The sequence below is a fragment of the Momordica charantia genome (assembly GCF_013281855.1).
Source record: "Momordica charantia cultivar OHB3-1 chromosome 6 unlocalized genomic scaffold, Mcharantia_2.0 BLBB01000006.1, whole genome shotgun sequence".
Classification (NCBI taxonomy): Eukaryota; Viridiplantae; Streptophyta; class Magnoliopsida; order Cucurbitales; family Cucurbitaceae; genus Momordica; species Momordica charantia.
This window is the reverse complement of record NW_028275164.1, coordinates 26176498-26237445: the sequence shown is the minus strand read 5'-3', so window position 1 is coordinate 26237445 and position 60948 is coordinate 26176498. Positions and strand designations below refer to the sequence as shown.

The 60948-nt window shown below is 32.4% G+C and overlaps 6 protein-coding genes and 1 pseudogene across 21 annotated transcripts; 3 read left to right on the top strand and 4 right to left on the bottom strand.

The window, feature by feature from the left end:
- Window positions 1-1050: 1050 nt before the first annotated feature.
- LOC111015336 (Rubber elongation factor protein (REF)) lies at window positions 1051-3017 on the top strand. Its single transcript, XM_022290335.2, has 3 exons — window positions 1051-1280; window positions 1493-1720; window positions 2284-3017. The coding sequence occupies exons 1-3, from the start codon at window positions 1242-1244 to the stop codon at window positions 2743-2745; spliced, it is 729 nt and encodes a 242-aa protein (XP_022146027.1). The 5' UTR covers window positions 1051-1241; the 3' UTR covers window positions 2746-3017.
- A 147-nt stretch (window positions 3018-3164) lies between these two features.
- Window positions 3165-6767, bottom strand: LOC148211019 (cyclin-dependent protein kinase inhibitor SMR6 pseudogene; annotated as a pseudogene).
- A 2295-nt stretch (window positions 6768-9062) lies between these two features.
- On the top strand, window positions 9063-15223 carry LOC111015232 (T-box protein). Its single transcript, XM_022290188.2, has 7 exons — window positions 9063-9734; window positions 10574-10651; window positions 10742-10884; window positions 10994-11064; window positions 13196-13291; window positions 14198-14290; window positions 15032-15223. Exons 1-7 carry the CDS (start codon window positions 9072-9074, stop codon window positions 15112-15114), a joined length of 1227 nt encoding a protein of 408 aa, XP_022145880.1. The 5' UTR covers window positions 9063-9071; the 3' UTR covers window positions 15115-15223.
- Window positions 15224-17615: 2392 nt separating this feature from the next.
- LOC111015340 (Phospholipid/glycerol acyltransferase family protein) lies at window positions 17616-21370 on the top strand. The gene is made up of 7 exons (XM_022290339.2): window positions 17616-17953; window positions 18162-18280; window positions 18368-18433; window positions 18581-18778; window positions 19435-19553; window positions 19819-19924; window positions 20159-21370. The coding sequence occupies exons 1-7, from the start codon at window positions 17731-17733 to the stop codon at window positions 20717-20719; spliced, it is 1392 nt and encodes a 463-aa protein (XP_022146031.1). The 5' UTR covers window positions 17616-17730; the 3' UTR covers window positions 20720-21370.
- A 6099-nt stretch (window positions 21371-27469) lies between these two features.
- LOC111015241 (dormancy-associated protein homolog 3) lies at window positions 27470-29403 on the bottom strand. 2 transcript variants are annotated; one of them, XM_022290201.2, is made up of 3 exons: window positions 29170-29403; window positions 28621-28785; window positions 27470-27875 (listed from the first exon to the last, which is right to left on the bottom strand). In XM_022290201.2, the coding sequence occupies exons 1-3, from the start codon at window positions 29282-29284 to the stop codon at window positions 27772-27774; spliced, it is 384 nt and encodes a 127-aa protein (XP_022145893.1). In that variant the 5' UTR covers window positions 29285-29403; the 3' UTR covers window positions 27470-27771. The 2 variants fall into 2 exon arrangements, with proteins under 2 accessions (XP_022145893.1, XP_022145894.1); XM_022290202.2 differs by having other exon boundaries at window positions 27470-27879; window positions 29170-29402.
- A 6018-nt stretch (window positions 29404-35421) lies between these two features.
- LOC111015286 (Ribosomal L18p/L5e family protein) lies at window positions 35422-45941 on the bottom strand. 5 transcript variants are annotated; one of them, XM_088124880.1, is made up of 3 exons: window positions 45870-45941; window positions 43254-43322; window positions 35422-36159 (listed from the first exon to the last, which is right to left on the bottom strand). In XM_088124880.1, the coding sequence occupies exon 3, from the start codon at window positions 36120-36122 to the stop codon at window positions 35778-35780; it is 345 nt and encodes a 114-aa protein (XP_087981006.1). In that variant the 5' UTR covers window positions 36123-36159; window positions 43254-43322; window positions 45870-45941; the 3' UTR covers window positions 35422-35777. The 5 variants fall into 5 exon arrangements, with proteins under 5 accessions (XP_087981006.1, XP_087981005.1, XP_087981004.1 ...); XM_088124879.1 differs by lacking the exon at window positions 45870-45941 and adding an exon at window positions 44250-44319; XM_088124878.1 differs by lacking the exon at window positions 45870-45941 and adding an exon at window positions 44240-44309.
- Window positions 39845-51357, bottom strand: LOC111015285 (Tetratricopeptide repeat (TPR)-like superfamily protein). Of its 11 annotated transcripts, none has more exons than XM_088124875.1 (7): window positions 51140-51357; window positions 48595-48896; window positions 47555-48487; window positions 45870-47095; window positions 44240-44357; window positions 43254-43322; window positions 39845-40185 (listed from the first exon to the last, which is right to left on the bottom strand). In XM_088124875.1, the coding sequence occupies exons 3-4, from the start codon at window positions 47969-47971 to the stop codon at window positions 45974-45976; spliced, it is 1539 nt and encodes a 512-aa protein (XP_087981001.1). In that variant the 5' UTR covers window positions 47972-48487; window positions 48595-48896; window positions 51140-51357; the 3' UTR covers window positions 39845-40185; window positions 43254-43322; window positions 44240-44357; window positions 45870-45973. The 11 variants fall into 11 exon arrangements, with proteins under 11 accessions (XP_087981001.1, XP_022145943.1, XP_087981002.1 ...); XM_022290251.2 differs by having other exon boundaries at window positions 39845-40125; XM_088124876.1 differs by having other exon boundaries at window positions 44250-44357.
- Between the last annotated feature and the right edge of the window lie 9591 nt (window positions 51358-60948).

Here is a 60948-nt window from a genome sequence, read left to right as displayed (position 1 = left end):
TCAAAATAAGACTACCTCCCAATTTATTCTAAAAATTAGAATTAATAATTTTTTATTTTAGAATAGAAGATATATTTTAATTAATAATTTGTTTAAAAAGAAAAAAAATTGCAATATATTATTCATTGGCTAAAAAAATGGCATTATGCTAGGTGGCGGTTAAAAAAGGCCACGGTTAATATATGATACAATGTAAAATTTCTAGTCGTACTACGAAAGTTTTTCAAATTAAAAAAACTTTTATATAAATACGTCCATTTTTATATATTAAAAAAATAGTGAGATATTCAAACTCTAATTTTGTAAAAATAATTAAGATTCTTCTTAAAACTTTCAAATGATGCAACCAAATTATTTACAATTTACACGTATAGCTTCCTCGGTTTAATTGTTACCGATAATTTCAAAGTATTTTTTTTTCTATCAATTTATATTTTATCACTATATATTGATAATAATTTTTCATTGATATCTTTTTTTCCTCTCTAATCATTAAATTTTCGAGATTGGATTACTTTTACTTTATAAAATTTTTAATTTAAATGATTAATTGTTAACATGCAATTTTTTTCCCCTTTAACTTTACAAATCATAATGTAATTTTAAATATAATAGCGAGAAAGAAACCAAACCCCTCTAAAACAAAAATTTTGTGGGGCTTAGGGTTTATTGTACGTACCTCAACAAATTGTTATGCTTCAGCCAAATTCCTTGATGTTGGATACCCCCTCTTCACGCAGAGCTCCAAGCAATTAAGGTGGCCCTTTGTTTCGCTATTAGAATGAAATTAAAGCGGGTGTTGCCCCTCTCAGATTGTGCAAATAGAAATAAAGTTGCAATTTGGTAAACAAAATTAAATAAACTAAAATTTAGTTATTCAACTTTAGTTTATAATGATTTGGTCCTTTTAGTCTAAATGAAAAATCTTATTAAAATTAAGTATTAAATTTTATTATATAACAACGGATGGATGGAGTGGAGGAACTCTCACGCGGATTCTAGAACCATCCATAGAGGATTCTTAATCCCTAAGGAACAGTCAGCAGGTTTTTGTACCATGGCCGTTCGTTTCAATTCAACCGACTCTCTAGCCGCGTTCTTCTCTCCTATAAATCCCAAATCTTCCATCAATCGATTATAACGCCCACCAATTCCATTCCATTTCCCACACAAAGCACATCAGAATTTCCTTCCATTTCCAAATCCTAAACTCCCATCCTAAGTTTCTCTCGATTTTGGCTATGGCTGAACCCGATCCTTCCGTGCAGCAACTCGAAATGGTATAGTATCATCCTTCCTCTTCGCATTTCTCTTTTTCGAATTTATTTCTCTTGTTTTATGATCGGAATTTGAAATTTCTCCATCCCTAAATCGTAACCTGATCGGATTTCTCGATTCTTGTGCGAAATCTGCTTTTTCTGAAGCTATGAAGGTTGATTCGTTGATATTTTTGGTTGAATTTTTGTTTCTGAATGTTGGAATTGGTGTTTAGGCGGCTAGGGCAGAGGAGGAGAGGCTGAAGTACCTAGCGTTCGTTCAAACGGCGGCGTTTTTCGCGACGGCGTGCTTCTTTAACGTTTATGGCTACGCCAAGGACCGGTCCGGTCCGCTGAAGCCCGGCGTCGAGACGGTCGAGGGCACCGTGAAGTCCGTTGTCGGACCGCTGTACAATAAGTTCCACGGCGTTCCGATTGAGGTTCTTAAGTTCGTCGATCGCAAGGTTGGTTTCTTACTTCGCTTTCGTTCTTACATAGCTGCTACTGTTCTTGATTTTTCATATGGCTATATGTACGACAATGATTTGAATTTGTTATCTGTATGATCTTCGTACAAATTTCTCTTGCATTTCTTCTTGGATAGATATACCAAATGGTTCTATGATAAAACATGATCAATTATTTACGTTTCAATTCCATTTTCTCCCTCCTTAACTTTCAAGATATTTGTCCTTAATAAAAAAAGTCTCTTACTTTTACAATGACTTTAATAGTCTTTTATTCCATTTTGAGGCAGTATTATGGGACAAGAAATGGGTATTTTAGTAGTTAAAGGACTATTTTAAAAGTTTAGACCAATGGTTTGTTGATTGGTTGGTTTTTTTATTTTTTTAAAGTTCAGGATCATTTTTAAGTTTGTGAACAAAATGGTTGAAGATTAGGGCCAAAATGGTTGTTTTCTAAAGATCCCAAGAACCAAAAAACGCTGAGCATTAAGAGTTGAATTCTCTTATAACACCAAGAAATTTAACGGGAAAATCATTTTGTTTCGATTGTAAATGTGCAGGTAGATGAGTCAGTGACCAAGATTGATCGCCATGTTCCTCCAACCGTCAAGCAAGCCTCCTCGCAGGCTGTGTCCGCAGCACAGCAAGCGCCTGAGGTTGCCCGATCTGTAGCCTCCGAGGTCCGACGCTCCGGCCTCAAAGACTCCCTCTCTGGGATTGTGAAATCTGTGTATGCCAAGTACGAGCCCACTGCGAAGCAACTCTACTTCGAATACGAGCCTAAGGCTGAGCAATGCGCGGCTTTGGCATGGCACAAGCTCAACCAGCTCCCCGTCTTCCCCCACGTTGCGCAGGCCATCTTGCCAACAGCAGCGTACTGCACCGAGAAATACAACGAGACTGTGCGCACCACAGCCGAGAAGGGCTACAAGGTCTCTTCATACCTTCCATTGGTGCCAACCGAGAGGATTGCCAAAGTGTTCAGCAAGGACAGAGTTGAGGTGGAGCCATTGGTGAGTTGAGAGGCCTTGGATTTCTTCTTGGCTTCTTATATCTTATGTAATAGGAAACGTAATAGATCTTTGTTCTACTGAATGATTTAACTGTTATGTTTGAGAAATTATTCAGTGTGGCAGTCAGAATTTATACTTGTTTGTATGTTGGTATGTTGTAGTTTTTCTGAGGCTTTGTTCCTTTGGCATCAGAAATAGCTATGGCATTTACTTTTGAGGGGTTTTGATGAATATGAACTATATAGTTACGATATTATACGAGAAAAACAAGGTTTAAATTTTGTTGTCTTCTTTTGGCATTTACTTTTGGCCTTTGGGTTTGTTCTTGGTTTTCTTATTAGTTTCTTTTCGAGAAAGAACTCTGTTATGAATCTTGGTTGGATGTGAATGATAAGTATTTTCAATTTTCATTTACTTGTAGTGGTTTATTCTTTTATGACAAATAGAAGAAAGTATTTCGATCCTTGATTTGAATTGAGAAGAAGGGAATTTGCAGTTGTCTGCCTAACCGTGCAGGTGTGCTGCTAGAATGATACAGAATATTGTATCGGCCCTAATGATTGATAAGTTTACAAATTCAGGACAAATGGGAAGTGTGCTAACTTAAAACTATTGACTGAAAAATGATATAAAATGTTGTACCGACTCTCTCTCTTTTATTATTGGTAACTTTATAAATTCAAGACGAATGGGAAGTGTGTTAGCTTGAAGTTGAACTATTGACTTTGGATTTCTAATGGTATGAGAAAAAAGATCACCATTTTTAGTACCGGACAATGGGACGTAGATCGAACTTACAATCTCTTGGCCGAACGAATGTTCAGTTTTATCTTTTGTGATTTAATATTTTTTAATAAAGATAGCTAATAATAAGTTTATATGTCATGATTTTATATGAGTGGGCAAGAAAGTGGTAACTTTTTTTTTCCTTAACAATAGAAACAATTTAAAGTCGACTTTAACTTGCTAGCTTGTCAATTTTAGTAAATGACGTGGCAATGATTTGGAAAATTAGAGTTTTGGTAAATTTAAAATAACAGTAGTTAAATTAAAAAAATTAAAAAAAAAAGGAAAAAAGAATGAAGGTTAACGAAACTTCTCCTCCGCCACTTTTTCGATGGAACCCCACCTCTGCCTCCACCGTATACTTCGCCTTAAACAAGCACACACGAAAAAACACACACACATTGGAAGCCCTAATTTCTTAGCTCTTACAAACTAAATTCGAGTTTTAAACTTGGAGCTTGAAGACAGATTCTAAATCGGGAGGATTTAAGAACTCTGACATAATTAGTTTGATAATAGAAATCTGCGCTTCCTCGCGCCGGCGGAGAACTTAGTTTCTCTGGTATTTTCGCTTCCTTCACCGGCGGCGTTGTCGAACACGATTTATCGTCGCCGTCGTCGTGTTTCGCCCTCGATTTCGTCTTTATTGGGAACGACGCTCTCGCCAGCAACCTGGCCATTACCCATTTTTTCCCTTCCGATTCCAAGTCGCCGTCCATTTGGGACTTTTTCGATAGCCCCATTTGAAATCCAAACATAGGAGAAAAGAAAAATCCCACAAAAGGGGGGAAGGGAAGAGAAAATCGTGGCAAATAAAAAGTGGAGTGAAAATTAAAAAAAAAAAATCTAATTGAAGCGCTGGGAATAAAGAAATAGAGTTTTTTTTTTTAGAATTAGAAGAATAAACCAACAGAGAGAAAGGGGACTTTGTGGGAAGATGAAGAGAGCGAGAGAGACACGATGGAAGGAGATAGCCTGGCTTGGTGGGAAGAGCTGCAACCGAAAAAATAAAGAAGAAGAGCTCCGATTTTTTCCTTTTTTTTAATTCAACTCCTGTCATTTTAAATTTATCAAAACCCTAATTTTCCAAATCATTTGCCACGTAATTTACTAAGATTGACACGCTAGCAAGTCATGTCAGCATTTAACAGCTTAGTTAAGGTCAACTAACGGTTATTAATTTTGGGACCATTTAGAACAATTTTTCAAATTCTAGAGATGAAAAATGTTTCTTTTAAAATTTTAGGAATCAAATAGATACTTAACTCAAACTTCAGAGATCAAAAATGTCTATTTTAAAATTTGAGAGACCAAATAGACACCTAATTCAAACATCAAGGACCAAAAGTGTATTTTTCCCTTAATTATACTATGTAAGCTTGTCATTCGTCAATTTTAATACTTTCAAGGAGTAACTAAAAATTATTTTTAAACTTAGTTCAGCGATAACGGACGCCTACTATTTGACCAAGAGATCATGAGTTCAAATCTTCCAATTTCGTATAGTTGACCAAGAGAGGTTTTAATCTATGCCATATCAAGACAATTTTCTATGTTCATGAACCAAAAAGTTAAACTTCTAGCAAATTTATTTTCCACTTAATGTTGCATCTAGAAACATTTTGTGGCATATCTCAGTTTTTCATCATTATAATTTTGGTAAATTTTTACTGATTCTCTCACAAATTCTTTGGGAAATTGACTTAAATGACCTTCAAAAGTTTATGGAATGCTCAAATGACCCACCTTCTCAAAATGTGCCCAAATGACCCAATTGAATATTTAATTAAATTTAAAAGGAAGCGTAATTACAGTACTACCCCTTAGTTCAAAAATCAAACTATTTGTTCTCCTTTCGCTTCCCCTTTTTCTTGGCAATTCCTGTTGAAACAAAGTGAAAGAAATTGATTTAATCATTAAGGTAAGTTTCGTTTCTTTTAATTTTTCCATTGCTCCGTCGATTTGAATGGTTAGGGCTTCGTTTTTTGTGTGTTGAGGAGTTGAATGGTCTTTTTCCGTCGATTCTGTTTTCATATGTGTAGATGAACGAATACATGAATGTTAATGCATCTATTAGGTATTTTTCCGTCGATTTCGTTGTCTGATTTTACTTTTTTTTTTCGTTTCATGTTATTTGTTGATTTTTCCTTTGTTATTGTTCTGTTGAAGTTGAGGTCTATGAGATGTTACGTTGATAGTAGTTCAGTTGTGTGGCGGGAGGTTGAAGAAGAAGAAGGAACGTCACTCTTGTTAATCCTCTGTTATTTTTCTCGGGTCGACCTTGGACGAGGTTCAGCCCGAGGTATTTGAAGAGGCTAAACCTCGAGGTTAAGCCCGAGGTATTCCGAAGGTTCAAACTCTTCCGAATACCTTGGGCTCAACCTCGCCCGAGGTCGAACCCAAGAAAAATAACAGAGAGCACAAACTATCGAGCAACTTTAAATTTCAATCCTTGCTCGAGGTTTCTAAGCATTTGGAAAAGTCCTCGATCTCAACCTCGGGCGAGACTGCACCCGGGAAATTTTTCAGAGGCCTACTAGAACCTCGAGCAAGGTTTGAAATTTCTTCTAAACATCGCTCGAGGTTGAGTGTCTTTCAATTACCTCGGGCTCAACCTCGCTCGAGGTCATTCCCGAGAATTTTGACAGAAACTTAACAAACCTTGAGCGAAAGAACAAATTTCTTCAACCTCGCTCGAGGTCCATCTCACTTCGCGCGAGTTTGCCCTTCTTCTTCAACCTCCCACCACAAATATTTTAAATAAACCCCACATCCTCACCCACAGAGACTAGAGACCTCAAAATTGACATAATAATATACTTAAGAATCAAGAACAAGGAACACACAAACAGTAATCAGTTTTCCTATTTTTCAAAACATGAAATACACAAGAAACAAACTTAAATCGATGCAATGTAATTCTTGTATTCGTTCATCCAAATACCGGAAAACAGAATCGATGGAAAAATAAAACATTAAACTCCTCAACAGCGATGGAAATCGAAGCCCTAGCATTCAAATCAATGGAAAAGAGCAAAAATTAACAGAGAAGGAGATGGAACGAAAGCGATTTCAAACGGAGAAGATGATGGAACAAAAGCGATTTTGAACAGAGAAGGAAAAGAGAAAGAGACGTCCGATAAATGGTTTGATTTTTTGAATAGAGGGGTAATAGTGTAATTTCATTTCTTTTTAAATTCAATTAAATATTAAACTGGGTCATCCAAGCACATTTTGAAAGAGGAGGTCATTTGAGCATTTCAAAAACTTATGAAGGTCATTTGAGCCAATTTCCCAAATTCTTTCATGGATCTATTTTGTACTCGAAGAATCTTTCTATCAAATATATCTTTTTTTGAAGTGATTTTGACAAGAACAATTGTTCCAACCTTTCTCATATGCGACATATCATCGATTTGATAAAGTACATTGTCTCCTACATATCAAATCATCGCGATAGAGGCAATTTCATCCATTTCTCAAACTTCTTCCATTATCATGGTTTCAAGAAGCCTTTCACGACCTTTTCATAACATTAGTCACTTTTGTACGGTAGAAAGGCCCTTAATATTATCTTCCTTCGTCAAAGGGCAAAATCCTATATTGTCGTGACTAATTTGAAATGGAGAGTAGAACCGTCTTAGTTTCTTTTTGAAATCTTGATTCGACAATACTATACTTCCATGAACACGCTTTTTTACGTATGAATTAAAGAAATATACTACAGAACTCAGTACAATGTAACACCAAATTTTTAACCATATCATAGCAAATATCTTAGATTGAAAAGTTAAATGTTCAAATCCCCACTCCCGTATGTTGAGTAAAAAATAAAAAAAAAAGAGGTCCGAATCTTTTTTGTCGTCTGTGGTTTTCTTATCTAATTTGAATTTTTTTTTCCTTCTAAGTCTTTTGATCGTGTAATGAGGAACAATATTTTAACTTAACTCTCAAAATTATTCCCTAAATGACATTCTTTTAGATGTGACAAAGAACTTTCGAAGTTTTTTACTAACTCACTCTTACATCAAATTTTCATGAGGAAAAATTATGTTTTTTCGAGTACAGGGTGGAGGTTTGAAATTTTGACCAAAACAGCAAAATGTCTTAGTCCCCGAACTATACTCTTAGCTTTAACAATGAAGATAACATTAAAGTTGTTTTAACAATTTAAAATTAAGAGTTAACTTGAGATTTTGAACACGAGTATAATTGAAATTCATCCCAACCTCCCTAAATAAATTGAACCGTATGTATTGTGCATCTCTATTTTACGATTCATTGTCACGTCATATTTTTTTAATGTAACCATGTCATATTTTATTTAAAACAACCTTAATGATTGACGGTAGAGAACAGGGATTTTTTTAAAAAAATATTAATATTTTAAAAACTAATTTTTAAATTATGCTTATTTTCAAATTTAGTCGTAAAATATTGCTTATTTGAAACATATTAAATGTTTAATACATTTGTTGAAATTTATTCTAAAAATAATGTTTTTGACACTTGATCTCTTAGAGACGAACATACTATTCAGTTGTCTCCTCTAAAAGACGATTATAAGACGTAGCGTTCTGTTAACACCATGGTTCATAATACAAGAAAATCGATAAAATGTGAAAAAAAATCAACAAAATGTCACTAATTAATATATATATATATGTATAATATTAATATTAATTATTTTTAACTAATTTAGCAATGGAAAAATGTTTATTTGTTAATTTAAATATTTTTTATGATTTTTTAATAGTTTTAATTTTTATAGAAATAACCATCGACATCGACATTGATATTTTATCGATATTTCAATGAAATTGATATGTCGACATTTTCATCGACATCGACATTTAAAACGTAACACCACGTCTGGTTTTTTTAAAATTGAAAATAGGTACAAAAACTTTTTTAAGAGATGACAAACCGTGCCTTTGGACTTGTTGCGGGTCCCTAAACAGACACAAAGAAAGGAGAGAATCCATACCAACTGCACCTGACCGTCCAAGATTTTTATTTTTTAACAAACTTTAACCTAAATTAAAAATCTAACAATATGTTATAAGAAAAAGTCAAACAAAATCTTAAAACAAATTTAATTGAACTAATTAAACATATTTAAACTAAATCTAACTTTAACAAATTGATGAAAATTAAATATATTCTTAAATTTAATTCATCTCTTAGTTAGATTTAAATTCAAATTCTAACTCAAATTAGATTTTTTAGCTTCCCAATATAGATTTAGTTTAAAATTTTAAATATTTAATTAGTTAAATCGATATTTTAAAAATTGGTTTGTATTAAAATTTCGTTAGATTTTTTTTTAACGAATTTGTTTTCTATATTCAGTTAATTTTTCGGAAAAAAGGAAAAAAATATTAGAAGACTGCCAAGTGTAATATATATATATATATATATATATTTTTCTTTTTGAAAGTTAGAATATTTAAAAAATGAGTTCTGAAAATATTAGTCTTTAGATAATAAAAAATTAAAAAAATCCTATAAACGAAACTTTTGAAGCATAGTTTGAACAAATTTTATTAATGCTCTACTCTTTGGAAGATTATGATAATATTCAAAAGGTTCTGTGGATACGAGTGGAGGGGAAGAAAATTAGTTGCAGAGCTACCACCGAGTCCAGAATCATCCATCATCTTTGCCGATCTGATCCAAAATCCTTGTCGTCCTCCATTGTCATCTTTCTTCTGAGTTCTTCAATTCCATTGCAATGCATTTTCATCTCCACAGCCACCACCAGCTCTACGGACAGAGCTCCAATGGGTAACCCTTCAATCTCTCTCAGATTCACCATTTTCCTCTCCCTCTCTCTCTCCGTCACCCCCTTCGCTCTCTCTCCCAATTACCACAAACGATCCTCTCCTCCGCCATCGCAATCGCCGATTCCCAGAGCTACGCCCTCGGATTTGCTCAATCTTCTCGGTTCTAAACCCCAAGCTTCCGCCGTCAACCCTAGCGTAGCGCAGGAACTAAAATCTTGCCTCAAATTCCTCGTTCCCTTCCATCCAAGCTCCAGGAGACGGAGCTTGAGGTCGAACAGATTCAGTGGCCGGATTAGGAGTCGGAGAGACGAGGATGAGCTCGTGTGGTGGCCGCCGGAGTCGGTTCTCGAACTCGCTCGGCTTGCTGTTGACTCTGGTGGAGACCCTGGGGCTATCCATCGCGCCCTTGATCCGGCTGTGATCCCTGTGAGTGTAATTTCTTTCCTTATTAGGACGTTCTGTTGAAAAAATCTAATAAAATTGCAAAATGTTGACATTGAAGTGAATTTTATTGATGCACGGGTTGAGTTTCATGAGTCAAACAGCATAGTAGTGACATCTAAAATGATGCATCGACTTTTTGTTAACAAAATTTGACCATCTTTTATAGGATGACCTTGAGAATTTTTAAATCGTTAATGTAACATTGAGAACTTGATTAGAGGCAAAATTTAGAATTACCTAATATATTAGGGCCACTTTAATTATTTAGCTTGTTCATTACTATGTAGATGTTAGAGAGTTTTAGTGTAGTCTAGTAGCTTAAGTTTGTTGGTTTAATGGTCATCTCAATATTGGACAAGTTTTCAGTTTAAATCATTGTAATTAGTGTTCCTGCTGAGTGTTGTGAATCAAATTAATATGCAAGTCTGTGTTGGCTGCTTATCTTTGGAGTATATGGGTTAATTTTAATTAGAACCACATAAGCTTTTCGGTTAAATCGAACATGATAATATGATACTCAAATAGTAAGTCTTGAGTTTAAATCATAATTAGTTTATGTATTGGATCTCATGAACTGAATTAAAGTTTACCTGTCAAAAAGAATGTTGAGAATAAATTACTCTATCTCAATAGTTTAAGCTCTTCAGTCAAATTACGAACAAATAATGAATTTCTATCTTTGCTCTTTATTTTGTGATAATTGAAAGTCTTGTGTTATGTGGTGATGATAAGGTTAACACATTAAAAAAAAAAATTTAAATAGTTCAATTAAGATTGGTAACCAAGTTCATTAACCCCTACCCGCTTTAGTAATGTAACAGATACCCAGCATTGACGGATCAAAAAGACACAAATGCGAGCTCACAAGAACACCATATGGGAGACGCTTCATAAGTGAGGTGTATCTTTATACTCCAAGAAGTTTATATTTATGATCCTTATGACGTTTAATAGGGACTTACAAATGAAGCTTGGTATTGAAATTGCAGGAACTAAATTCATACCTTCAGTTTCTGTTTGAGATCATTGTTGCTCGATCTGCTGCAATGGGATTAAACATTACATTGGATCGCTTCGATTTTTTTCACGGTCATCTTTTTATTGCCTTCGACAACAACAGGCTCGGTATTCTGTGAGTTTTTTCTTTCATTTTTTCCTCCCCGAAACCTGCTATTTGATCTTTGGAGATTTCATGTTTTCTCTTAGGTGATATGTAATGTAACAAGTTTTGCATTTGGCAGGTTTCATGCCAAAGAATTCCCAGCTTATGATGAAAAGGTTTTTCCATACAACATGGGTTACTGTCAAATAGGTATGACAAAGACAAACTGTATGATGCATAATATGCTATTTTTTTTTACTTCTCATCTCCATAGAATTGAATGCTTTTTCACATGAACGGAAGCATAGAGTATTAGATCATTAGCCTTGACATAAAACCACATTCTGTTTGATAACCATTTGGTTTTTAGTTTACTTTCACACGTGTTTCTTTACAGGGGTGTTCATTGGTCCATCGGTGTCGACCATCAACCCTTTGGTTTTCGGTCCATTAGTGTTTTCTTCTTCTTTATTTCTCTTTGTATAAATCGACCGACCATTTGCAGAAAGGTCGGTTGGTTTCGAATGGAGGAAGATGGGTTTCGAATGGAGGAGGGAAATGGGTTTCAAATGGAGGAGGGAGATGGTGTTGAACGCTGGAAGGATTTGTCTCTCCTATGTACATCTGGTATATCCATTGCTGAGAAGACAATGAAAAAGGGAGAAAGATAATAGGAAGAGATGAGGAGGAAAAAGAGGAAGAGAGATATGGAGAAGAGATAGAGTAAGAAAGTTGAAAGAAGAAAAATTAAAGAAAAAATTAGAAGGGTGAGAGAGGTCGAATGGAGTAGGAAAGGAAATATGAGGAAAAAGAGAAATAAAGGAGAGAGGGAAGGAGAAAACATAGGAGTATATGAGAGAGAAAAGGAATGGTTGAGGGAGAAGACAAGATTAAATATATAAGATAAAATAAAAAATAAAAAAAATAGCAATTTAGGTGAATCACATGAACAGCCTGGGAAGATTTCAGGAAAAGAAAAGGAGAGAAATCACTAATAAGTGAATTACGTGAATAGAGGGAGGAAGGTATTCACGTGATTCAAGTGAAAGTGATACGAAAAAGGAAGTAGTTTTTTTTTTTACTATATATTGGACTTATCGGTCGACGGTTGGTTCTTGTAGGTTCAATGGAACGGACCGACCAAGTCTTACCTCTGATTTGCCCACCTCTCAAACCGACCAATCGACTTCGATTCAGTTAGTTTCGGTCGGTCAGTTCGGTTTTTTGGTAGCCCTTGAACACCACATTTCTTTGTTTTGTTATCTACCTTTTAGAAATGTTCTCAAAACCCAAATCCAAATTTGTAAACTTAAAAAGTAATAATTAAAAACTTTTTTTTTATTATTTTTATTTTTTTTAAAATTCAAAGGTGAAAGTAACATACCATAGAAATTACTAGGAAACCAGCCTAATTTTCAAAAATAGAAAACTAAAAATAAATGATTATCAAATGTGACCTAGCTCGTTATAAAATCTCTTAAGAAGCATGCTTTGTGTTTAAGCTAGGTCACCTCAAACTCCTCCAGACTCCTCTCCTTGTCATATGTGCTTCTTACTTAAAAGCAACTCTTTTAATTAACTATGGTTAAGTTAAGAAAGAGAAACTTAGACAAAAAGTTGTTGCTTTGCTTTTGTTTGATCTTTTCACCTAAAGTTACCCCTTCTCCCCTCTATAAGATATGGAGGGACATGGAAAAAAAACTAAAGAGAAAAATATGGATGAGACTGAACTTGAGAGAAAAATATGGATGGGCTAGAAGTCTAATGGTAGAAAAAATGCAGGCAGATGGCCGAAGTCTAATGGTAGAAAAAATGCAGACAGATGGCTGATAGGGATAGCAGAGAAAGAAACTAAGTATAAAAATCTCTCATAGGTTCAGTTGGTGGGAATATTCGTTCATCAAAACCAGAAGTAAAAAATTTTGGTAGATAGAGATTCTATAAGAACTTTCAAGGAATGGGCCAGATTGGGTCATAAGGGTCTTGATACTACCACTTGGATATGGAAGCATTTCGTGCTAATGTTCATGATTTTGATTGCCATACTAGTGTCTTGGGAGATATATCTCGAAAAGTATTTAGTGCCCATCTCGACGAACTCTCTGTCATTTTTCTTTGGCCAGGAGGATTCATTTGGTTACAGGTTTAAAATTTTAGAACTTTGTGATGTAATTTTCTAATTTACTTTTTAGATTTTGTTGACTATTTGTACTTTATCTACTTTTTTCTTCAACAGTTAAACCTCATAGAAGTCCTTTCCCTCTCTCTCTTATTTAAGAAAGGAAGATAGTGATGTTTCTAATGCTTAGTTGTTTGCTAATTCTAGAATTTGTTAATGTAGGATCTAATGTAGCCTATGATGATTCAATAAACTTGAGAAATATTCTCTGGTTGGCACCAATGCCCAGCAATTCTACCAAGGACTGGGAGGCACCAGGTAATCTTTCCTAGGCTTTGAAGTTATCGTCTACATCATAGTAGCCACTGGCCATCTATCTCGGATGCAACCTTCCATTGCTCGTGATTCGTCAGCTCTTTTCATAACGTTCCTATTTATTGTTTTTCGTTTTTCCTTTTTCGTTTCTTATTTCTTCCTTTTTAAAATGGAAAACATAACTGTATTTAGTAATTGTTTCTTGTTTTTTATTTTTTATTGAAAAAAGAGACATAAATATGTTTTGTAACCATTTCTTGTTGTTCTCTACAATTTTAATTTGAAAAAAAAAAGTAAAATTTTTAAATGAAAGTTAATTACTTTTTTGGTAAGGAATAAAAATTAATTAATTAAATATTCAAAATTTTTATGTTTTACTTATTTCTAAAATATTTATTATACATTTTGTAAGTCAAGAATGACAAAGTAATGTTTTTATTTATGTTTTGAAAAAAATTGAAAAATGGAAAATTTTGTCTTTTCCAAAATTTTTACAATTTAAAAAAATAAGAAACAAAAACAGTTACCAAACTCTTAATGTTTCTAAAAAAATTGTTAACAGTAAACAAGAAACTTTTAAGAGTTTTCTAAGAAACAAGAATCTTTTAAGAGTTTTCTAAGAAACTAGAATGTTATCAAATAGACCCTAAATATGAACTTTTTATTTTCTTTTCTTAGTATAACACGTGGGATGGGGATTGAACTTCATAGTCTCTTGATTGGAGATATATGTCAATTACTATTTACCTATGCTTGCTTTGGCGTCTTATGAAATTTGTTGAGATGCACATAAAAATTTGTTGTTCATATTTCTTTTAGAAGAGAGAGATTTGTTACCTGTCGAAACTATGCTACATTTTTTATTATCTTATTTATTTTTCAACTAAAAATGTCCATGATAATTGATAGGGGTTCTTGTGGTGCTGGATGCTCATCCAGATGGAATTATATACAGAGATATCATACCTGAATATGTACATGTAGCAAGAACTATCTATGAAGGTTTGTTTCTCTAACTTTCTCCTTGGCTCTTGATTTTGAGATTTTTTTGGTTAAATTATAAATTTGATTCTCAAACTTTGAGCATGGTGTGTATCCAACTATTGAGCTTTTAAAAAGTTTTGAACTACATTTTTTAATTTTGCAAAATGCATCTATTTATTTTTTGTCGTTAACATTATTAATATAATGTTGACATAACATGTATATTTAATAGTTCTTCATTGATTGACGTGATGTAACAAGCTATACAAAGTTAAATTATAAGTTTAGCATCTGAACTTTTGTGGTTACATTTGATGGGTCTATGAACAATCAATTTTGTGTTTAATAGATCATTTATTTATTAAATACTTTTAAAGTTTAAGGGCTTATTAGATAAATAAATTAAATTTCTATACTTTTTAAAGTTCAAGGATCTTACACAACCCTAAACTTATAATTTAACCTAATTTAATCAATTTAGTTTTGTTAATTTATGTATGTCATCCATCTATCTCGTCATGGTGCATCAACTAGAATATTAGCTATTCATTTACTATACTAGTAATAGATAATAAAACGAATACTAGTAATAGATTCTAAAACGAATACTAGTAATAGATACTAAAACGAATACTAGTAATAGATACTAAATCGAAACATAACTCGAAGTTCAAAGATGTGATTGAGGGACTAAATAGACACTAATAATTTATGATTTAATGATTTGATTGATTTACACAAGTGATCCTTGTTTTCCAGATGATCTCGGGGAGACTGTGGTTGATGTCAACTACTTGGACACTGGCAATCCTTTGCCAAATTTCCAAATCTTCATATGCTAATTATGATGATACCATGATTCTAATTTGTCAAGATAGAAGAATCAATTTGAAACCATCATGTTTTAATTATGTACTTTTTTTTCTATCTATTCCTTTTCATTTTCTTGAACTATAGAGTCCTTTTTACGTCTCCGTTTCGTATGGTGACATGGGGGCAAAAATAGAGAAAAGAGAAGGATGAGATTTCTTTCGCTTTTGGTAGATCAGGTGTGCCCTTGATGATTGCATTGTTGTGCTAGGGGCACAAGGAATTAAGGGTGCATGGCTAAAATAATTTTTGTTATCGTCAAAATCACTTCTTTTTCCATTGGTCATATTTGACAAGGAAAAAATTGATTTTAGAAAAGTTTAAAATTACTTTAAATTAATTTTTAAGATATCATGTTGAATGATGATTTTAGAAAGTCAATTGTACTTAAATCTTTTTTTCTAAAATTACTAATTCTAGTAAACATACCTATAGTTAAATTGAAATTGGAGTTAGAGACCATCTTGACTACATGATCAAATAAATTAAATCAGCGATCAAATTGGCCTACTTGAACATAATTTAATGGATAAAATATCTATTACTACCGTAAATATTTAAAAATAATTGAAATTAATTATTAACCTGTTAATTTTTTCTGCAAAGGCTCTTGTCTGTATACAAGGATTCCTCGACTTGACTTTGATTTTCAAAATCCAAGAACGGGATGGAATATAGAAAAGATATAAGCGAGAGATGTAACTGAAAATAAAAGACAAAAACATATCGTTCCAAACAATTTATAAAATGTGAAAACAATGGAAAATAGTTTTATACGGTTGATTACCTTATCAGATTAGCCTCGTGTCATTTGGACTTAATTCCAATTTAATTTATTCTCTATATTTCGAGTATAATTTTAATTTTGTTCTTATAATTTAATTAAATTTTTACGGTCACAAATTCTTCTTCGATTGACTTGAAAAACTCACTATAAAACCATATAAAACACCACCTATTACCATATAAATAGAAAGCATATCACATATTTAAAATATGGTAGCATATTGTATTAATAAAGAATATTTTCATAATCGACCAAATCACAAGGACACAATTGAAATTTTCAAAACAAGCATGTAATTACCCAGTCCAAATGAGAAGGATAATTAATAATTTAACTTAAATATTTAATCTATAAATCAAAAATTTTAAAAAACATACCCAAATTAAACCTTATGCAGGTGGAAGCTTAAGTATGAATTAGTGACTAAAATATATGTTACAAAGTTGTAGGTTCGAATCTTCTTATTATGTATTTATGATATAATATTTTAAGAAAAAAATGAAAATTTTCGTTCAGTATCTTGTGTTTTAAAATTGTACAACTTTTTATCTTGGTTAAATATAGACTTTTCAAGATATGTTTCATATTAAATTTGACTTTAATTTTGATTTGAATTATGATATTTTTGTAAGATTTTAAACTTTCTGCCACATTTAAAAATAAAATACAAATATATATAGAAAATATAAATTTTAACGTGTATAATTTTTTACTTTAAATTTCAACTTCATCAAATTACATTTTAAACTTTGATATAGCGTTAAAATCTTAACCTTAAACTTTAAAAACTATGTCAATTTTACGCTCAAATAGATTTTAATTTGAAAATGGTTGAAAAAACTATTCTCACATGTTTCAATGGAATTATAAAACTTATATTTGGTAGGTAATTTACATGATTTAAACAAAAAAGATTATAGAGTTTTTTTTGGAGTTATTTAATATGTGCAATTGATAAAACTTAATTTGTTTTTACCAAGCTTGATTTTTATTAAATTAGTGAGTTTAGAAATTTTACATTATTTTTTTTGTTAAATTTAGTGGGTGAATTAATAAAAATTAAAAAAAGATTAAAATTTTCAACACTCATCTAAGCTTAGGGTTTAGTTAATGAAATTGAAAGATTACTATGAAAATTGATACAACTCATTTAAGGATAATAAATCATTTTTTTAACCCTTCATTTATGCTCTATATATAAAAGTCTTAAGAAACCATGATTTTTTTTTTAAATATTGTAATATAAAATTAATTATTCAAACATAATTATACCAAAATATATTTTAAAATATTTTAGTTTTTAACTTGCTGAAATGGTCTTACTTTGTGTAAGTGACATAATTTATAGCTAGTTTGGCGCATGGTGAAGTCACCGTCTATCTCTTTACAACGTCCAAATTAAAGCTACACTATTTAAAAAAAAATAGTTTTGAAATAATAATATTTAAATAAATAATTTATTTTAAATGAAAAAAAAAGCCCTTTACACTTTTGTTAATTTTCAAAAAAATCAATCTGGGAGGCGATATTTTAATTTAATTTTTGGTGATTTGGAAATATTTGTTGTAAATCCAAGAATGGTTATAAAGTGAAAGTGGGGCCATCTGATTTGATGACTCGGATAGGAAAACCGGTGTATCGTAGACCGACATACACGGAATAAAAACCCCTCTCCTTCCTTCATCTCTCAAAATTTCCACTTCGCTTCCTTCTCCGAGATCTCTCCGATCAAACCCTCCGCCGCTGTAATCCACAACTCCGGCGCTCTGCTTTCAATTCTCTCTCTCAAGTCTCAAATGCTATGGCTCTGAATCTCATTGACCGCAATGATCTCTGGAAGAACAAGGCCCGGTACCTGCAGCTCCGCCTCCGGGACCGCTTCCGTGTCGCCGTCGACAAACACCGCCGCAAACGACCTATTTTCTCCGATTCTTACTTCTCCTTCACGCTCCGTCTTTGGCTTCAGAGGTTTCGTGATTTTCGTCAGGATTTGCCGTCCTCCACTACTTTTTATCGGAAGCGAGGTCGGGATTTCTTTTACTGAGCAACTAATAACTTGTTATAGCAGGTTTTTGATCGAATGAAGTTTATTAGTTATTCTCTCAGAGAACCTAATATTTGCGTTTTAATTAATCGATTATATGCTCGTACAAAATTGTTTATGAAGTGATGGTTCTGAGTAGTGGATTTTGTGAGAGCTGCAATATCTGAAGTTAGTTTTTATGGAGACAGTTGGGGAGGATTTCAATGATGGAGAAGAATCGGTCATTCTTCGGATGCTTCAAGCCGTAGCTGTTCCTGTTCTTGGGAACGTTTGTCATGTGTTTATGCATGGTTTGAATCGTGTCCAGGTGCTGAAAACTGGTGGAGTGTGATATTTTCTTATTTATTTATTCATTATTTGCCTTTTTTTCTTTATCATTTGGCTTCTCTTTTAGGTATACGGTTTGGAGAAACTACACAAAGCAGTGCTGCACAGACCCAAGGACCAACCTCTTGTTACAGTGAGGATCTTTATTAATTTATTCATCATTCCATTTTTATATGTTTCCACCTGGTTTAGCTGGATGCATCGCCAAACTTCAAAGAATCAAAATTAGAGTAATTTGTGGTACCGATGGAGTGCTGTATTATTTTCCCTATTTTTTCAGGTTAGCAATCACGTGGCCTCTGTAGACGACCCTTTTGTAATTGCGGCACTGCTGCCTCCACGCGTACTTTTTGATGCACAGAACTTGAGATGGACTTTATGTGCAACTGATCGATGTTTTAGCAATCCTGTCACTTCTGCATTTTTTAGAACCGTGAAAGTACTGCCAGTTGCCCGTGGTGATGGCGTTTATCAGAAGGTAATGCAACCTTTTCAACTTGTCTTAAACTAGCTCTGCAAGATTATGCGTAGTTGTTATAATACGTGGTGTTTATCATTTGAAATGTGGCTGACATGTTTGGTAACCTTGAATGGTTTATTTCCAATTACCTCCTTGTATTCATGATCAATACTTTATTTATTGTCTTTAATCAGAGTAAAATTTAGCAATGAGTGATCAATACTTGGTGTTGAGAATCCGTTCTTTCTCCTTATCTTTATGTTTCTGTATAAGAAAGGATCTTGGAGATTGTAATATATTTTTTGAGCTGATTGGATATCACTACTTTATATACAGTCATAACATTTATTTTTTCCGTTCCTCTTTGAATTCCAATCTGATCGCCTGGGAAACATAATCCTGGAATGTGAATAATAGAATATAGTTTTATAAATGTTTGGAACCCTCTCTTCCTCCATATGTCATTTTCTTAGTATTTTCTTTTACTGTTAGAGAAAGATGTTTGGATAGATTAAACTCCATTTTAAAAATAAACTGTAGAGTGATAATCATATGATCTAATTGATATGTGCATGGAACGGATTGAGTGTGTTGAAGTTTTGGTGTCATTTACTTGGATTTTAGTTTCATCTGCATGTTAGTTTTCTCACCTTATCATTGTCTGATGGCTCTAGGGTATGGACATGGCTATTTCAAAACTAAATCATGGAGGGTGGGTTCACATCTTTCCTGAGGGGAGTCGTTCTCGAGATGGTGGGAAAACAATGGGTTCTTCAAAAAGAGGCATCGGGAGGTGAGCATCTGTGAAACTGTTCTTTTGGTTTATAATTATGGCTTGAAAGTATTTTTCAAAAGCCAGATTTGTGGGAACTTTGGGGAAGTGTTATTGACACAAATTTGGAAGTGTGTTTTTTAGTCACGAGCTACTTTAGGAATGTGCATTTTGCCATAGATGAATTTGTCATCGAATCTTTGCTGTCTCTCATAGCATAGCTTCCTACCTTTTATTCTCTTTGTTACACAGCCTGTTTACTATTCTCTATCAATATTTCTGGCAGGCTGATTTTAGATGCAGACACTGTTCCTACAGTTATCCCATTCGTGCACACGGGGATGCAGGAGATCATGCCGATTGGTGCTAAAATTCCTAAGATTGGGAAGACGGTAGGTTGTCTAAAAGTAGGGTGCTTTACCCATATAGGCTCCTAAGAAATTCAGATATTAACAGTATGATGCATCATTCTTGTCAATTATTTTGTTACATTTGAGTCTTTCATCCTCTCTCTCTCTTTCTCACATCTAAATATTGTTCATCTTTTAAATTGATTTTCATATATCTCATATATCTTCAATATTTTTAGCATTCTCAAATGTTCTTGTGGTTCATGGAATTTTTAGGTGACAATTATTATTGGGGATCCCATTGAATTTGAAGATTTACTCAACTCTGAAAGTGCACACAAGGTCTCCAGGGGAAAATTATATGATGCAGTTTCTTCAAGAGTTGGAAATCGGTTGCTTGAAATGAAAGTTCAAGTAGAAAAACTAGCCCATGATCATGCATTGAATATGCAAAATTATTCAATGAGTGACATGGAACGAGCAGCTATGATCTTGCAGCAAATTGATTGGGATTCATTTGGCATTGGGAGCTTTACTTCCATTGATTACAATTCTCCCATGAAGCAAGAAACTCAAACCCAGCCCAATTTGGATGTTTCCTCAGCGGAACAACCTGTTTCTGATTGGTATTTCAGAATGCGTTTGTCTCGAGAGGGTGGATTCATATCAAGGATGCGTGGTTACATGGATCCTACGGAGTTCATGAGTTTTGCAGCCAGAGGCTTGTTCAGGAATTACAGAACAGGAAGCAGCTCTGAATTTGGGGAGGCAAATAGGCCCTTGAAGGCATGGAAGCAGTTTGTCGAAGCTAATGTGCAACGACAGTGGTGCTATTAGCATTACAACAATTTGGCTTTGCTAATGAGATCAATAGACGATCAACCATTCAGCTGGCCTCTCTTGTAGAAAACCGATAGATATTGAGTGTCAAGCTCTTACATTCACATGAACTCCGTAATGTGTTGGTTCCAAGTTCTTCTGGGTAACAACTTAAATCCGGGACTGGTTTCAATTGGAGCAGATAACGTTCTAATACAGATTGCTGCTGGTTGTGTGAGATTTTGGTCCTATTATTTTTGTGCCTGGTTTTCTAGTCTTACATCAGGTTGAAATTCAGAACAGTTTAGCTGGAAGCTGAGAAATAAACACGAAAGAATGATTTTCATCCCATCAATGTGGCAAAGCTAGAGAAGTTATATGCCACTTATCAAATGGAATCAACACATCAAGGTATGCTCAAGTTCTCCAGTTCATTCTATATTTTAGGTGTCTAGTAGGCCATTAGATTATAAGTTTTAGATTAATCTTTTTCCCACTTTTTCATGCCATGTTGTGACTGTGGCTTTCAGACTTTTTTACCCTTTAATACTTGAGGGGCCACCACTTATTAGACCGAAGATTTGATTGTAAAGTGTTGTTCCAGAGTCTTCTGTCTAGTGAAGTTATGATGAGCCCAATAATTTATATGCTCCCTATTCTCGTGTCTAATCCCATTTTCATGCATGCATGAGATGAGCCAAAAATGAAATTTTGATACATGTTTATAAACCAAAGGTTGAACATACTTCTTAGGTTTGAGGGTGTTGTAAAAAAGTTGAAAGTGTCAACAAAATGTGATGGGGCGCAACTCGACGTTGGAGGAGATTCTCCATCACCCTCCGTTTAGGGATAGAGGTCAGTACTTGTGGTAGACAGATTGTTTGCCGTTTTATGGGGGTTGTGGAACGAGGAAAACTAGAAGATTTTTAGAGAGGTGGAGAGATCTTGGAAGGAGGTGGGGGCCTTGTTCGGTTTCACGTTTCCCTTTGACTTTAGTATTCAAAGTTTTTTGTAATTACTCCTTAGGTTTGATATTGCTAGATTGGTGCCCATTCTTTTAGTTTGGCTCTTTATATTGGGCTATTTTTTGCATGTCCTTTTGTATTCTTTCATTTTCTCAATGAAAGTTCAGTTTTTCATAAAAAAGAACATAGTGACAGGACTTTCTTTCTTCGAATATCCCATAGGAAAAGATAAATGGAGCTTCAAAGCTTTTAATTTAGGGTTGTTGGAGAGGTCGAAGTTGCATTGAATATTTGAATAAATATGCCTATTATGAACAACCAGGGTGAAAAGATAGAATGAGATAGAAAATAACGTTGGTTTGAACCAATCCATATGCTCCTATTTTTTTTAAGATTCGAGCTTGAAGCACACGGGTATAGTGTGCATCTTTGTGGTATCTAGTAGGAAGGTGTATTGATATTATATCTGCTCTTGGGTTGATGTGATGTAATCCAACCGTTGCTGAAAACTTGATTATTGATATATTAATGGGTTATAGTATACCATATATATAGAGAGAGAGGGATTGGGGTGGGAAATGAAAACTATTAGTCCCACACGAGGTTCGTGAATAAGTGATTGTCTGATAATGAGCAAGGGATGTCTGTCTTGTCTTTCTGCTAAACAGGATGTATTGAACTTTGATGGCAACCACTATCTCTTAGAATCAATCGAGTCAATGCTCAAAATATATTGATAATTAGTATCTTAAAGGATATGATGAATCGATCAAGTCAATGCTCAATAATAATTAGTATCTTAAAGATTATAATTTTTGTTTATATTGTTGGTAGTAGAAAACGATTATTTCAAAATCATATAACTTACAAAAGTTTCTCTAACCCATTCTCGACTCGAGCCAAATGGGGCCTGCATGAACGTTAAGGAGTTAGATGCTTCTTAGATACTATTCTTTTAAGATGATAAAGAAGTTCAAAGGTGTTTGCATGTGTATACTTTAACAATGATTTTGACTTCAAAAGCCGAGAGTTAAATTTTTGTGCTCTCTCTATATTTCATACATATTTGTTTTCCTGTTTTGAGTTTTGTTTTTTATATTTCAAAAGTGGATTAAATTGTAATTTTAGTCGATGTATTTTCAACTTGAGTTTATTTAAGTTTTACTTTAAAAAGTGTCATACACACATCTATACTTTGATTTGAATTTGATATGTTCAGATTTAGTTGGAATGTTAACAATAATGATTAAATAGAAGCATAATCTTGAGTATAAGAATGTAATTGAAACTTTTAAAACATTAAAGACTAGATAGCATGATGTGGGGTTAAATCTTGGTCTTGCCAAAGTATTCATGGTTCTAGTCTTTCAGTTTTAAAAGATAAAAGCATAATCAAATGAAAAAAGATCAAGTATATTTTGTTTGAAAAATATAATTAATATCTATGTTTCGAAGTGAAGCAACTCTTTTTTCTTAACAAAAAGGAAAATGATCTACTTCTCATTATCGTAAAGACATTTTCAATTAGTTTAAACATCTTAAAAGTGATTTAAACATTAACTATAAAAATAATTAACAACATTTTTGTAGTTGTCACAAGAAATTGGTACAAAGTAGTTTTAAGAAGGGGAAAAAACTAACTAGCTAATTTATTTATTTATTATTATTATTCTTTTTTTTTTTTTTTGCGCTCTGAAATTTTAGGTATATTTTAAGGAAAAATATGGATCTTATGGCTAGAGATTATTAATGCAATTACAATCAAACAAAGAAACTTGTTAAGGTGCCTACAACAAGAGAAGAAAGTCAACGATTTTTTTTAGTACAACCGTTTGGGAATTTGGAAAGGAATACATACCAAATTTATCTCAAATACCTTTATTTTTCCAAAAGACACTTTAAAAAAGATTTCAAATTTATTCTCCCTTCCTTTCACTTAAATATATTCTCTCCATATAAAACATGAAATTTTATTTTTCTATCACGAAAGGAGCATGAAGCATCTTTCCTTTTTTGAACCAAAACATAAAATGGTGATTGAGATGGGTTAGAAGATCAGCGAGAACCATTTCATCTACCATACGTTATAATTACTTTTTAATATTAAGAAAAATTAACGTAAGTACTTGGAACAACATCTAGGTACGTTTAAGTACTTGGTATTCCGACAGAAATTAGACTAGAAGAGTACACTGATTTGACTTAATTAAGTGAGACTGAACCAGTTAGTCTATAGGTCATGGCTCAAAGAGAAATTGCAAATTTCAAAAAAATTTACCAATGGAATGGATCGATGGACAAGGTATAGGTAAGAGTGGATATAAATTTGGTATGAGACTCGAAATTCAGTCTCAAATCTACAAGTGATAGCTAAAAGGAAGGAGGGTGGACGAAAATTAAAAACAAGTCGCAAAAACTAAAAAATGCATTTTTTTGTGGAAAAGAAATGAAATTATGGGTTTTGACTTTTCATAACATTTTTCAACCATCACAAAAAGTTGGAAAATAAATACATTTTTCCGTAATGTTTAAAAACATCACGAAAGTGTGAAGCGTGTTTTTGGTGAGAAAATATGGAGTTTTCCTTTTGCTTTTCGTAACGTTTGTTTTATCGCCACAAAGAGTTGGAAGAAAACACGTTTTTAAATATCAAGAGGTGGAGAGACGCGTTTTTTACGGGAAAATACGAAGTTCTCAAGATTTCTAACAAATGTCACGAAAAGTTGGAAAACTACCATTTTTGTGATGTTTTAAAAACGTCGTGATAAAGTGAGGAATGTTTTTTTATGTGAAAAGATGGAGTTTTTAAAGTTTTTAATTTTTCGTGACGTAAAGTTGGCGAGGTTACTACCCAATCAAATATACTTTTGTTTCTAAAATATACAATTAAACTAACACACAAACAGAAGAAACTAAAGCAATGATAACTGCTACTACCCAATGTTCCTTCTCTAGCTAAAAATACATTTTTTACCTTTTGTTACCTTTTTTTTTTCAACATATTCAACCGTTCATTAGCATCATGAAAACTACAAATTATAGTATTGTTACCCAATACTCTAGCATCAAAGTCGATATTATTACTAGCCAAACAGACATAATATTCTTTCAAAGTATCCAAATTTTCTAATCCACAACTTCTGTCGCTCCACACGAAACATTCATTCCAGTTTTTAGGCAGTACTAGGCAGGTCTTATTCATCAAGTATCTACTCTAAGTGAAAATATATAATTCTAGCATCATATAAAACTAATAAGGTGCGAGTAAGCTCTTCCAAACATTAGTGGTACAAGCAGTTTAAGTACGTTGATCACTGTTCATGAACATCAAAGATAAATGCAAATTTTATTCAAACAACATCAACTTCAATTGCAAGAGAAATGGAGTTCACAAGTAAAAGTTCTTAACCTCCCTTCAATGGGTTTAGCTGAAATACGACGTCACAAAAAGACACAAAAAGGTAAAAATAATACAACTCGTGCTAAAGCAGCTAAGAAAAACAGTCCTCGACTTTTAACTACTAGACTTGTATCCCCTGCTTGTTTTCATCCTCCTTGCGTTCAACTCCCTCTTCCGAGTAATATTCTCCCTTCCTTTTCGTGGCCTTTTCTAAAAAGAAAATACTTGGTTTCTCACTAGTAAGGAGGGGTTTTGTTTTTACCATCGTTAAATATTTGACAACTCATCATTTTTAAAAAACACTTTTTGTTTATGCATTTCTGTCTCGTAGTTATCAGATATTTAATGATGGTAAGGACAAGATTCTTTCGTACTAAGTATTTTCAGTATCAACCTGTTGCTAGATCAAAGTAACAAAAATGAGAACAACTTACATGTTTTTTTATTCTTTGCACAAAAGCTATTACAATTTCTTAATTTCATTTTGTAGCTCATAAACACATGCATTCCATGGCTGGGTATCCAACACTAATCAATTTCACACTAAACGGGTCTAAACGACTCTTTTATTAGGAGTTATTATGCAGTTAAAATATGTTCAAACTAGCAAAACATCTCATTAATATTTCCTTCCCAAAGTCTTAATAGAAAAAATAATATTTCACTCAAAAATATTTTTTAATATATTTTCTTTTCTTGTATTTTTTTTTTTTTTGCAAAATAATAATAATAAAAATTTTGGTGAAGCAAATGATTAAAAGCAACACCCATTGCTATAACTTAGTCTAAAAAAGTGGAGCCATACAATGTCTTAAGCTGCAGCTAACTACTACATAATATTTTATTCTCATTACCTAATTTAATATTTGTCAACTTCATCAGCTCAGCCGCCTCTCTATCATATTATATATTATGTATAAAAATGGAGATGAGTGCAATTTAAATTATAATTATACTTATTAACTATATTATGGAGTTTGATAGTAACTACTTATACACAGATGCACCTTCTGGTAGTTCAATTTTGATCAGAGATATATATGTCAATTACTGTTAGTTATACTTGTTTTGACGTGACTCAATTTTACGTTAAAATAATGCAATCTCGATTGAAATTGCATGAATTTTGACTCGCTATAATATAATTTTCCCAATTTTGACCCAATCATGTAATTTTCCCAAATTCCATGAATTTCGGTCCGAGATTCATGGAACTTAGTTGAATATTTGTTCTTCTGATGACGGATATATGGACCATTAATTTTCTTATAAGTTCCATATATATATATAGAAGATACCATTAATTCTCTTATAATTTTTTTTTTTTAAGTTTCCAAGCTTAATGGAACAAAAATGGAAAACGAAAAAGAAAAAAAGAAAAAAAAAAGAGAAGGATATAGGTGAGGGTACCTTGGTGAGAATTTATTATTCTCATTTATTATCACACAAAGGCAAAGATGTATTTTTAAATTCGCAAAAAAAAAAGGTATGAAAATAGAAATTTAAATTTAAAGCACTGATATTGATGGAAATTAATATTGAGGTCTCACGTAATGAAAATATAAGTTAAATTATCGATAAAATGTCCATGCAATATATATTTCTAAAATGATATAGAAATAAAAATTTATAACAATTATTAAAAGAAAGAAATTCGAGTATTAAAAGAAAGAAATTCGAGTACATGTAAGTAGGAATTTGAACTTACAATCTTTTGATCATACACTAAGTTCAAACAGGCAACAAGTATTTAAATAAACAAATAAACATTTCATTAATTCATGCCTTTTAAATAAGATTAAAAAATATAGTTAAAAAACATTTTGATCCCTATACTTCGGCTAAAGTAACAATTTAGTCCATGAACTTTAGTTTATAACGATTTAGTCCCTCTACTTTCAGATTGGTAACAATTTAGTCTTTGAAATTTAATATGTATCAATTTAGTCATTGTAATTTAAAGTTCCTAACGATTTAATCCTTATTGATAATTTTTTTTAATTAAATCTCTTATATATATATATATATATAGGTTGATAAACTAAAGAGGGCAAATATGTTTATAATTACAAAGATTAAATTGTTATATGATAAAATTTGACACTTAATTTTAATAAAAAAATTACAATAAAGACTAAATTGTTACAAATTTTAAATGACAGTGACTAAACTGTTACTTTAGTAAAATTACAGGGACAAAATGTATTTTTTAACAAAAAAAGATATATTTATATTATGAACATATTAATAATATTTTGTTGGTATCGGATCGATTTTTTAAGATACTATAGAAATTTTCAATTTTGTAACAATTTAGTCAATATTAAATCTAGTCACATGAACATGTGGATAGAAATTTGATATTGAAGATAAATAAGGAAAATGAAAGCATAAATTAGGAAATGGAAAAAAGGTTGTCTCTTTCTTTATATATACACAAACTAAAGACACCATCATGACCATTACAAAGGAGGATAACTACAAACTACAACCATATGTATGCTCACACCTTCCTAACACACACCCATTAAAACTACATATTACACACAAATTCAACACCCACTGAAAGTTTCAAACATTTCTTAAACACCAAAAACAAGAGAAAGGTAGGTGGGAGGAGGATACTAAAACAAATCTAAGAGAGATCTAGAGGGATTCATATATCATATATCATATATCAATCATCCTCATCAAAAGACATTATCTCATATCTCACATGTCATAAGGAGAAGTAGGAGTCCGAGGTCCGACTTCGCTTGTCTTCTCATAAGCATCCGATGTCGATCTTCTTCGGAACCGAAATGATTCTCTACCTCCATAACAACACATAACCCAATCCACCCCATGTTAAAATAGGATTGATTTGTCACATTATTATGCACAAAAGAAATGAAATAATTAAAATTGATCGGTAAATGATCTATTTGCCTTCTCTTCCAGAAAGAAAAAATCCTATTACATGAAAACATTATTAAAATTTATTTATTAAATATATGTAATCGAAAATATGAGAAAGTTTTAGAGTGAATCTCTATCCTGGTGAAATTGAACAAATATTTGAGATTGAACCATATCAAATTGTCATACGAACAATACTTCGATCTTTATCCATCAACATCCACCTTCCTTCTTCCTCGTTGACTACCATTATAACAACTCTACACTTTTTTATTTAAAAAATATATATATCCTATTTATTATTAATTAATGATAGCCTGCTAGAGCTGAGCTGAACAGTTAACACTTAAATATTAGAATTAATTATTTTAATTGCGACGGCGACGGAAGGCTATTTCCATGCATTATTACACGTCCAATGAGGGTGATATGGTCATTTCAAATACAATAATTACTAATTACCGGATTGTCCATTCGTAAGGAGACAACTCCACAAAACGACAAAACAAAAAGCCCTTACTCCCCACTTTAAGGAGAACTCCGTCTCCCTCCGCCGTTTCACCGGAAACCAAACCATAATAATAATAATAATCATCATCACAGTGGCATTCTGGTAATTTCAGTCAGAGTAAGAACTGAACAGTGGAGCAAATTACCGGAAAACGGAGACTGCGGCGGCGTAGCGGAGCCGGCCGCCGACACCGGAGGCGAACCGTACTGATATCCCGGCGGCTTCACGATCATGATTCTTCTCGAAACTCTAATCGTCTCCTCCGATGAAGCACCTTCCTCGTAACTCTTCGCACTCTCTGCATTCGATTCTGCTTCCAAACGAACAAGAAAACCAATTATCAAAATTAGTCTGTTCGCAATCCGCTCAAAATTTCAGATCAGATCTAGTTCGTTCACGCATTACAAGCACAGAACCAACAGAGCCAGAGGATTTCGTCCACATAAACACTCCAGTACTCGGTCATTTTCCAAAGATTTTTCACCTCAATCGCCGATTTCTACTAAGCTACATAGATCGTCTTCAGTCAATTATAAAATTATTCAAGAGTTTGAACCTATTACTTAGGGCTCCATGTATCGATCGAATTCGAAAGCGTTTTGAAGCGCGATTAATTCGATGAACAGAGAAACGAAATTAATGTTTAGAAATTAAGCTCCGGCGTCTAAATTGATTAGATTGGTGACGTGCGTACCCTTGCCGGAGGTGGATCGAGAAGAGAACGTCGGTTGCTTGCGGAGCTTGCCGAGGCCAGAGTCCGGCCTCGGTCCGGCAAGCGTATCGTCCCAAAGCTGGTCCAGTAGGCCCATGACGGACGACGGCGCTCGGCGTAAGTTAGCGGATTCCGGTGGAGGTTTAGACAAAGAGAGAGAGAGAGAATTCCGATCAAAAAACCCTCACAGAGGGAGAGAGGCGATGGCGGAGCGGTGCAGAGATTTAAAGGAGGAAGAAGACGTTAAATGTCGAACAAGTTTATTGAGCGATCCAGACCGTTGGGTGTGATCAGGAGAAATAGTGACGTGGCAAGTTGATAGGACGGCACGTATTGTGGATAAGATCGATGAGGAGTGGGGATAGCACGTGACTGCAAAAGTCATGGAGGTGGGACCCGGTGGGTGACGTCAGCTCACGTGATTCGAAAATTGAGTAGTGGCTTGCTTGGCTGCTAATTAAATATGAGAATAAATAATAATATCCGACTCTGGAGTTTCGGCTTTCAACTGATTAATTTCGATTTTCAAGTAACAACTCCATTTTTTTAATTTTCTGTTTTTAAAAATTATATTTACTGTTGATGTTAGAATTTTGGTTGAGGTAACACTAGTGTATTGGATATGTAGATATTACTCAAATATTTTATGCATTAATTGTTATCTTTTTTTTTTTTAAGTAAAGTAATCTAAGCTGGAGCATACCCATTTGTATATATACGTTTGAATTATTATCAATAAAGTTTTAGTGAAGTTTAATTTAGTTTAGATTGCAAAATCATTATGGTACTACATATAGTGATAGATTTTTTTCGTCCTAATGGAGCCTAACAACTCCAAGAATTCTTCAACAGTTTCTTCAGTTCTCACGATTAATTCTCCGATTGTTCTTCTCACGAATATTTGTAATCTGATCATTATTCATCTGGATTCTACAAATTATGTTACATAGAAATTTTAGATCTCACCAATTTTGAAGTCATGCAAAACTTTTTGGCTATATCGATAGTTCTCCAATTTTGAAGTCATGCAAAACTTTTTGGCTATATCGATAGTTTAACTCCTGCCTCGGCTTCACCTGTAGCTTCTATCAATTCTTCGTAGTCCAATTCAACCTTTACTGATCACTGGTTTGAAAAGGATCAAGTGCTTATTACTCTTCTCAATGTGACTCTGTCTCCTAGTACTCTAACCTATGTTGTTGGATGCAGTACCATCTCACGACATTTTTCATCCTCTAAGTGCACTCATATTATTGATCTTATAGATTGAATTGCATACTGTTTGGAAGAGGTCTATAGAAAGAGGAATCTCATGTAAATACCATGGAATAAGGTTTGATCCTATTCATGGGGATTCCGTAAATATTTCATTCCAAAAAGAGAAAGTTCGAAACAATTGGAATTTTTTTTGGAGATTGGATGCAGTTACTAATTCATGATCTGGCATGTACAGAATGAAAACTTCATTCTCGATTCTACGAGAATTTTTATGAAAGCCTTTCATTTGCTTCTCTTCGATGGAAGTTTTATTTTCCCAGAATGTATCCTAATTTTTGGCCTAATTCTTCTTCTGATGATCGATTCAACCTCTGATCAAAAAGATATACCTTGGCTATATTTCATCTCTTCAACAAGTTTAGTAATGAGCATAACGGCCCTATTGTTCGGATGGAGAGAAGAGATGTCTATATTCAATGCATCAAGGATTTGGTTAACAAACTTGTTGCGGAAAAGTTTCCCTTGTTGTTGACCCTAAAGATTTGGCCATTTATGTATTGAACCATCAAATAACAATGTATTTAAGACGTCCATTCGTACTAATTTGAAACTTGGTAAACTTTAATTAAACCATTGTGCGATCAAATTGAAATAATTAAATCACACAACTAATTAAATTTTTTTTTTGGACAGAAAACCCAATTTAAAATTAAACCTAAACCACAATAGTTACATTCAATATCATATTATTTTAACATAGTACATTTTCTATAAAACAAGTCATTACGAATTAAATAAATTATTTCAAGCTAAGTTATATAAAATAAGTTTTTTACTATATTTTGTAAGTGGGTATGCCTTTTTCATTAAATTAGGATATAAAAGTATTTTAAATTTAATTGACAAAAATGTATTTTAATGTCATTATTTTAACTAAAAAATTTTAATATTTTAAGGGCAGTAAATACCTAATTAAAAGGCCAAAATATAATGAAGAAAATTGAAATTTTTAGAACACCAACTTATATATATTTCATATACTTAATAGAAATAAATATGAAAATAAGAATATGGTAATGAAATCAAATAATTTTCTAGATCATATTTGTTCTTCTGATTAAAAATTTTGTTACCGTACTTACTCCTTTGTTTAGAGTACCGAAATTTAAATGATGATTTAAAGGTCACAACTCAAACCTAAATTTTAAGAAAATTATTAATATCCTAACCGTACTTTAGTAAGCAATAAATGTACATTCAAAATTGCTGAAGATATACAAGTGGGGCAACACATCATGAAAAAGACTAATGATGTTAGCTCACATAAGTCGAAAATTCAATGTGATGACTAATTATTGATATAAAATATTTTTCATGTCAGGAATATCTTAATTCACATTTATTTGATTAAATATATAAAATAGTTTCTGATTTTCTAGAGAATTCTTAATTTCCCATTTATATATCTTTAAAAATTGTCAAACTTACCTTTAATATATTGATTTTTCACTATCTTTAAAAATTGTCAAACTTACCTTTAATATATTGATTTTTCACTTTTTTGGGAGGGGTGGTTCATGGATGATGATTAAGTGTATAGATTACGCGACAAAATATATGTAAACTAAATATGTTTAGTTGTCAAGCATCAAAAAGTACTTTATTCATGAGCATCGACTAAATGGTTAACAGTTTAGCTAGGCCTCTTTTTTTATGCCACCAATCTGCGATCAATCAACAAAGGGATGCCCTAAGATTGATTCTGTTGGTATTTGTTTAGGGTGAGGCAGTCTCGAGCATCCATTTCGTTAAATATCATTAGAGCACATGAGTGACTACAGTGATATAATAATGCATATATTTAAATGTTATTTTTGTCCTTATATTTTTAGTTTATTTTGGTCCATGTACATTTAAATTATTCATTTTGGTTCCTCTATTTTCAACTTTGGTTTAATTTACTTCGTTTACTTTCAAAACGTCTAATTAGTCACAGTGCTTTAAAAAAATTACCATTTTAATCTTAATTTAAAAAATTATAAATACAAAGCTATGATTATATTTCAAAAAATTTGTTGAATACAGTATCATTTTGATATTAATGATGCAAAAAAAGAGATAAAAGATTATTAAAAAAATTAAAATCACCATTTTTTAAAAGTATAAAATTAAAATAACCCAAAATCGAAATTATATATACTAAAATAAAAAAGGTAAAAAACTAGAATAGTGTTTAAATCTAATAAATAAATTAAATAAATTCGAAAAGAAAACAAAAGAGTACCTTTTTTTTCTTTTGCAAATGGGTAAGGTATGGGTGAAATCCAGTAGATAACGGCCCCGGGACCCACACGGAGTACAGGTGGCATTAAAGGAGTGGGGCCCACCGATGGCATCTCACGTGAGTGTGTTTCTTTTTGCTTTCCGACGTGGCATTAAAAGGGCTCATATTTTAGAGAAATTACGACTAATGCCACTACGACCACTGTTCAATAATTGAAAGCCGCCATACGGCAGTCTTATCACTCAATTTATCGCGATAACCAGTCGTTTTCTCCTTTACTTTCCATAGTAGTGCAATTTATTAATTAAAAATAAAAATAAAAATAAAAATAAAATTTACAATTTGAAAATAGCAAAATATGTCCATAAGTTCGATATGGACATAAATAGTGAATGATATTAACGGTTATATATTTAACTATTTTTCAAAAATACATGACAGAAGATGGAATGAAGAAGGTAGGATAAGATTGTCCGTTCGTTTTAGATTAAAAATATTATATAATAAGGTTAAAGTTTAAAAAATCTCTCGTTTATTTACCTCCTCTAAAATTTTCAAAACAAATTGTTTTAGAACTCTCAATTTTACCGTATCAACAATTTTTAATTAAGTCATTCCGTAACATAATTCATTAAAATTTGTGAATAGAATGTTGATTTGTTGTTAAATTATTATTTTCTTTAATAAATTTAGATATGAGTGATATATATATATATATATATTTTGATAAAAATATGAGTGATACTTGAAAGAAATTGATTATGTTAATTTCAAATTTGGTATAAAGTGGATAGAATTTCACGTGTCAATTAAAATCCGATTGGCATATGTAGTCAAATATCTTAATATAACAATAATTTAATGATATATCAAATTTGTTATTAATAAATTTTAACAATATTCAAGGTTTCCTTAAAAAAAAAGTAAAAAAAAAAACAATAATATCTTGAAGATTTTTCACACCATCACTGTCATGGTTTAGTGTTCTCAGACTCACAAGTTTCAAAATTTTAGATTACCTAAAATATCATGCTTATCCATTCTGTCTCTACTTCGCTTTCATATCAACATATTCACATAATCCAAGGAATGTTTAAACACAATTTTTGTCATGTACTCATTCATTTGATTCATGTTAATTTTTATCATTGAAAATATTTAGTTTGGTGTATATTTTTTCTAACTTTTATTCATTTTAGTCTTCAAAATTTTAAAAGTGAACTAGTTTAGTCTTTATTTATAAAATTTTATACACTAGCAAAAATTGGAAACACTTTAGTATAAATTTATGACTACGTCTCAAGAAATTTAAGTGAGGTTATGCTAGACTTATGATAGGAAAAAAAATACAAATAAAAATAAAAATAGTCACTTTTTAAAAGTACAAAAATCAAAATATACATTTTCTAAAAGTACAATAACTCAAATGAATAAAACTTAAAAGTATAGGGATCAAGATAAACTGCATATACGGAAATAATATTTAACCATTTAATGAAATGCGATTTTGTTTTTTTTTTAGTACATGTGATTTTGATTTTTTTAGTACAACATATAAGATGGAAGATCGAACTCACAATTTCTTTGTTTGACATATATACCAATTACCACTAAGATATACTTGTTTTTCAAGGGGAAGAGTTTTGACTGAAGCTGAAAGGTATCCTAAAGGAATGGTAGCATCACAATCACCTAGACGTGGCCATCATAAATGGTTCCGACGACGACAATGTATGCAGGTTTGAGATAATCCCTTCAATCTTCTTTGTTTCTCTTTTTCTTAATTTTCCTCTCTCCATTTTCGCTATGGAACTCCCTCTTGAAAGATTTCCATTCAAAAGGCATGGTTTACAGTATGTCTCCGGTTAAAGCCCCCATGCCAAACAATGCCTAAAGACTCTCATACTTTTTTTTGTTTGGACCAACCTAACCGACGATTTCCGTCTTCCTGAATTGGGAGAGCAAGAACAAGTCTCTCTCTTTTTGGGGGAGCAGAGCAGTCATGTGATTTTGGTTAATTAAGGGCATTTTTCAAATTTTTGTCATAGTATTTAGCAACATAGTAAGTAGAATGTACATAAAATATTTACATTTGTTACGGGTGGAGAGGAGAGCTTTCCCAACAAGCCACATCAGCTATAAATAATAAAATAAGCAACATTTTCCAAATTTGATTAATTCAACCTTAGAAGTTTAAAACAATTAGAAAATTATAAAAATGAGTATACATTTTGAACAACAAAGAGTTCGAAACAATTAGAAAAATATAAAAATGAAACTATTCATTACGAAAAACAACGAATTTTCCAACAAGCCTTACTAGGAGCCTTGAAAACTCGAAATAGTTGTTTGGACAACGGATAACATTGACAAGCTATCAAAGTACTATATTGAAGTATTTCATTTCTTAATCTTTAAAAATGAAAGTGTCAGATTTTGAAACCTAAAAGCTAAATATAATCCTTGGCCAAACTTACATAACATTCCTTTAGAAAAATCATCCAAAACATACTAAGACCAAGTTCCATGTATGGTTTATTTGATTCGATTTATATACGTAATACAATAAGAGCCAATGTAAATAGTACACAACTTAGTTGTAATAAGTTCAAACAATGGTGACCACCTACCTAAAATCTAATATCCTATAAGTTTCCTCGACAACCAGATGCAGTAGAGTCATATTATTGTCCCTATTAGTCGAAGTGCAGAAAGTTAGTCCAAACACACAATTGTCAAAAAACAAAAAGAATTTATATACATAATACATGAACCCTCACAATTTAATTCCTTTGCTATACTTTGGTTATTGATCTGGTCAAAAGCCAAACACAACGCCCCTAGTAGAAAGATGATTTAAAGAATTCCAACACTTGAAATTACGTTTAGATGAACTACCTCTTCATTTGTGTTTATTTTCTAAAAGTGCTCGTAAAAGAAATGTTTCACCTAAAAGCACTACTCCGGCCGATCAATGATTTGAAACTCGAGACAAGGACAAAAAGTCCAATAATGCATCAAAACAGATAATATTGAGCAGTGATTTTAATCAGAAGGAGGGCGAAGCCAAATGCAGCAGAGATTGAATTCAAAGGAGCTTAATACCTGCTTCCCTAACAGAATCAACAACAGCTTTGACCTTACCATGATATTTCTGTTCTCTTTTCAAGTGGACACAAACAGCTGGGATTCCCTTAAGCAAAAGCCTCTCCCCCAACAACTTCCCAATCTTTGCAGCAGCAGCCACATCCCTAGTCGACTCCATACTCGCCCTCAGCGCCTTCTCCTGCGAGCTCGCAGCAGAAGCAACCGTGGCCGTTTCCGAGTGGACCACCTGAGCACTCACGTACTTGTTTGTGAAGTGCATCTTCAACACATATGGCTTCAGATATTGGGTTACTCTTGCTGGCCTAACTGGAGGAGGAATCACCATCGTCCACTTTCTTGACTACAATTCAATTCTAGTCACCCTGAGCAACAAATAAACAAATAAGTATGATATGAATTGCCTTACTTCAGATTATGGTACACTTTTATCTAAGAGTTTTTTATGAAATTTTATTGCTTTCCAATTTTACCCCTCTTTGAACTTTTTTTTCTCTGATATCCGTGAGTATCTGGACCAACTTGCGCGCACCTCAACTAATCTCACGAGGCAACTGCCTGATCCTACAACATTTGATGTTGGAAAACACATAAAAATTACTAATTCCTAAAATAGATGGCCATCATGGGGTTTGAACTCATTCCCTCTTAATTAAACCCTAGCCCCTTTGGAGCAATGAGCGGTGATGGTTCTCTTTGAACATATTAGTAGTGTTTTTTTTGTCTAGCTGCTATGATTGATAATGTGGCATCTAGAGTTTAGTTGGGAGGCTACTTAAAGTCTTGTTGTTAGGTAGGTTGTTTGACAAATAAGAGTTTTGATGAATAGATTTTAGTTTTTGAGCTTTTCCTTTCATGTTAATCAAGAGCTTCTTGAACTTTTGCAATTTCATGTCTTGAGTTGCACATTCAAGTAAGATTGATCATCCTAGCTTGAAGAATGTTCGACTATTAGGCCAAAGAACTTGTTCGTTGCCTCAAGGGCTTCGATTTAAGGCAATCATATTCTAACCTAAACCTTAGGGTTGTAATAAAATGATTTGAGAGTTTTAGTGTTTGTGTATTAAGGCTTCACATACTCAAAGAGTTCCTAATTCCAATTCACTGCGGTTTTCACATCAGCATCTTCGATTTTCTCAAGCTAAGCTACCACTTGGTGGTTCAGTAACACATTTAACTACTATTATTTCACTATTTTTTAGAACTATTTCTTTTTAGAAATTCCTTATGTAACTTTCATAACAATGGCTAGTAGTTTTAATATACTATTGTTACCAACAGGACATAAATGATATTTGGTTCTTCGGTAAACAAGGTTTTTGGCTAAATCAATAACCAAAACAATACCATTGGTTTGTGAAATGGACAACCAAACCAACGAACTTGATTCGGAAAAATGAGTTCTGAATTTCATCGGTTCAGTTTCCTCTGTTTTGGGGTTACATCGGGCCTAATTTCCCATCTTAAACCTTTCAAATTTACAAGATTTGAACCAAACTGAGACTTTCCAAAAAGGGGAAATTTGAAACTACTAATCCCAAAAAATTATCAGCTGATGCATGTTCAAAAATACATTTTTCAATTTCTCTCTCATAATTACTCCAAAATCACAGCCACCGTGCTCCTCTACAATTCTACACTTCCGAGCGGCGAACAAAAAAAATGGAAGCTCGTCACACCGAGAGATGGATAGATAAAGATATGGTAGCTATAAATGAGCCAAGAGAGAAAAGGGAAGGGGAGCGCAGCAGTTGAACTGGAACTCTGGAAATGGAATGAGGAATACAAAAATTTTCCGTAATTTCTGACTTCAATCCGTTCACATAACCATTTTCCATCCGAAATATGTCGGATTTTGCAGGCTTTTAAATTAAAATTGACCTAATTTTCAAATTTCCCCTGTTTTGGAGTTCGTTGAACCGAAGAAACCAAAAAGAAAAAAAAGGGTGGATGGGGAAGGGAAATAGAGAGGGTTTAGGGTTCTTGATAGATCAGATTCTTATCCATATTCCATAGCAATAGGATCAGATTCGGAAGAACCAACTTCAAATACACTGCATTATTATCATAATCGATCATGGCATTCATATCAGATCCAGAAAATCGAAAACTGACCGTGGCAGCAAACACTGCAGATCGACTGAGAGAGAGAAAGAGAGGTGAAGATCGGGCGGCGGAAACTGGTAGCAGACCACGGCGAGGAGCGGCGGCGAAAGATAGCGGTGGACGGTGGCGCGTCGGCGGCCGGTACCGGCAGATAGCAGAGAAGAAAGATAAAAGGTGGGGAAAACGGAAAGGAGTGAGTGTGAGGATAGGATTTAGGGTTTTTTCTTTTTAATTTCTGAATAAATAATAAATATAAAGTCAAAAGAAAAATACCTTTTTTGTCCACTGAAGTTTTAGGTCTCAATTTAGTACCAAAAATTTTAAAAGGAACATTTTTGGTTCACGAAACAACAACACTGAGCGATGGCAAGAAGATGTGGAGAACCAAAAGCGTATTTTTCCCAAAGTTAAATTGCTAGCCTTTTGAAACTTTACAAAATGTGTCTAGTAATGCCGGGTGTCGATCAAGATTCCAATTTATGAAAACATTAATAAAAATATCGATATAAAATGTCAATATCGATGGATATTTTTTTAAAGAAATTATGAAAATAAAAAATTCATATAAAGATTTCATTCTTTTTAAACAAATTAAAATTTACTAATACTAAAAAACTTTAGCAAGAATAAAATCGCTACACAGCATAGAAACGAAATCACAAACTTCCATCTCCCACATCTCTGGTAAATTTCTCTAATAGAAACTCCTTAAACCTCTCTTCACTCATATCATTGGTCTAATTGTGGTTCAATCTTCCGTATTAGTGATATTTTTTTTATATTTTTTTTATTTTATAACTTTTTTGTGATATTATAAAAATCTTGATTCATTAGTTGTCAAATTTATAAATATATAGAAATGTTTATATATCAATGAAAATTTAATACCCTGATATTGTAAATGGGTAAAGATCTCAAAATTTTACTGAGCTTACAAAAATATTAAAAAAAAAAAAACTCTTCACCAATATTATTATTTACTATTATTATTATTTTTGAGCTTCACCGATAATATAATAGTGATTAATCTAAGAAAACGCTACCCACAAAATCTAAATTTGTAAATAAGATAAAACCTGCTCTAATAAATGTCCAATTATACGGGAAAAAATTGAAATACAAATGTCCAAATATTTAATTTCTAAAAAATACATAATCAATTAATGGAATAAAAATAAACCATGGTTGTGATATTTAAATGTTGACATTGATAGAAATGTTAGTTCTCAATCTTATGAAAATATTATATTAAGAAGAAAAAATATATATATAAAATATCTATAAAATATCAATATGATGGATATTTCTAAAAGATTATAAAAATAAAAAAATTCATAACAAGTATTTTAATTAATAAATAAATATTTCATGTACTAAAACAATAATAAATATTAATATTATATCTATATTAGTAATTTTTTCTATATTTTATTAGTTTTTTTGTAATACTATAGAAATATGGATTCACTCCATATATCAATGTCTACAAAACTTTAATAGTCAATGACATTTCTTCTCTGTTTGCTCTCAAGCCAATCAAACATAATGCAATTAGTTAAAGCATTAAGAGGTAGTAAGTTCAAATATACACTCCTATATATATATTGTACTAAAAAAACATTTATTTATTATTTTATTTTTTTGAAATTAAGATAAAGAGCTTTTCTTGGCTAACAAGAAAGCATTGCCATGGCTCTTTATGCCAATGCATATTAGAAGAAAAGTTCAAAATTTTCTAATGGTATCTATTCAATTTTTTAGATCGAAAGAGTAATAAATTTCCTTAAATTTTAAAGTTGTAAATCTAATTCATGTACATTAAAATTTTTACAAGTTCTTTAGTACCAAAAACAACTCTATTATATCTCTAAATTTAAAATTTTGTATTTAATAGATTGGCTGGCTCTATCTACCAAGTTAACACCCCCTGCTCGCAAAAACAAATGGATTAGGAGGCTGGGATTGAGCAGAAGGTGGAAGCCATAAAAGAAGATTTCCTAACAAAATATTAGTTTTTTCTCTATTTGAATCTCATAATAGAAAGAGAGCATCTCCATGCATTGCGTGATAAGAAATCCTAAAAAGATTGATTGAGACTACTTCCGATAACAGCAACATTCACAATTATCAAAGTGCCCTAGATTCTCCCGTCAAGAGTCACTTTGAAAGTATCATGGATCTCCAAAACTCGATGTCGTAGGTTCAAATCCTACCTAGTGTAATTCCTAAACAAAGACACATCACTTAGACCGTTAAAAGCTGAGGCAAGCAAAGTTTCTAAGCACCTACAAGTCGAAGCATTTTCAACAGTGGTTAGACAAGAAAAATCGATTCTTACAATTTACTTCTGCAACTTATCACAACATGTATATTGCATTATTTAAAATTTCTGTGGCAAGTTATTTTCAAATAAGATAAAAATACTGATGACGTACGAAGTTAACGTTAGAAATTTATTATAAACAAAATTAAAGATGTATGTACTTGTTAGAAACTTGTAAAATATAAATATAAATTAGACAACTTTAGGAGTTAAAATAGACTCGTTCATTCAAACCTCCCAATACAAGTTCTCGAGGAACCCAAACCTCTCTAAAAATTTATCAACAGAGACTTCTTTATTCATTTTACTGTGTACAACATTGTATGTATGAGACAACTACTAAAATTCTCTAAAACTAGGAAATCACTAACCCTAAATTCCTAGAAACTCACTCAACTAATAATTAACTAAATCTCAATTTTGATATAAATAAAATAAGAATATGAATAGTAACCTAATAAAATAGAATATAACATGACACAAATCAACATGTCAAATGTTCTGAATCATACTAAGGCATCATTTCATTGACCTACAAAAAAAAAAAAAAAAAAAAAACCATATGCACATGTTTTATAATCATCCAATATATATTACACCAAAAAAACTCCAAAAGCATTCAACTCAAAAGTTTTCAAATATGCACTAAACATAATAAGCGGAAAGAAACATATCATCAGTTCCAGAGAGTTTATTACTAAATGAAGCCACCACAATGTAGGAGTAGTTGTCTCCTAGTAACCATTGGATTCATATTCGAAATTTGTGAAACCCTTAATGACTTTAAAATATAGATTACGAATATGTTTGGTCATTTCTCTCCCACAGGTGTAATGCTACCAACTACATTGTGACGGCTTCTTCATTGTTGTGTGAAAGGCAATGTTATATTTGCTATAGTTCACTATCCCTACGTTGCTTCAATCTTGGAGTCATCAAAAACTACCCTCATAAAAATGACACTTCTAATTATCTATTAGTTTATTTTGGATGTGATTCTACAAGCAGGGACCAAAGAAGAATACACCATCAAAGGTAACAAGATAAATCAACACAGATAAGGCTTAAACAAATCATTCATGAGACCAAACGGCAACACCATGACCTCGTAGTGCGGTCACGAGTCTTAAGAACGTCTTGAGAGGTTTGACTCTCGTTTGGGTGATATCCAAACTTTAGATCAACTTTGGAGAAGACTTTTGCACCATGTAGTTCATCAAGTGGCTCCCTTACAACTCAAATTGGTAAATTTGTTAAAAATGGTTTCTTGATCAAGTGCTCTAAAGTCATGACAATCTACAATTATCATCCTTTTTTTTCTTTTCCTGGATGGAGATTCGAATCTTCAACAAACCTCCATCCTTTTGGTCGAGACTATATGCCTCAACCAATTGAGCTATGTCCAGATTGGCGATAACATAACAATAAGCATATCTTTAGTCAATAATTAATCTCTCCCCTTTAAATCGGAAGATAGTGAAAAGATCTAACATCTACAGGAGATTTTCTTGGTCTCAACAGCATGCTCCCTTCTTTGAACCATAGGCAGTCCTTCAAGGGGTTGGACCACACGGACAACTTCTGCAATGCCTTATATACTTCCTTTAGATCATCGTTCTCCAATACTTACACTTGTGCAGCTCCTCTTTACAGTGATGCCCTGGTGAGTACTTCTTGTCTCATTTGAAGCACAATTACTTCTCCCATTTGGCCTGCGACTCTACTCTACCACAATAGGCTTCTGACAGTTCTAACGTAATTTGGTTCATGTTGTTTAATCTACTACATTTGATCCCAAAACGAAGGCACTGGGTTCAATTTCTGCTTACCGTTTGTCCAATTCAAAGGCCTAATTCTTGTTCTCTCTATCCTCGACTAAGCCCTATTTGGGACCCAAATCCTCAACTCTACTTGCATTTTCATCTTCAACCCGTCAAGAAATTGGGATATCTGGAGGCGTTTCTTTAATTTTTTTGAGGTGCTTCGGGTTCGTAATAGGGATTGTGGTGCTTATGTTGGAGGAAGTGCTTTTGTTCCTTCCTTCTCGTGAGAAGGGGAGGTTCTCGTGGCAGGCTTGTTCTTTGCTATCTAGTGGGGGATTTGGGTTGAGAGAAACAACATAATCTTTAAGGGGTGGAAGGGGTGGAGAGAAGTAAGGAGTATTAAACCTAATAAGATCCCAAACAAAATCATTACTCTTCCTTTACTCTCCTTATTAGCTAACACACCTCGAGGAATGCACTGTTGTAATACCAATCTAATTGCACCCCTAGATTTCTACCGAAATCAATAAGATCCCAAACAAAATCATTGCTCTTCCTTTACTCTCCTTATTAGCTAACACACCACGAGGAATGCACTGCTCTAGTACCAATCTAATAGGATCCAAAGAGTGAGGTTGCTAAGGGTTGAGTACGACTAGCTGGGGAAGAGTTCAAGAGAACCCCTTCTCTCCTTAAAAGGAACCAAAAGTTCAAAGACCCCTCTCTACACGTAACTCACCCTTTTAAACGCTTCCTCACACGTGTAATTAGTCAAGGTAAATCAAAATGTTTATATCCAGTATTAAAATGATATTTAATCAAAACTCAAATTAAGTTTTGTCCAAATATAAGAAATCGTAACCTGTTGAATAAAGTAGGTTTTGTTCATTCTGTAGATACATAGAGATTCTATTAAACTTCAAATAGGCTATTCTTATTCCATACTAACAAATAAAACGGCTACCACTATCGAGTAAGTTAAGAGATTTTGAAAACTGGACATGTTAAATATATCTAATTTTGTCACAGTAAAGAAAGTTTGTCTTGTTTCTGCTGCAAGAATATTTAACTGATATGACTGATATCTGCTCTACCCCCAATAACGTACTAAGTATACAAGCCAACGGGAACAACACTTTAACTAGATCCAATTAAACTAAATTTCAATGGAAGGTAAAATAAAAAAATAAATAAAGATTTTCTATAGATGAAGGTTACCTAACACACAAACAATTAAAAGACCCAAAACAGAACATAATGCACTAACCTTTATAGGGGCCACTCAATTCTCTATATACACAGCCCAAAGCACTATTTCCAGGTTTCAGCCTCCAATCTACATAACAGTTAAATAAGTAACAAATTAACAAAATTAGGCCGATTTGTATGTAAATAGATTACCATCTTATAGAAATGGGGTAAACAACAATGAGGTAAGGCTGTACATAAATCAAAAATATGTGTGCAACAATTTAAAAAAAAAACAAATTAATTCAAATACCTACTTTCCATAATTTCCACTGATTAGAACTCAAGGACATAGTCATACAACCTATAGAACAGATCCCATTCAAGTAAGGTCGAATATGCTTTAGATTAGGAATAGTGAAATACTGTTAGGATATTGGGACTTTTCTTAAAAAAAATGAGAAACTAAGCTTTGCATCAAGAAAAATGAATAAATATATTGGGGGCATACTATTAGGATACTGGGGAATATGCATATTAGTCATTTTGTTAGTTGAATCATCAATTAAATAGAGTTAGGAGATTGAGAGATAGGCATATTTTGGGATTAGTCTTGGGGAGAACTAAATCTCTTGAATGAATGCTCAGTAACCATTGTGATTCTCTATTATATTGTAATCCAATTTTATCCCCTATCAAGATCTACTAGAGTATAATTGGAGGCACAAGTTTACTTAGGATAACAATAGAAGATAATCCCATAGGAATGAATCCAAAAATCCAAAAATAATCAATAAATGCATGGAATTGACATCCCCTTAGAACTCAAACCTCAAGAAAAAATCCTGAATAAATGAAACAATCATCGCACTAGAGCAATATGCACAATTAAAATCCATAAATTAGGGAATGATTGATGAAAAAAATGTTATACTAGATTCAACTAAAATTTAAGTTTTTAAAGAATCATGAAATAAGACAAATGTGTTCGTTTAATACTTGTAGTGTGTATCAGTTTATGAAATCATTAATATAGAAAAAATAAAAGGGGGGAGAGAACGCCACCATTCTCAACCTTCAACCAATTGGCTCCATTTTTTACACCCACGTATTAAGAAACACAAACGGAGCAGTGAAAGTCAAATAAAAGTCAACCTTCAAGCTCCAACTCCATTTTCCGCATCTAAGAAATAAGAAATAAGCAATGAAGCCATGTGAAAAACAAATACAAACTAAAAAATCGGTGATAGAATCACAGAAGTTATTTCCCATGGGTCTAAAACCACCACAATGGATATGTAACAATCAGAGAAACGCTTAAAAGACAGTTTGTAGTGATAAGCACAATGATAAAGCTTGATTTGCAGAGAAAGAAGCCCAAAAAGTCAAGCGTTCATCACTCATTTCACGGTGATGGTGTAAATGGTTCAGTGGAAATTTGTTTTCGAAGTTCTGCTTCTCTTTCCAAACAAGGAAAGCAAAAAAAAAAATCTAGACCTTCTTTAGTCCATACTCCAGCATAATTCTCTCCCGCCCCTCCCAAAAAATAAGTAGAAGCATAACTGAGTTGTCATGCTAGAATAAAATCAGAGATACAAATTTTCTAACTATAGCGAGAACTAGCAAAACAAACAATACTACAAGGCAAAACTTACAAATTTTCTAACTATAGCGAGAACTAGCAAAACAAACAATACTACAAGGCAAAACTTACAAATTTTCTAACTATAGCGAGAACTAGCAAAACAAACAATACTACAAAGCAAAACTAATAACAGGGAATGACAATGAATAACTCCTGGTTTACTTGAAAACCATTCAAGATCATCATGGTAGCACTATACACTATCCATAAGCTATGTGAACTTTTTTCCTTTGTAGCTCCAAGGATTTTAAGGCTTAATTAAATGCCTTTTATAAAAATGTTTATTATCTAGTAAACTATTATGGTATTGAAGGGTAAAATAAATAGTGTTCAGTTTTAAACATAAAACCAATCATGACAATTTTATACTTTGTCCCTTTCTTATTGTTATGGGTGTTGTTGGGTTGTTACAAAGGTTTTATGTCCTAACAATACTTTGGTTCCAGTGGATAAACTATTTTTCTTTTTTTAATAAAAAAATTTGGTCTACAAAGTTGATTCTTTTTTTTCCTTGCTCCATTTCAATGTTATTTTTTATCTTTCTTTATCGAGTGAATTTTGAACAAGGTTTTACTTTGTCTTTCGGTAAGCTTAAAAGGAATAGAAATTTTGATAATTTTTATTTATTTTCTATTGGGAACTTTGAAGTCAAGTTTTCATGTAGTTATTATATTATCTCTAGAATTAGAACTTACCTTTCGGTAGATTTGTTTAGTTGGGATTACTTCTCTAGCAACACTACTGTTGTCTTATGTTTAAAGGTCCGATCTTGAAACCAATGAGTGATTTTTCATTTCAATGCCAAAGTGGGTACTATATTGCAGGAACTAAATTTACTTGGTTTAAAAATAGACACTAATTATTTTACCTTCCAATACCAAAATAGTTTACTAGATAACAAAAAAAATTTATAATAGACATTAAGGCTGTTAAAATCCTCGGAACTCAATATATATGTATGTATGTGTATGTATGTATATATATATATGTATGTATATATATATATATGTATGTATATATGTATGTATAAGAACGAGATGTGATGCATACCTAAGTGATCTCAGAAATCTCTGTTCTGCATTTATTCATGAGGAATACCAATAAAAACAATTGTGGAATTTTCATTCCGTAAATCCTTCAAAATGAAGAGAATATCAAGATGGACAAGAATCCAAGGGAATCCCATATCCAAGCTTGCACATCAAACCTACCACTTGGTCCACCTTGTACCTGCAACCACTGACTGAGTAGGCCTTATATAAAATCCAAAATGTTTTTTTTGTCCAGTCCAAGTTGATACTTTTCATTTCATTTAGGACGCACTCCATTTCTTCAAGGCGCTTCTGCGATGCAAACATAACCATTTTACAATGATATAAAGACCGACAGATTCTCCAACCTGAACATTCAGCACGCTTAACAAAGTTTGTTAGCTTGTCCACTGCATTACACCGAAAATAGCTGGCAATAATGGAGCGCATCACGTGGACAGTAGTTACTGAAGTACCATGCTCAAATGCCTCATTTATTGAACTCTCCATTCCCTCTAACCAATCTTCTTGGGCATAGACTCTAATCAACAAGACATTCAACCATGGTCTATATTCTTCTTCTGGAATAAGCTTCAACAAAGCCTCAATCCTTTTCACTCTATCTGCAATAGAACTCCAACAGTATGCACATATCATAGCCCTAATAAGAGGAAAATTCTTGTTACTGACATGACCTCTAACCAATTCATACATCTCTTCCATCTTCTCAAGATTACCAGAATGTGCATATCCACGAAGCATTAGTGAAAAAGTCTCTGTGTTGGGCTTTACTGAACTCGCCTTCATTGTCAGGAAGGTTTGCTCCATTCTATCCCACATCCATGCAGTAACATACCCAGCAATTAGGTTATTGTACGTGCTCACATTGGGGGAGAGCTTCAAATCACGTATCTCTTGCAAGGTTGCTTCCATGTGATCAACTAACATCAAACGACCAAATACTGATATTAGGATGTTATATGTTACAATAGTAGGAACACAATTTGCCTCCCTCTTGAGGTCCCTAAACAATGAGTGGCATTTGTCAACCAAGCCATTAAACATGTAAGCTCCCATCAGTGCGTTGTAAGTAGAGGTTGTCTTGATCCTTCTATTAGAAGCCTCAGTGAACAACTCAATTGCAAGGTCAACATTTTTAGATCTACCTGCAACTGTAATACCCTTAGCATATTCCTCTGCAGTCATAGGAAAGGAACCCTCTTGCCTTCTTCTCCAATTAAACACCTAAGTTCAAAAGAATAGGCTGATCAGAAGTTTGGTTTCATCAAATTGTTTACCAAGGTCTTGTACATGACTACCAAGTTATTTGTAATCAAATGGGGATTCAGTGATGCAACTTACAGTCATAACAATATTGAATATGAAGCATCAAAAGTAATAATTCAGCTTCAATGAAATTTCAACCTTCCGTAAATATGAATAACTAAACTCAAAGTTAACAGCAGCATCTTAGTCATTGCCCAACAATCCCAGTAATTTTATTTCACTTGAATTATCATCTAGATGTTCTTGACCTCAACATTTAGTACAAAGAAGGAAAAATAATCCATGTAAGACAGAACTAAAACAATAACATTAACCATTTAATACTGACTACAACCGTAAGCAATCCCCACATAAAGCATATAATCATAGAAACAACATATGAAGCAATTTCCTTTGAGCATGTAGAATTAAACTCACCTCCAGTGCTAAGTGAGGCCGTGAATCCAACTTCTTCAGCAGTTCAACAAAAGCAGAACCATCGGCATGTCTCCGTAAGAGCAAGTCTTCACAGTCTTCCAATTTTTTCACGATCTTGTCAGAATCGTCGGCATTCTGAATCAGCTCGTGCCGCACCTCCGTTAACTTCCGTTGCATATTCATTCTCACCAGAAGGTCATGATCGGAAGGCTTGTTAGAGAATAATTCAATAATATTAGGAAGCAACGAAAATGAAGAGAGCGAGGGTGGAAGCAACGAGGAAGTGTGGGTCTGAGTATGGAGGCCACGAAGAATCAAGTAATTTGAAGTCCTCGTGAGAGGAAAGGTAAATGGAGCAAAAATGTTGCGCTTCACTAAGAATCTACGAGGAACTGAGATCTTCCATAGTTGCTTCATCGTGCGGTTGATTGTCGGGAAAGGAATTTGCAGGTCTTGCACGGCCTGCAACGGAGAAATCCAAACGGAGGGGAGTTCAACCTTCACACATGCACCAGAAGTGCGGATCTGAGGAAGATTCTAATCAGAGGCGATGGATCGAACGGTGGCCACCGCCAGTACCAGCGACGGCGACGGTGATTGGGCGGTTGCCGTAGCGCTAAAGAGGAGCTCTGCTCATAGGGTTTCTCTAAAACATTACATCCGCTCAAATGTCTGAAATTATAAAATAAAAATAAAACTAAATCTCAGTTTATTATTAATAACTAATTAAAATTAATAAAGTCTTAAATAATTATTTCTATGGTGAAGACAAAGTTTCTTCTGGAGAGGGTGGCAAATGGCCAGCTCCCCTATGGGGAGGGTGTGCATTTTTTCTCCATCCTCTTGCTGAGTTTTTTCGGAAGATATTTCTTTCAGGCTTTGTTTCAGCTCTTTCATGGCTTGCAATTTCTTGGACTAATAATGTTGTTGCAGCTAACAAAATCAAAGACAACATTAAATACAAACATGTGGTGATGAGAGATCGAACTCACAATCTCTTAGTTTGAAATATATGTCAATTACTACTAAGCTATACTTACTTTGGTTAAGGCAACATTGTTATGTATAGTCTGTGGCTTCGTCATTAGGACGTTTTAAAGAGTTATCAAGCACAGAATTGGAGAGAACACCCATTTGCGATTTCTTTAGATAACTCTTCATCTTCATTGCATCCTAGTTCAGAGAACTTAAAGGCAAGGATGATGGAGCAGAAAGTGGCCGACAGTGCAGGTACGGTGGCAATCAATTCGAATACTACTTTGGAATTTGTGAAGGCTATCATTCTTAATTGTTGAGATCTGTGACAAGCATGACTTGGAGAATTTGTCTAATCATTCCTTACCTGTCATGGTGGATAATAAGGCAACTTTAGAGGCAATTATTTCTCTCCCAATACTAAATAGAGGTTTCAACAAAATCCTTTATTTTGAGAAGTCTCCTCCAACATCATTGAATGAGGTTGAGGATATTACGACTTTGGAAAAGGTATTTAGTGGACTAAAATTTATTTATGTTCCTAGTTCTTTGACCAAACAAACTATTTTATTGGCTAAGTGTGTCATTTTTTTATCGTTTCTCTAGTTGTTTTCCTTCGTGAATTTTGATTATCACCACTCTTTTGGAATGAGAATTGAATTGAACCAACCAAACCAATTTCATTCAGTTTAGTTAGAATGGGTCCGTCTATCACTTCTCCATTTTAATTAAAAAGCAAATGAAATTTCTTTTTCTTTTCTTTTTTGTATTGAACAAAGGTGGAGAATTCGAAATTTCAACCCACTAACGTCTTTGATTAGTCGAATTATATTTATGTCTATAAATAATTATAAAATAATTGATCTTACACTGTGGTTTAAAAGGTTAATTACCATATTTTAATTTTAAACGAGGTCAATAAGTGTTAATAATTACTTTTTAAAAATTGAGATGTAAAAAGAAAAAAGAAAGATATTATAAAATGAGGTTTCAAAGTCCAACTCTTCAACTCAAAAAAAAAAAAAAAGATATTACATATGGCTTCAGATATTGGGTTATTCTTGCTGGCCTAACTGGAGGAGGAATCATCTTCCTCTTCCTTGGCTACAATTCAATTCTACTCACCCTCAGCAACAAATAAACGAAGTATGATATGAACAACTTCAAACAATGCTACACTTCTATTTAAGAGTTTTTTATTTAATTTTATTACTTTCCAATTTTACCCTTTTTTAACATATTGAGTAGTGTTAGTTTTATCTTGTTGCTATGATTGATGACGTGTCATCTAGAGTTTAGTTAGGAGGCTATTTAAAGTCTTGTTGTTGGATTGTTTGACATGTTAGAGTTTTGATGAATGGATTCTAGTTTCTGAGCCTGTCCTCCCAAGTTAGCCAAGAGCTTCTTGAACTTTTGCAATTTCGTAAGATTGATCATGTTATCTCGAGGAATGCTCGACTATTAGGCCAAAGAACCTGATCTTTGCTTCAAGCACTTTGATTTAAGGCGAGCATATTCTAACCTAGACCTTAGGGTTGTAATCAAACGAGTAGAGAGTTTTAGTGTTTGTGAATTAGAGCTTCACGTACCCAAATAAAATTAACTAGGGTTTTCACAACAAGTACGAATCTCAGCATCTTAAATTTTCTCAATCTAAGCTACCACTTGGTGGTTCGGTGACACGTTTGACTACAATTCTTTCACTATTTTCTTAAACTATTTCTTTTTAGAAGTTTCTTGCATAACTTTCATAACAATGGCTAGTGGTTTTGATATACTATTATTAGGTAAACAAGGTTTTTGGCTAAATCAATAACCAAAACAATACCATTGGTTTGTGAAATGGACAACCAAACCAATGAGCTTGATTCGGGAAAATCAGTTCTGATTTCATCGGTTCAATTTCAACTGGTTTGGGGTTACATCGGGCATAATTTCCCATCTTAAACCTTTCAAATTTCCAAGATTTGAACCAAACTGAGACTTTCCAAAAAGGGGAAATTTGAAACTACTAATCCCAAAAAATTATCAGCTGATGCATGTTCAAAATACATTTTTCAATTTCTCTCTCATAATTACTCCAAAATCACAGCCGAGAGGCGAAATACATTTGCTCCTTTGCAATTCTACACTTCCGAGAGGCGAACAAAAAAAAAATGGAAGCTCATCACACCGAGAGATGGAGAGATAAAGAAATAGTAGCTATAAATGAGCCAAGAGAGAAGAGGGAAGGGGAGCTCAGCAGTTGAACTGGAACTCTGGAAATGTAATGAGGAATACAAAAAAAATTCGTAATTTCTGACTTCAATCCGTTCACATAACCATTTTCCATCCGAAATAGGTCTGATTTTGCAGGCTTTTAAATTAAAATTGAGCTAATTTTCAAATTTCCCCTGTTTTGGAGTTGGTTGAACCGAAGAAACCAAAAAGGAAAAAAAACGGTGGATGGGGAAAGGAAAGAGAGAGTGTTTAGGGTTCTTGATAGCTCAGATTCTTATCCATATTCCATAGCAATAAGATCAGATTCGGAAGAACCAACTTCAAATACACTGCATTATTATCATTATCGATCATGGCATTCATATCAGATCCAGAAAATCGAAAACTGACCTTGGCAGCAAACACTGCAGATCGACTAAGAGAGAGAAAGAGAGGTGAAGATCGGGCGGCGGAAACTGGCAGCAGACCACGGCGAGGAGCGGCGGCTGAAGATCGCGGTGGACGGTTGCGCGTCGGCGACCGGTTGCGGCAGATAGCAGAGAAGAAAGATAAAAGGTGGGGAAAACGGAAAGAAGTTAGGGTGAGTATACGATTTAGGACTTTCTTTTTCCTTTTTGATTTCTGAATAAATAATAAATATAAAGTCAAAAAGAAAAAAGTATTTTTGTCCATTAAAAGGGACGGTTGTAAATTTGGTCCTAAAATTTTATAATTAACACTTATTCATGAGTTTAAGTAGGTGTCTATTTTTTCTAAAAAGAAAAATTAGAAAAAATAAGTGTTTATTTGCCAAAATAACTATACGAGGAATTTCAGATCCCTATCCATTCCACCCAAAAAAGTATATCTATTGTGCGGCCTCAGTGATAATTGTCATATATCTTCAACCATGAACGCTGAAGTTGTAAGTTCGATCACCCATCCTCAGACGTGGTACAAAAAAACTCGTAAGTGGCTATTTGATCTGAAACCGAGTGAGAGAGGGAGGAATCTTTTACTAGTCTTTTAAAACTTTTAAAATTGTGTCTAATAATGCAGATTTCGATAAAAATATTGAGATTCCAATTTTATGAAAACGTTAATTAAAATATTGATATGAAATGTTAATGTCAATTGATATTTTTAGAAAAAAATTGTCAAATTTATCATAGTCTCATTGTCAGTTCCTTTATATTAGTGATCTTTTGTTTATATTATTTTTATTTTATAATTTTTTTGTGATATTATAAAAATTTTGATTATTCGGTTGTCAAATTTATAAACATATTGAAATGCACATATACAACGAAAATGTAATATCTTGATATTATCGATGGGCAAAGATCTCAAAATTTTACTGAGCTTATAAAAATATCAAAACTCTTCACCAATATTATTTTATTATTATTATTTAGCTTCACCTTGTTTAAGTCACACATTAATAATATAATAAAACGCTATCCACAAAATCTAAATTTGTAAATAAGATAATAAAATGTCCAATTATATGAAAAAAAATAATTGGAACAAAAATGTCCAAATATTTAATTGCTAAAAAGTACATAATCAATTAATGGAATAAAATAAAACATGGTTGTGATATTTAAATGTTGATAATGATAGAAATGGGAGATCTCACTGTCATATTCAAAATATATATATATATACACACGCGCGCGAAGATATCTATAAAATATCAATATGATTGATATTTCTAAAAGATTATAAAAATAAAAAATTTAATTAATAAATAAATATTTCACCTTTTTAAATAAGTATTAATATTATATTTTTATTAGTGATATTTTCTTATATTTTGTCAATTTTTTGTAATACTATAGAAACATCGATTCACTCCATATGTCGATGTCTACAAAAATTTAATAGTCGATGACATTTTCTTTACTTTCAAGTCAATCCAAACATAAGTCTAACTGGTTAAACCACTTATTTCTGGTCAAGAAGAGATTGTAAGTTCAAATCTCTATTTTTAAAAATATTTATTTATTATTATTATTTTTTAAATTATGATAAAGAGCTTCTCTTGGCCATCGAGAAAGCATTGCAGTGGCTCTTTATGCAAATGCATATTATTAAGAAGGAAAGTTCAAAATTTTATAATGGTATCTATTCAATTTTTTATATCAAAAGATTTTAATAAATTTCTTAACTTTTAAAGTCGTAAATCTAATTCATGTACATTAAAAATTTAGAAGTTTTTAGTTCCAAAAACAATTTTATCATATCTCTAAATTCAAAATTGTCTAAAAGCGGCAGGCATGATCGAAGAGTTTAGTGTGAAATGCTCAGGAAAGTATCAGAGAAGGCAGGGTATATACCCACCCGCAGCCAACCGTACATTTTCCTCTATCATTGAACTAACTAATATCTAATCTTAGAATCAGGGATTCGTGAGTTTGGTCCCATACTCGAAAATCTCTTCCCTCTTTCGGGGTTACCTACTTGATGGCTTATAAAATCAGAACTATATTAGAAATCATAGGTACATCAAACGTCAAAGACATTGTATTATATATGAACATAAAAAACTAGAGATAGATCATAATATCCATAAAAATGTAAAAAAAAAAAAAATCTATCGTTCTTAATAGCCTATTAAGTCTAAGCATAATTTATAAGAGACAAGTTTTTCTTCCATTTTGAGAAATCTTCAAGTAAATTAGATTGATAATGATCAGCTTCTTTTTGGAGATTGTCTTTGGAGATAATATCTCGTTCTGTTTTGTCATGTCATGTTGTAATGACAAAATTTTTAGTGTTGGTTTAAGGTGTTTTTTTGGACGTGCATTGTCCACATCAACTTAGTTAATATTAACTTTAACGTTATTTTTCTTGTTTGTATTATTGTTTCAACTTGAAAAAAAAAATAGTGAATATATTAACAGTATAACAAAACGGCATATCAGAGGTATATTTCATATTAGTAATTGTTATAAATTATGTTAATAAAATATTTTAACTGAAGTCCAAATTTGTAGTGGTGGCTCCAGCTAACATGAAATTTATTGTTTAAAAAAACATGAAACTTATAAATTTTAAATGGTCACCAATATAATAGTTAATAATTTATTACTTATAATTTTAACAAAATTTATGTACTTATTTTTTTGTCATTTTATCATGTTCTGTCAATTTATCATGTTGGATTAAAATTTATGTTAAATTACAAATTTAATCTATAAATTTTTAAATTTGTATCTAATAAATCTCTAAACTTTCAAAAGTGTCTAATAGATCTCTGAAATTTTAATTTTGCATCGTAATTAAACTTTAAAAATTGTTCAACAGGTTCTCAAACTTTCAAATTTGTGTATGATATATATTCTTTAACTTATTTTACATTTTCTAAAAGCATGCATCTACTTCACGAAAAAAAGTTTCCATTCTATTAAATCCAAAATTCAATTTTGTGTCTAATAGACTCGTTAATTTAAAAAAAAAAATCAAATAGGTTAGGAACCTATTAAATAAAAAATTTAAAGTTTATTAATCTCAATTAGACACTTTTAAATTTTAAGGATTTCTTGGACACAAAAATTGAAAGTTATTGACATATTGGGCACTATTTGAAATTTATGGACTTTTATTAGATACACATCTAAAAGTTTAGAGACTAAATTTATAATTTAAAAAGAATAATAATAATTGGAAAAAACTTCACTCATTAATTCGCGTGGCCCTATTAATAAGAATACAAATGTTGACTATTGCTTTTTTTTTTTATTATTTCATTAAAACCGATTCTTTTTTAATTTTAATAAAGTAATAAAAAAAGTAACAGTCAACATTTGTCATCTTATTATAGGACCACGTGAGAGTAAGGAGCACAGTACTCAATCACGACTAAGGAGCCAGGTTTTTTTCATAATAATTAATACGTTTAATAAAGACAAATGACTTCATAGCAAGTTTGAAAAAATTAGAAACAAAATGCACTTTTAGCCCATTAAAACCAGCTAAACAAACTCAAAAAGGTTAAAATAAAATTTTTAAAACGATAACAAGATAAATAATTGAAAACAAATTTGGCCATATAATTCATATAAATTATCTAAAATAACTCTGGATTTGAATTGATTTCAACTTCATCCAAAGTTTTAATTTATTCTCGATAGTTTATACTAATTAATTTCATTTCAGTTCTTCATTTTCTTTTTACCCAATCTTTAAACTCAATTCACGCTTTCAAGAAGCACAAGAATATAAACATCAGTTATTATCAAGTAATAAAAAAAACAACACATATTAAATATGGTAACAATAATGAAGTTCACAGGGACCAAATTGAAATGTAACCAAAAGAATATAAATCAAATTAAAACTCCATCCAAGCTTTAGGAACTAGAGGTGTTTAAATTAATCGACAGTTCGAAGAACTCAACCCAAACCCTAAGGGTTGAATTGGGTTTGAAAGTTTTTCGATTTTGGTTTGGGTTGATTTTTTTGTAAAATTGAAAGAGCCGATCCAATTCATAAATTGGGATAATTTGTAGTCAATTCAACTCGAAACCAAATCGACCTATAGAATAATAATAAAATTTGACCTTAGGTTGTTGTTGTCACACTACCTCCCTCTCTCTCCCTCTACTCATCTTCACCATAGCAGTTGCTATTGCACCTTATTCGAGCTGGTAGATTTTGTTTATAAATATTCAAGAAAATTCATACTTTAGCAACACGGTGACCCAACTCAACTCTAACCTGAAAATAAAATCGACCAACCTAAATTTATAAATTGATCCAAAACCTAAATTTATAAATTGATCCAAAAAAATTTGGTACGTTGAGAAGCAGAACCGACCAACTTAAATTTATAAGGGTCTGTTTGACGATCAAATTCACGGCCATCCGGAAGCGTGCCAGATATGTACTGCCAACCAAGAGCATCACTCTCAAGATCAGCATCCAAGAGAGTATCCCAGAAATACTTCATTCCCCATCTCCAAGGAAGCTGCAGAACCTTCACAAAGAAGCTCGAAAGAGCCTTTTGTAATCCCCTCTTGGAAGGGTACGAGAGTCTGTACTTTAGGAACATTTTGCTGCTATCGGACCAGGGTAGTAAGCCTTTTAGGAAGGATTTCTATATTGGGAGTAAGGTGATGTTTCAGGATAGATTTACCAGAAAGTTTCTCCAATTTTATCGAGGCTCCAAAATTCTGTTGGCAGGATTTGAGAGATTCGTTTTTGAAAACTGTTTTGGGATTATTTGATCCAAACTTTTTTAGATTCAGAATTTGAAAATTTTAAGATGCAGAGTTACACATTGAACAATTTTTTAAATTGAGATTCAGTTACCAAATATGTTACCAAACACATACGTGAAAACATTGAAAACAAAGAATACAACTCTCATTCTCCTTGAATCCCTCGTTTTCAAATTTTTATTTGCAGATTACCAACCAAACGCATCCTAAATTATCAAAAAAAGAAAAAAAAATCCCTTTAACCCAAACCAATCTACCATGTGCACCCATGATAGGAAGCAAATTTGGAATTAGATATAATTTAGGGCAAGCATATATGGAATATGAGAGTGTGGATTTTGTTGACCTTGGAAGTTGGAAAAAAGTCGCAATAAAAAGGGGATTGGGGTTTTGGGTTTGGTTTGTGGAACACGCAAGGGGCAACGTGCACTGTCTTTGCCTGTGGCTGTCTCCTCTCTGCAACATCAAACACTTGCCTCTATCATCACCCCCAAACCCAGCCCCTACCCAAAACGACACCCATCTATAATACCTGTTTGCACATCCGTCAGTAAAAGTTTCTACCGATTTCTGGATTCTCATATGACGTTGTAGCGTGTGTGTTTGGGAGTAATTTTGGCATGGTAAAATCAATTTTTTTTCTATTTATATTAATCGTGTTTGATAAATTAAAAAAATAATTTTAGAAAAACATAAAATCTTTTTAAGGTATCACTCGGTGATTTTGGAAAATCAATTATTCTTAAAGTTTTTTTTTTCAAAATTACTCCTCTTACTGTCACTCTCAAACACACCATAAGATGTTCTGAACAAATTACTTCTAAAATAAACACTTTTTTCTCTACCAACAAACTTCTTTTTTCCGATGATTAATTTAGGATGTCTTTAGGAGTGATTTTAAACTGATTAGGTATCTGTTTTCAAAATCTGTTATTAATTGTATCGATAATAATGTCGGGTCCAAGTCCAACAACATTAAAGAATTTCCTGTAAAACGAAATTTATAAAGTAACACGTATTAAGAGAGTATTAAAATTTAATTTTTGTTTATTGTTGTTTTGATGGGAAAGGGTTAAGGGTTAAGGGTGTGGTAATGGCATTATATCATATGAAGCTGATGTCTGGTCTGCCTTCTCTAAGCAAAACAACAACGGCCCCCCATTTTGGCGGCACCAACACCATTATTCAATCTCTCTCTTGCGTAATCCAAACATCATTTTAAATATTTTTTGATCTTTGTTTCATCTTTAATTTATTTTTATTATCCTACTTTTAAAATGTGGATTTTAGATTTTGTATTTTTAACTTTTCCCGTCCATTATTTAAATCATTTCATAGTTTTTATTTTCATCTCATTTTATCTAATCACGACATTTCACTCATTAATTTTTTGAAATATTTGTATAAATTTGTATTAAATAGTTTCTATTGTATATAAAATTTTGTTAGAATTTTGCAAATATAAACTAAATTGGCTAGTTTTTTAGATCAAAATAGACGTTTTGAGAATACAACAACTAAAATAAATCAAAGTTGAAAATACAATAACGAAAATGCATCAAATCCTAAAGTATAAAAACCAACCATGAAGTCAATATCAAGAACAAAGCCAAAAAGTATATATAAAAACTCTTCGTTTACCTCTAATACAAGTAAATATCATCCATTAACCACAATCCCATCAACATTAATCGTGAATTTAAACAAAAGTCAATAGATAAACACGAATTACTCCTATCGAAGATGTGATAAGAGAATATATGTAACCAAAACAATCATAGTCAGATATATATTTAAAACCAAAAAATTATGAGTTCGATCCTATACCCGTGGACCCAGATCTTGTACCAAAAAAGAAAAAGAAAAAAGAAAAAAGGAAGAGAAGATATATGTAAAAAAAGATATATAATATATTATGGATTGTGGGTAAGGAACATTATTATTATGATTGCTTTTCTTCCGTATGGATCCTTTAAAGAATACCCATTTTCAGACTCAATCTCTGTCTTTTTTTGTTTCTCTCTCTGTCTCAAGAATTCCTATTTAAACGCCATCGCCCTTCATCTTCTTCTTCCATGTCTAATTGTAATTCCTTCAATTCTGCAACAATGGCGGCCGCCCGGGCGAGAGACTCCTGCTGGAGAAGCAGGGCACGTGCAAAGCACATGCAAGGCACATGCCTTTTTCTTTCCTCTGCACGTGCTCCCTTTCTCCAACATGGCTCCTCTCGCTCCTCTTCATCTTCTCCGTCCTCGTCCTCGGACCGGGAATTATTTTCTGTTTGTTTTTCTATTTATTTAATTATTCCATTTTTAATCCTATTTACGTGATGAACACAAGTTTTCATTTTTTTTTGGAAGTTAGAGAGAAAATTTTGAGGATATTGAGCAAGTTTATTTATTTTTATTTTTTTTCCTAATTCGTTCATAATCTAATGCAGGGAAAAAGAAAGAGATATTTGGTTTTGGAGATCATGGAGGGAGAAGGAGGCTTTTATTTTTATTTTTTTTGGTTTAATTTTTGTAATACTTTGTTTAAGAATTGTAATATTAGTTTTGCATGGTGTGTACTGTGTGAGTGTGCACGCTTACAATTATGACCATTATTCTTGTTTTCAAATTTAATAATTGTAAAAAATATGAGAGGGTTAGGTATATTTTGAATGTTGGTGAATGATTAAACAAAAATATATTTGATATGTCCATTAAGTTTTGAAAATGGTTGAATTATTGTAAACATTCTATCAATAGTTACAAATCTCATTGACTTTCTATGAGTCTCGGTCTTTTCGAGCATAGTTCAATAAATAAAAAAAAAAGTTATCTACACCACTTCAACTATTGAACTTCAGTTACAATTTTCTATTTATATTGATACTTATAACTTATGACATTGTAGTTCCGTAAATAGTGTTGGTATTTCGGCCATCTATTAATATCTCAAAATAAGGCCATATACGCGCATTGCAATTGTTGAACTAAAAGGTAGAAGTGTATTGTACGTGGGTATAATTCTTAAAAGTAATAAATATTTAAAATTTATAAGTAGGTGTGATTAAAAACGGAAAAAAAATTAATAATCAAATATTCCTTTGTTGATATTAAGTCACGCTGATTTTATATCCATTTCAGTCGATCTATGCGACTTCAATATATACTCCGGTTAGTATGTATATTATAATAATTAAAAAGAAAATTTGAGGCATTAAAATAAGAGATCTTCGACAAAGTTGGAATAATTGTGGCTAGTAATTAATGATATATGGGAGGATTTAAAATTTGTATTTCGAACTTGTATATTGGGTAAATAGATTTTCAACCTCCAACTATTACTAGTGGGTTGGTGTTCACATTAAATAATATTTTCTAAAACAGATTTATTAAACCTAAAAGTTTAAACCACAAGTGATAACGATTTTGTTCCTAGTTTTATATTTCTAAAAATTATGCAGTGTTCCCTCCAAATTCTTTATTTGAATTCTTAGTCAATTTTCGTTTCTAACTATTTCGTTTTTAAAATGTATATTTTGATTTCTGCCATTTCTTTTGATATGTTTTTGATGCACCCTTAAAGACGTATTTGAATCACAGGACAACTTTCAAAAACAACATTCTAAAAACTACGTTTTTTTAGTCTTTCAACATTTAATTTAGATTTTGAAAATATTTTTTAAAATTAGATATTAAAACAAAGAAAGATGCGTGGGAGTAGTCTTTCCCAACTTAATTTTAAAAAGAGAAAATGGAATTTAAATTATAACTAGAAAATAGAGTTTTTTTTTTTATGGTTAAAAAAAAGAGAGAAAACAAAGGGTAGATTTGTCATTGTGTTGGTAATGATGCAATGAGAGAGAGAGAGAGAGAGAGAGAGAGAGAGACATAAATTGGGAGATTTTGTCAGAGAGAAAGATGGCGTAAACAAATGGGAAATGGGTGAGATTTGGTTTCTGAATTCTGAGTCAGGTGATTTTCTTTTTCTGCCCTCAAAATTTAAACTCCTTCTTTAATTATCCTCTACCTTGTTTAACCCCAAAAACGTCCTTTCACTTTGCCTTCAAACGTGGGCGATTTCTTCTCTACCCTTATTCATCCTACAAATTAGATACTTTAAATACTATTTAACTCTGAGTCCATATTTTCCGTATCCATCAAAATGTTGAGATCTCAATTTCAGGAAAATGTATCATTTCAAGATAAGTTAAAATATCTTTATTTGTGATATTTTGTCAATATTTTTCATATTTGTCATTTTTTTCGATATTTTGAAGAGGTCGATTTATTTTCAATGTTGATGTCGAATCCATAAACTTAGGGAAATTTCAAACATGTTGACAACTATTTTACTCCTGCTCTTAAATTTGTTCATTTTAATCCTATACCTTAAAAACATTTATTTAATTCTCTATATTTTTCAACTTAGTTCATTTAGTCTTGTACTAAAACGTTCATTTTAGTTTTTATACTTTTCAAAATTGACTGTTTTAGTCCATAATTTTATCATGATACTTAACTCACTTAATTTCTTGAAATGTATCCATAAATTTGCATTAAAGAGTTTCAATTGTGTAAAAATTTTATGTTGAAGTGTTGTAAATAGGGTTTAAATTGGCCACTTTTTAAAAATACAATGATCAAAATAGACATTTTGAAAGTAAAAACTAAAGTGAACCAAATTTGAAACTAAAATAAAAAGATATAGGGACCAAATTGTACGTGAAAATAAAAAAAAAAACAAAAAAAGGTATGTTTTAATCCCTTATGTTTTGGTATTATCTTCAGACTACTCTTAAAAATGTTTTAATTTAATCTCCTATGTTTTGACACCCTTTAAGCTTTAACTATACTCTGTGTCGATGGAATTAAGCTTTGTGAGTTTGACATAAATTTAGAGAGGAAGTTGAGCTATTTAAAAGATGAAAAATTAAAATTTATGTCAAAAAGGTGGATTTTCTCCTATTAAGTGACAAAAAGTGAGATTTAAACCTTATACGGCATA

What these genes read in the sequence shown, in the direction of transcription:
- LOC111015232 (XM_022290188.2), top strand. Translation starts at nt 9,072, where the DNA reads ATGCTCTACTCTTTGGAAGATTATGATAATATTCAAAAGGTTCTGTGG. An exon ending in GGAGACGCTTCATAAGTGAG is followed by an intron (nt 10,652 to 10,741) that starts GTGTATCTTTAT and finishes TTGAAATTGCAG; the next exon opens with GAACTAAATTCATACCTTCA. An exon ending in AACAACAGGCTCGGTATTCT is followed by an intron (nt 10,885 to 10,993) that starts GTGAGTTTTTTC and finishes TGCATTTGGCAG; the next exon opens with GTTTCATGCCAAAGAATTCC.
- LOC111015285 (XM_088124875.1), bottom strand. Translation starts at nt 47,971, where the DNA reads ATGAAGCAACTATGGAAGATCTCAGTTCCTCGTAGATTCTTAGTGAAG. An exon ending in GGCCTCACTTAGCACTGGAG is followed by an intron (nt 47,096 to 47,554) that starts GTGAGTTTAATT and finishes TTTTGAACTTAG; the next exon opens with GTGTTTAATTGGAGAAGAAG.
- LOC111015286 (XM_088124880.1), bottom strand. Translation starts at nt 36,122, where the DNA reads ATGGTGATTCCTCCTCCAGTTAGGCCAGCAAGAGTAACCCAATATCTG.
- LOC111015340 (XM_022290339.2), top strand. Translation starts at nt 17,731, where the DNA reads ATGGCTCTGAATCTCATTGACCGCAATGATCTCTGGAAGAACAAGGCC. An exon ending in AGGACCAACCTCTTGTTACA is followed by an intron (nt 18,434 to 18,580) that starts GTGAGGATCTTT and finishes CTATTTTTTCAG; the next exon opens with GTTAGCAATCACGTGGCCTC. An exon ending in TTCCTAAGATTGGGAAGACG is followed by an intron (nt 19,925 to 20,158) that starts GTAGGTTGTCTA and finishes TGGAATTTTTAG; the next exon opens with GTGACAATTATTATTGGGGA.
- LOC111015336 (XM_022290335.2), top strand. Translation starts at nt 1,242, where the DNA reads ATGGCTGAACCCGATCCTTCCGTGCAGCAACTCGAAATG. An exon ending in CCGTGCAGCAACTCGAAATG is followed by an intron (nt 1,281 to 1,492) that starts GTATAGTATCAT and finishes ATTGGTGTTTAG; the next exon opens with GCGGCTAGGGCAGAGGAGGA. An exon ending in TTAAGTTCGTCGATCGCAAG is followed by an intron (nt 1,721 to 2,283) that starts GTTGGTTTCTTA and finishes GTAAATGTGCAG; the next exon opens with GTAGATGAGTCAGTGACCAA.
- LOC111015241 (XM_022290201.2), bottom strand. Translation starts at nt 29,284, where the DNA reads ATGGGCCTACTGGACCAGCTTTGGGACGATACGCTTGCCGGACCGAGG. An exon ending in TCGATCCACCTCCGGCAAGG is followed by an intron (nt 28,786 to 29,169) that starts GTACGCACGTCA and finishes GTTTGGAAGCAG; the next exon opens with AATCGAATGCAGAGAGTGCG. An exon ending in GCCGCAGTCTCCGTTTTCCG is followed by an intron (nt 27,876 to 28,620) that starts GTAATTTGCTCC and finishes TTATGGAGGTAG; the next exon opens with AGAATCATTTCGGTTCCGAA.